Source organism: Acomys minous (genome assembly GCF_964271855.1).
Source record: "Acomys minous genome assembly, chromosome: 11".
Classification (NCBI taxonomy): Eukaryota; Metazoa; Chordata; class Mammalia; order Rodentia; family Muridae; genus Acomys; species Acomys minous.
Genome location: NC_140492.1, coordinates 108,566,884 through 108,638,692, shown reverse-complemented (window position 1 = coordinate 108,638,692; position 71,809 = coordinate 108,566,884). Strand labels below are relative to the sequence as shown.

Below are 71,809 nucleotides of genomic sequence, written 5' to 3'. Positions count from 1 at the left end.
CTACAATACGTCTCCCAAACATGACTGTAGCATAAAGAATTTCACAGAAAACCCAAACAAGGAGTGCACAGAAACCACTAAGAGATTAGGAAAGTTGGGAGCCCTAGGATAGATGTGGAGATATCTGGGCTAAATCATAGAAGGCTGGGACTGAGAGCCAGCGTGGGCTACCGTTCCCTGAAGAAGGGCAGCCTAAGGCTCAAGGAGTAAAGACTTCTTTTCCTCCTCAACTTCTAATCCTTGCATTGCGCCTGGCAAAGAAAACTAGGGAAGAGGGATCTGAGGGCCTTAGGGGGGGAGGTATGGTTCCTGAATGACAGAGAGAGGCAGGGAAGAGGAGTGGAGAGCAGCCTGGCTGTGAATGTGTGAGCCTCTGACTCATGGTGAGTTAGTTCATTCTTAGACTGCACCGGGTCACTTCACATGAACTCCTAACCTACTAGGTTCTCTATGTGCGTCCCAATGCAGTTTCATTTCATTTGACTTTCTAGGTGTTATAAAACATTCTCATCGTGCCTTTAACTGTGTAACCAAGAAAATGCTACATTTCTTTTACATCCATATTCCATGAAATGTTTTGAATGGGGCACAGCTTAATGTCAGTTACTGTAAGAGTAGTCAGGGTCAGGCAAGTGAAACACTCAATAGTTGGGGGGAAAAAAGCAGTAGAATCTGACATATGTATTTCAAGAGATATGCTATTTCAGTCAATATATTATTAAAGAAAAGTCAGTGTGGGATTCCAAGATGGCAGCGAGTGATGTGGACCTTGTTTAGAAGCTAGAGTAATCAAGTCAGGGAAATGGGCTGATTTCTCAACCAGGAACACCAAGCTCCCCACCCCACTACAGCGGGAGAACTCCACAGTTCGAAAGGAACACACTACAGAAAACCTGCGCTCCCCTGAAAACAGGAAGAGCACGGACGCCTGGGAGACGAGACCAGTGAGGCAGCTGAAGCAGCAGCAGCGGTGGCTGCTGAGGTAGGAAGCCAGGAACAGCCAGCAGGGAACCAGTGGCGGAGGTGATTGGCATGGTGTCCGCAAGGAGAAACAGAAGGATAAACTGCTTGCTCAGAGCAGCAAAGCAGTGCCCTCCAACGCACATCCGCAAGCACTGCTTCGTAGCTGAGGAGCGGAGGAAAGATGGAGAGAAAGCCAAGAGGAGTCCGGGGCTCACCAGCGAGAAGCTCCACAGAGCACAGCTCACCTCATGTACCACTGAGCAGCCGAGCAGGGCCTGTCACCCACCTGCGCCCCGTTTCCAGCATCGCTGTTCCAGAGCCCCACAGAGACTCGGACACAGAGACTCACCCCTCTGACAAGGACTGGGGATTCCAAGATGGTGGCAACGAGCATGCGCAGTGTCTGATCTGCTGGGAAGAGACCACGGAAACTCCCAGGAGCCACGGACCACCCACCACGGGAGCTGGAGGTCACTGGGCAAGAGAGATCTGCACAGTGCGGACCATGGGCCCATGGCTCCCAGAGGCACACAGAGTAGGGCAGAACAGTCCCCATGGCCTGGACCGGAGCCTGCCTGAGAGCTGGGAGCTCTGGCCCTGCCCAGCAGCGCGAATTCAGTAAATGGGACTGAAATCATTCTGGAAGTGAAGCTTTAGAGCTCCCGGCCTAGGGAAATCTCAGGAAATGGGTGGATCTCTCCTCAGACCCCCTCCACCTGCCCCACGCCAGTTCATAGAAAGTCCAGGGGGGGCGCAGAAGGCTGTGATCACTATGAGCAGACTCAGAGCGCCTTCTGAGACGAGACACTACCAGGAGCCACAGACCAGGGGAATGGGGAATCACTGTCTGAGAGAGGACCCCACAGGCAGGTCTGACCTCCTGAGAGTCAGAGGCAAACAGAGGAAGGCAGACCAGTCCCCAGAGCCTGGTCCGGAGCCTGCCTGCGAGCTGGGAGCTGTGGCATTGCTCGGCCGCGTGAACTCGGTTAATGGGTCTAAAATCATCCCAGCAGTGAAGCATCAGAACACCTGGGCTAGCGAAATCTTGTGGAAACGGGTGGATCTGCCCTCAGTCTCCCTCCACCTGACACCAGAAGCTACCTCCCAACATCAGAGATGGCAAAATGACTGAAGGCCAGCATAAAAACATAAACAACAAAAACCAAAACAATATGGTGTCTCCAGATCCCAGTTATCCCAAAGAAAGCAACCCAGAGAACTCAAACACAATTGAAATACCAGAAAATGACCTCAAATCCTTAGTAATGAAGATGATAATGGAGGAAATGAATAAAATCCTTAATCAAATGCAGGGAGACGCAGCCAAACAGGTGGAAAACATAAAAGAGGCCGGTAGAGAGGCACTGGGGGGAAAATCAGGAAAATACAAACAACCAGATGAAGGAAATCAATAAATCAATTCACAATCTGAAGGCCTATTAATAGGCAATGGAGGAAACGCAGGAATACACAATCAGATGAAAGAAAACAATAAAACAATTTAAGATCTGAAGATGAAAATGGATTCAATGATAAAGACATAGACAAAAGAAAATTGGGAATGAGAGAGCCTAGAGAGGAAAGCAAGCCACATAGAGGCAAGCTTATCTAACAGAATCAAAGAGATGGAGGAACAAATCTTGGAGCTAGAAGATACTATTAGATCTAGAAGCAACCATTAAAGAAAACTCTAAATCTGGAAAATTCCTGACACAAAGCATCCAAGAAATCAAGTACACCATGAAAAGAAGATTATACCTTCTTCTTAGCACCCCATGAAACCTTCTCCAAAATTGGTCACATAATAGGTCACAAAGCAAGCCTCAACAGATACAAGAGGATTGGAATAATACTTTGTATCCTATCAGATCACCATGGTCTAAGGCTGGATTTCAACAACAACAGAAATAACAAAAAGCCTACACACACATGGAAACTAAACAGCTCTCTACTTAATGACACCTGGGTCAGGGAAGAAATAAAGAAAGAAATTAAGGATTTCCTGGAGTTCAATGAAAATGAAGGAACAACATACCCAAATCTATGGGACACTGAAGCCAGTGCTAAGAGGATAATTTATAACACTAAGTGCCTTTAAAAAGAAAATGGAAACATCCCACATAAGCAACTTAATGACACAGCTGGAAGCCCTTGAAAAAAAAAGAAGCAGAAACACTCAAGAGGAGTAGATGTCTGGAAATAATCAAACTCAGGACTGAAATCAATAAATTAGAAACAAAGAGAACAATTTAGCCAAATTAACTAAAAGGCAGAGAGACACTATCCAAATCAACAAAATCAGAAATGTAAATGGAGACATAACAGCAGACACTGAAGAAATACAAAGAATCATAAGATCCTACTTCAAATGCATATATGCCGCAAAATTTGAAAATCTAAGGGAAATGGACAATTTTCTTGATCAATTCCACTTGCCAAAATTGAGTCAAGAACAGATAAATTAAATAGTCCCATTTTCCCCACAGAAATAGAAGCAATCATTGATAGTCTCCCAACCAAAAAATGCCCATGGCCAGATGGATTCAGGGAAGAATTCTTCCAGACCTTCAAAGAAGGGCTAATATTGATACTCTTCAAGCTACTCCAAAAGATAGAAATGGATGGAACATTACCAAATTCATTCTATGAGGCCGCAGTCATTTTGATACCTAAACCTCACAAAGACCCAGCAAAGAAAAAGAATTTCAGACCAATTTCTCTTATGAACATTGATGCAAAAATACTCAATAAAATACTCACAAAACGAATATAAGAACACATCAAAGATATCATTCACCATGACCAGGTAGGCTTCATTGCAGGCATGCAGGAATGGTTTAATATACAGAAATCCATCAATATAATCCACCATATAAACAAACTGAAAGAAAAAAACACATGATTATCTCCTCAGATACAGAAAAAGCATTTTATAAAATCCAACACCCATTCATGTTTAAAGTCTTGGAGAGATCAGGGATACAAGGCACATATCTCGACACAATAAAGGCTATAAACAGCAAACCAATAGCCAAAATCAAATTAAATGGAGAGATACTCAAGGAAATTCCTCTACAATCGGGGACCAGGCAAGGCTGCCCACTCTCTCCATATGTATTCAATATAGTACTTGATGTTCTAGCCAAAGCAATCAGACAACAAAAGGAGATCAAGGGGATCCAAATGGGAAAGGAGGAATGCAAATTATCCCTATTTGTAGATGATATGGTAGTGTACATGTGTGACCCTCAAAATTCCACCAGAGAACTCCTACACCTGATAAACACCTTGAGCAAAATGTCTGGATACAAAATTAACTCAAAAAAGTCAGTAGCCTGCCTATATACAAAGGACAATCATGCAGAGGAAGAAATTAGGGAAACTACACTCTTCACAATAGCCACAAGCAATATAAAATATCTAGGAGTAACTCTAACCAAGCAAGTAAAGTACTTGTTTGAAAAAAACTTCAAATTTCTAAAGAAAGAGATAGAAGCTGACATCAGAAGATGAATTGTTATTGCAATGAAATCCTCTAGGGTAATTATTATAACACAAGGTTCATTTATTTAATTCAAAGCTTCCACCATCAAGGCATGTATTCAAAATTGAACTTAATGCTTCAAAGTATCTATTTGGAAAGAAGTTAAAATTTAATTTTGTAATTCTTTTTCTAAAATGTAATATATTTGCCCTTGAGAAGGTCAGCAGGTATAATTAAGAAGATTTTTTTAAATGGCTTTTTTTCTTTATGCTAATTAAAATGTCTTGATTCTCTTTCTGACCACATTCACATCTGTTGACATGAAAGGGGTGGCAGGTATTTCAAACCTAAACTGATCATCAGATATCCCCTGTCTCCTATAGAAATCATAATTTATTAGTGATGCATATTTGGAGAGATAATAAAGCCAGGCTCTCAAGGCCAGTGCTGCACTTTCACGCCCACTTCTCCATTGTTTACAGTGCAATCTGCATATCACAACATTTTGATGAGCGTTACTAGTTACATCTCATTATATCTCTTATACTTATGTGATTAATCTTACTTGGTTCATAAAGAAAATCTTGAATAAAAATATTCGGACTGTGCTAAAAAAATTATGCATTGTGGATAATCTGATAATGGGAGGGAAAATAACAGTGAAACTAGGACGTTTGACACTATGCGAACAATTAAAAATTCTGAGAAAATTAAAGGCACAGGTTTGCAGAAATTATCAGGCCGCATTAAATATGGTAAGCTTTTGGATGAGTTTGTTACAACAAAACTTCCAACGCAGCTCCTGCTTAGCTTATGTATTTCCTATGGGTAGAAGCCCCGCCATCACCATCTTGAGCCCGCATCAGAATGCCTGCCTGAAGTCCTCGGAAGACTCCCAGAACAAGGCGGGGTGGGGGGTGGAGGAGAAAGCCACTAGAAGCTGGAGGTTTCGCAATAAGAAGTTGAAAAGCGTGGAAACCATTTCTCTCACTCAGCCTTTTCATCTCTGCCTCCTCCTTGCAGGTCATTGTGGGGCTCGTTGGACGGTGCCTCCAGAGGAACTGGCATGGGACAGAGATGGCGCGTGTTCAAACCTGGAACATCTCAAACTTGAGGTTGAAAATCTCACCTTGAGAACAGAAGGTGTGGGACGAAGCTCTCTCCTTGTTTCTGTGCCTGCCTCAAGGTCACAACCCCAAGATAGCTACAGGTGGTCAGTCACACAAACTGTCACCGGTTATCTTTTCCCATGTAAAGCAGAACACTGATTGCCAGCATCCTAGTCCCAGCCAATGAGATACATTCATCCTCAAAGCCCCTTCCAAGGTCGGTCAGTCCCTATTCCACATGAAGAAAGTTACAAGCATCGTCTCCTTACACTGGCTGTTCATTTTGAGCTGTACTACTAGAGAAAGGATGTTTCCTTTTCTCCGAAGAGCCATAGCAGTCACCGCTAGAGGCCCCACCCCAACCCTGCTGGGCCACCTGGGCTTCTGCTAGTTTCCAGAGTGTCAGCACAGACCCCTGCTGCTGTCCTTCACCCTGCTCCGCCTACTGCAGAGCCCCTCTGCCTGAGTGAGCAGCTCTTCAAGCAGCCGCCTGACTCACCTGCATCATGTCGGGCCTCCGCCACCCAACTGTCGCCTGACTTCATCTCCTCCTAGCCTCTGCCTCTCTCAGTTCCAACCCTCCATTACCAGCTGTTGCCGAAGCAGCCAGTTCTGTCTGCCTGAACCAAACCAGGCTCCTGCGGTGTGGCTGCTGTCTGCCTCGGCTTTGGAACTCCGAGTTTTTGTTGCCGTCTGGTACCAGCAATTGAAAGAGCTAACTGTTAACACAGTGCAACAACTCTTTCCCACATCCCTGATGAGGCTGGAAATCCTGTCGCTTGGACCTCAATCTGTGCGCTCCAGCCATTCCTGAGGGAAACAGAACCCAGGACGCTGCACTTCATCCATTTCTGCCCAGAAGCCGACGATACTCAGACCTTCCTGTGGAAGAAGTGCACTTTCTGTTCGGTGCCTGGAAAGATCAAAACCACAGCATCAGAGCGTCGCAGAGAAGCATGGAGCCACTGGTCATCCCCACCAGGCTACCCCTCTGCCCCTCCACACAGGCTTCCACCTACCCTTACTTTGTCCTTTGCATTAACAGCTCCAACTGTAACCATACCCCCACTTTGGTAAAACAATTTTGCAGTCCCCAAAAACATGGCTGGTATCCCAGATTTCAGGCTGTCAAGAAGGGATGCAGTGAGTTCAAGATCAGCCTGTTGCTATGTAGTTGTCTCTAGGCCATCTCTAGAAACATAGGGAAATCCTGTCCCAGGAAAATAAAAATCAAACCTATTGTCACTTGGGATCCTCATAATAGCCTCATGTAGAGTTATGGCATTTGTCTTCATCTGTAAATGAGGACAAACACAGACTCCGAGGACAGCCTCATCTAAGCCAGACAGCTCATGAGGGACAAAGCCATATTAATATCTCCCCTGCTGTCTGGCCACAGCCTCTTCCTTTATGCTGCTCTAGCTGTGGCCATATTACAAAAACAAACAAACAAACAAACAAAACGGAACAGCTAAGTTGACAGAAGATTCATCCTTAGGTTTCGCTTATCTCAATGAACAGCTTTTTGATGAAATGGACAGAGAAGAATTTATTCTATTTATGCTCATAATCTTCAGGTTAAGCAATCTCTCATCAGTGATGAGCAGTTTGTCCGATGGAGTTGAGGTCATGTGGAGGACAACACCTGCCATCCACCACTAAAATCAAAGCTAACATTTTAAAGGGCTGTGAAAGGGCCGTGCTAAGAAACAAGAGTCATATACTTTAATATATTGTTTCACCGAAATTAAGGTTTCATCAATGATGCTTGCCATGGGGCCCTAACTATAAGAATTATTGCCTTTTTTTTTTTTTAACTCTAAGCACCAAGGCAGCAAGTGGATTTTCACAGCTCTCAGCTCAGGACTTCAGACTCCTTATCTTTTTTTCTCTTTGCTTTAGCCTTTATTTTGCTGGCTTTGGATGCAAGCATGGCTATTTTTCTTCAGATCCTAGCTCATAAAAATAAAAATAAGAAAGCATCAAATGATGAAGCAGGAGTCACTCTGATGCCAACAGCGTGACTGCGCTATATAACACAGCAGTGGCATAGAAGCATTGCTGGGCCTGCTGACTGACAGTCCCAGGGACAATCTTTATTAGTCAGGTTGGCGGGCCTCCCACTCAGGCAAACTCGGGGTATGTCATCTCTCAGAAAGAGCCTAAGGTAGAGCAGCTAGACAGCTGAAGTCTTCCAAATGGATGAGTCTACTTAAACAAGCCAGGTGTTGTGGCGACGGCTCTGACCCGTGAATTTGATATAGTATGCTAATTCTTGAGAGGCTATTTTAAGATAAGAAGTACAAACTTTCATACTGTGTTGAGCCATCACAAACAGCTGAACCAATGAAACATTTCCCATGCAGGTGCCCTTGATGTAGACTTTGAACATTACTCTAAAAGAACCAGCAATTTACAAAGAGCTGTCCGTGTTCATCATTGACTATTTTGTGGAAAGTACATCTTTCTGAAGCTAATTAGGACCATGTGGTTTTTCCTCTCTTCTTCTTTATAGCAAGAGAATGAGTCAATATACCAGTAAAAGTCTTCAAAGAAAGAATTATATTTACCCTTAAAAAAAAACACCTGGCGGTATGTTTCCCCTAATGCCTAACTGCTGGTGTCTCATTAAAAGGGGGGCAGGGGAAAAAGGAAAGGAAAATACACCTTGAAGTATTTTTATTTTGTCAAATATGAAAGCCTAGCTCAAAGGACTAAAAATTGCTAATTTTTCGTCCTGACACCTACCTAATGCTTTGTTTCCTTGGTCACTTGTGTGCCTGTTGTGTTGCTTTTATTTCATAAAATGAGCACCAGGCTTCCGTATAATTGTTAGGAAACTTCCTTTATCCCACCTTATACCTATTTCAAACAATCACATAATGTTTTAAATCAACCATAATGATTTCAACGCAGCCAGTAGACAAAAACCAACCAAACAAAAAAACCCCAGCCATACAATGAGAGCCCCTCCACTCTGTTGTCTCACAGTTGCGTCCTGTGAGAACTAACTTGCATCTGCATACACGTGGTGCGCTTCCACTTCATGTTAGCACTGGGACTACAGAATTCTCAGACCGCCAATGTCCTGCTGAAAATCTTACACCCCTTTACTGAAAATACTTTGAGTCACTGAAATAGTGGTATAGTAAAAAGTAGTGTGTGTGTGTGTGTGTGTGTGTGTGTGTGTGTGTGTGTGTGTGTGTGTGTTTGAGAGAGACAGAGACAGAGACAGAGACAGAGACAGAGACAAAAGGAGAGAGATACTGGGTTTGGGTGCATGTGATTCTGTGTGTGTGTGTGTGTGTGTGTGTGTGTGTGTGTGTGTGTGTGTTTGGATGTATGTATGTGAGAGAGAGAGAGAGAGAGAGAGAGAGTGTGTGTGTGTGTGTGTGTGAGAGAGAGAGAGAGAGAGAGAGAGAGAGAGAGAGAGAGAGAGAGACTGGGCATTTATGACATGTGAGTGTGAGTGTTTGAAGAGGCCAGAAGATGGCTTTGCATTCTTTGGAGCTGGAGTTACATACAGACAATTGTAAGCCACTAGTCTTCGGTGATGGGAATTGAACTCGGGTCCTCCAGAAGAGCACCAAGTGCTTTTAAACTTGAGGCATCTCCTAGAACAAATAGCAATAATTGAAAGAAAGAAAGAAAGAAAGAAAGAAAGAAAGAAAGACAGAAAGAAAGAGAATGTTATTTTAGTCATTTGATGCTGAATTAATTAATACAATGAAAATAGTTCCCTTTCACCCTCTTCAAGGAACTTGGACACTATGATGCAGCCTATAGTATCTCTTAGTTTGTATGTCATAGAATTTTAGGTTTTCAAAGAAAAAGTTTATATAGCCAAAATATTTTGAAAACTGTTCCTTCTGACTTCAAAGGTCATATTTTTCATTGTTGTAACTTGTGATTTTTTTTTTGTTCTCACCAATAAAAATGGGACTGCAAACAACAACAACAACAATCCCACAATATGGTGTTATAGAGCAAGTGCTAAGGAAAGCCACCTTGAATCTGGAAAGCTCTCACGTGACAAATTTGGAAACTTGTTATCTGAGGTACCATGCTTCGTTAGGTATGTCACTCAGGAGTATCTGCTCCTGCAGAATTACGCAAGGCAGTTAATTCCTGTGACTTTTAGCTAACCCCATAAAGTATATCAATGAAATTGCAATTTTGAACGAATCACTAAAGCACTAATAGTGTCCACGGTGAAAGCCTTTTGATGCTTCTTGGAACCCAGACATGTACCACTTTATCACTTCTAGGTAAACAATTGCGACACCATGGGATGTTTAGTTAGCAATGACATTTCAACTAAGGCCAACAGAAGAGAACACCTGTGGCTAAATTTAAATGCTTATCTCCATGTGAGTTTCACCCCCACCCCCACAGCATAGACATCAGCCACACTTAGGTCAATGGGTTCTATTATTCTCAGAGCGTATTTCTGTTTCATCCATTTTCTCTCAAATTTTTTTTCCAGTTATGTCTACCTGCGCAGAGGGGAATCACTTTTCTCTGAAGCAAGCAGCCTATGTTTGTATTTCAGTCTGTTCTCTTTGCAGCTGAGATGAAGTAACGCCACTGTTTAATACGACCTTCTACCTCCAAATCAGAAGGGCAGGTAATTGACTGTGAGTCAGAGTCTTCAAAAGGTTAGGCGTTAGTGAAATCATATCCCTCTAAAATGCATGTCTTTCGTCTTCATTTATCACATTGCCATTGTCTGTCAATCATTTTTCTGCAATAACCGTGATTGTCTTGAGCACACAAAGATATGACACAGTGTACCCTAAGATATGAATAAGTCTGTATACCCTGAATCCACTTTTTTTTGGTTGTTCTGCTTAATGAACTATAAAACAACGTCATAGATACTAGCAATATGAAAAACAATTATTGGACTCCTTTCCCCAAATGTTGAGACTTGAGGTTCAGTAACATGAACAGAGGCTTGTGTGGTACGCATGTTGGCTACGTTATAAATCACATGGCTGACGATGTTTTTAAAGACATGCATAGTTCATCTTCTATGCGTAGACTTATCTGGGACAGCTGTGCTTAAGGTTTTCCAGGTAAACCGGGATGCACAATTCCTCTGTGCACTAACTTTCTGTAGTGCCCTGCTGTTCAATATCGGTGAGTAAGAACTGGACAGTTCCACCAATTACCAGCTTCACATGTCCCAAAGCACACAGTGGACACTGAAGTAAAGGTGTGCCTCACAGTTCTTAGGAAGAACCGTTTTATATGTGCGCACTCCTTCAGGATTCCTGACAGTTTCCCATTTTTCTCTAAACCATCCATTTCTAAATATATATCTCCTCTCTTCTCCATGCCCATAAAACAGTCAACCAAACTTTCAATTTTAAAATTTGAACTCGAGCATCTTGCTCCGGCCACTTCTGGCCCAATTGACTAAGACCAAGAGTGAAAAGGTCACTGAGCTCACAGACGCACTGTGAGTTGCCCATGTGCTGTGCCGCACAGGTTCTTCTCCGGAGGTGGTCATGGAGGAGGCAGCCTTGCAGCCTCACAGCTGGGCTAGTCAGCATGAAGGACTGGTTACGGTCTCCGTTACAACGTTGCTCTTGTTACTAGTGAGTGGGTCTCTGGTTTGTGCGTTGTTTCCCTGTCTGGAAGGGAAGCTTTCTTTGTGAGTGAAATGATGAATAAAGATCTGAAATCTATATAACGGTGCTTTCAGAGATGTTATGCCACTGCCACAAAGACTTCCTCTCTATTATCTGACTTTCATCACCTTTCAAAACTAAATTCGGCTTTATAGAAGACAAGTGATAGGCAAGTGTGGCCGCCCACCCTTACAGTCCTAGGAAGCAGAGGCAAGGGGTTGGCCCGGGGTAATTGGGGAGTTCTAGGTCAGGTTTGACTGCGTAATGAGACCCTGTCTCCAAAAATGAAAACTGGAGCAGGGGCAATGGGAAGGGAAGGGGAGAGGAGAGAGCAGGGGAAGGGAGGGGAGAGAAAGGGAGGGGAGAGATGAGGAGAGAGGAGAGGAAGAGAGAAATGAACACTACATTCATTGATAAAATGCTTCAAGAAACATTTTTCTGCAATCTCAAAAGCTACTTTAAGAAAAGCCATGTTTCAGGGCAAATAAGATTGGAAAGACCCTCATGTACCACTGTCCGCTCTCCTGGAGTCACACACTGTCCCCCTCTCCTGGAGTCACAGTCCTTCCCTCTTCTGAAACTTAACAACACAGATGAAGGCAATTAAGTTCTCAAGAGCTCTTCACTTAAAGAAATGTGTCCTAGCATTTTATTTGTCCTAGCATCCTCCTCAAAAGGTATGCTAATTTGCCATTGTTGTGAGGTTTGGAACACAGCTGGGAATATTTTTTGAAACAAGGTCAAGAGAGGACCATCACCAAGAGTACTCAAAAATGAGGAGATGTTTCTGACACCGAAGTTTGATTCTGTTGCCACAGGGAGTAAATCACTCTCTGAGATGTTCCTTAATGAGAAATAAACTAACCAGATACTTGATCATTTGGGTAACTTAGTAAAAACAAAAACTGCTTCACAGTGTAATTGTACATGTAAGAAATCATCTTTGTGGATTAATAATATCAATAATTGTTGATGTAGATTCAAAACAAGGAGGTACCAAACACTGGAAAATATTTATTGACGTAATATTGAAATGCGAGTGCTGACGCTTTCATGCCTCCTCCTTCTACAACGAAGTTGCTGTTTGTGCCTGAATGTGGCTCTGGTGCCCAAGTCCAAACACGTGTCACCCAAAACAGATACCACTGAGATTTTTCTTTGAGACGCACTTATATATACACAAATATACTTGGTCTTAAAAAACCAAACATTCGTTGCATTTAAAGATCTGTTTCTTCTGTGTATTTTTTTCAGTCAACTTTTAAAATACTCACGTTGTTGTTTGCCAAAGAAGTTAAGAGGATGTTCATATATCGTTGCATTTGTAAACTTAATTAAACTCCCTTAATATTTGATTCTATATTTGTAATATATTAGATGGAGCAAATATTCTAAAATATTTAAACACTTATCTATGAACACATCACACATAAAGACAAGAAAACTCCAAGTTTACACATAATATTAATCATTAGTATCACTAGTTTTCAGCTTAAAATTCTGTGTCTATGTCAGTTTTTCAAATTTCAACTTTTAATTTGAATTTGCTACTATTTTTTATATAAAATACATATATAAAATATATATGCTTTCAAGGCTAGACCTAACGTGTATTAGTTCATTAACAAAAATTAACTCCATTATTTTCATTATCGTCAAAACTTAGAGATTCTTAATGCTGAGCTTTTAGTAATTTTAGTTTATAGTAATTTTATTTTATATATATTTTAAAAAATAATAGCGTAACACTAAATAAGTGATTTCATTATGGCATTTTTCAATCATATGTGCCATTGTACTTGGTTCTCTTGTTTTCTGATTTGGATATACTTGAACTACAGAAGAAACTGAACAGTTTTGTTTGTGACCTAAAGGAGTTTAGCCTTTATATATATTCCAGTAAACCCCTAGCTGGCAACCTAGAATCACACCCTAAATCTCAGTGTAAAACACACACACACACACATGCACACACACACATGCACACACACACACACACACACACACACACACACACACACACACGCGTGTCCTTTTGAGATTGACTTAAGCCCAGGGAGGCCATCTAGTACCGTGGGTTGTGAAACAAAGGTCCAGGACTTTCACATCATGGGCCAAGCTAACGTGATGCAGTGTCTGAGATGTCTCAGGTACACACCAAACTCTACCACTTATTTGCAACATAGGGTGATCACCTGGTTCTCAGAGACCACTATTAAGTTTGAGTTACGACCATATAAGAACTTGTCTACCTGATCAGTAAACTTTTAAGAATTATGCAATCCAATTGCTAAACACAGCCATTATTAAGAATTAAACTATAAAATATGAAATTAAAAGACAATGAATAATGAAAAAACACATTTCCTAGTCATCTTACTGTATTTCACTATTAACACTCTCTCTCTCTCTCTCTCTCTCTCTCTCTCTCTCTCTCTCTCTCTCTCTCTCTCTCTCTCTCTCTCTCTCTGACTTATTTTTGTCTTTTTTATCTCTGCTTAGTATTACAATGGCATGTTGCTGTACATCTCCATGTTCAGTAACATCACTCTGGAGTCCTGATGTCAGAACTAATGAATGCACGCACTCAGGCTCCTCTCTGCCTCACAAAGACTTGGTAGTTACCCACTGACCCGGCAGCAGGAGCTCTGCCAGTACCAAAGACCTGGTGGTACCCACTGACCCGGCAGCAGGAGCTCTGCCAGTACCAAAGACCTGGTGGTACCCACTGACCCGGCAATAGCACCTCTGCCACTACCGAGCAAGCTGGCTGGCTCTCTCCCTGACATCGGCAACACTTGCCTGGACTTTGCATTTTCTTCAGCTCTTGAGATATTTAGACATCGTTCCTGGTCCAAAGTTCTCAAAACTCGCATAATCCTGTCTTTCAGTGTTTCTGTTAGTGAGATCATACACATGATACAAGTTGATATCCCAGCGGCTGTCTCATGGCATGTCAGATGTTATGATCTCAACTCTAAAGGTTGTTTTTGCCGCTACTGGACCCAAGGACATACAAAAGAAAGGCATTGTGTGTTTTGCTTTATTTACGTCCATCTCCTGGTGTTTCTCAAAGCACTAATTTGTTACAGGCCTAGCTGGGGAAACTTGTTCTTACTTGCGTGGTTGGCTTAAAATAGCTAATCATCCACTATTTCATGGCAGAGATAACTCAGTAAGTTTTCCATTTTCTCTTGTACCTCAATGATTCAAATCAATTTTGCTTTATACATAAAGGTGTTATCAGGCTTATTCCAGAGGCAAAATCCATATATCCTATTGAGCTGAATTCTGAACACTGATGAACCATGATATTGTAGCCCAATACTTAGTAGGGAAGTTTTACTTTTTTTAATTTGAGTCCATGAACACAATTAAGTTGTGGCAATTTGAAGAAATGTATTCCATTATAAAAGTTAATAAGGCATAAAAAAAACATTAGAACAAAACATGAGTCTAAGCGTATAAAATTGGCATATCTTCCAAGCAGAGGAAAAATAAATTGGACCCTGAAAATTTCTGTTTATAGAAGAGTTTGTAACAAGCTTTTAAAATATATTCATTCTCCTCTTTATCAGGTTGTCATAGGGCCAATAATTGATTTCTACCTTATAGACATGCATTATTTAGTTTCAGTCACATGTGTTTCACTAGGGTAATAATATCTCTAAAATATAAAAAAAAAGATCTGATATTATAAGACACACAGTCCTAAAGTAAAAATGAATCTAGTCTTAATGTTCCTACCCTATTTTTCTCCCCTCTAAACTTTACACAGCTTGCCATCCTGATGCCTAGTAACAAGCTACTATAGCTCTTTTTTTCTGTCTTTTCTCTTATTGAAAATATTTTATACACTATATTCTGATTATTTTGTATAATACTTCCATGTAAGTACATATTTTATATTTTATGTATAACATTCCCTTCGTCTACTCCTACCAGTCCCCTCCCATCTAAATCCACATCCTTTCTGTCTCTTCATGGAAACCAGACAAGCATCAAAGAAATAACAATAATATAAAAAATATACATTAAAAAAAACCAAATGGGAATATGACAAAACAATCCAAGAAGAGCCAAAGAAAACACACAAGAAACACATTCAGATGCAGAGACATGCACGCTCACACACTCGGAAACCTCATGAAAACCCAAAACTAGAAGGCATAATATGTTTGCAAAGGCCCTCTAAGGTGTGGGGGGAAAACACAGCTTAAGTGATTTGCCTTAACATTATGAAACAATGAACCTACAAAGATACTTGGCTTCTGTTGCCCATCTACTGCTGGGCACGAGGCTTAAGTTTAAGAGTGATTTATTTCCCCAACGAGACTCCCTTGGAGAAAGCTGTTTTTCATTTGCAGGCGGCTACCATGTTAGCTTCTGAGATAAAGATAAAAGAGCTTGTGTCCACTTCTCCTTTCGGCGCTAGGACCCCATCTGATGATGCAAGCTTGTGCAGTCCCTGTACGGGCTGCCTCAGCCCTGGACAACCGTGTCACTTTGGGATTTCTTCAGACAAGGAGAAAATGAAAATGGTACAAAAAGGCGATGAGGAGACGTAAGGAAGGGAGCGAGGCCGTGAACCGCCTGCTGAGCATCGCGTGCACTCCTTGCTCTTCCTTCCTTCATTTTGCAAACCGAGAGTCACCTTTGTAACTGCATTTCTCAGCTTCCTCTTCTTCTGACTTCCTCTCATGTGGTCAATTGGAAACTGGGGAGCAAGAAGGAAGAAACCTCCAGAATGTTGTATTGTCTTTATAGCTCACCAAAACATGTCATGGGTCCCTTCACAGCAATATCTACGTTTATTTGTTCTGTGGCTTTTAAAAACCCTAGTAGGCAAAGGCTTTGTGGTTCTCGAGTGTTCTAGACCACAGTTCCGAGCAATACCACTTTGATCTAGATCTTGCTTCACCACTCATCAGGGTGGTAAGGGCTTCCGGTCGCTGCTGCTCCCTGGGTTGCCTCCCTAACTCCCGGGAGGTGTTGGAGCTGTTCTGGCACACATAGGCAAAGGCTCGTCATTAGACTCTTTCTGTTTGAACATTTTTACAGGTGCCTTTTTGTTGTACTGACTGATCCGGGCCTGAGAACGACAGAAAGACAAGACAGGCAAGAAACAAGAGCGAACAATTCATTTTCCATTCTAGGGAATCGGGGTTCCTGCCAGCATGTGTATGGAAAACATCGGGGGACATAGAACACGGTGAGTGTGAGTGTTTATTGAACACCTCTGGTGTGCAAGTTGTTCTCTCAGCATTGAATATTGACAATTAAGGAGGCCCCGTCCAGGGATAGATTTTTTACTGAAAATCATGCTGTTTTCAAAAGGTCAGAACTGACTTTTAAGCTTTTCTACACCCAGGAATAATTCAGAAGGGGCTGGGGGGCCTAAAATATATCCATCGTGAATGCCAGGTGACCACAAGAGACTGTCGTGGCCATGCCACGCTTAGGTGGACCATCCACAAAGCTAACTAGTTTTGTTTCTTAAGGATTTTTTTTTATCAGTTATGTCCTTCTAGGAGTTACTACAGCTAATGCAGAAGCATGCTTTGGATCAAATGTGCCCACCAAAAGCACTTGTTATATTTTGGTTATTCTGAGGAATTTAGGGTCTCTGATTTGGTGATGCTTATTTAATAACATTTTGTTCTTTTGCCTCCATGGCAATGACTTAGCACAGTTGCATTTAAAGGAGATTCCCTCTGTGTTTTAAAATACAGAAGTTGTTGGGTAGCTGGACAGTAAGAATCAGTCCTCACGTGTTCCCATTCCCCAGGGTGTTGTCCTATGCCTTGTCACTCTCAAGAGAGACACGTTTATCCAACTGCCTTTTGGACCTACATCTGTATCTCTGTGTGAGTCTGATTTACTCTCTTGAACTCGCTGTACATCTCTCAACATCAGGCTGTCCCTCACAGGAGCCTTTCCATTTCTGCCAATGTGCACACAATAAGCTGCCTTTCCCCACTGGACCAGGGGAGACGCTAAGCCCTCACTTGCTTCCTGATGCTAAGTCACCAGTCTATTCTCACCTGGACCACACTAATATCTCTCTCTCTCTCTCTCTCTCTCTCTCTCTCTCTCTCTCTCTCTCTCTCTGTTTTGTTTTTAACCTATTCCATCTACACTACTAGGGTAAATTTTGTAGATTGAGTATACGTTACCTTCTTTCTTAACATGTCAGCAAGCCTGGCCTGGTGACAAATGCTTAATAACTCCAGCATTCATGAGGCTGAGGCAGGGGAATTATCAAGTTTCAGGCCAGGAGAGGTTTCATAAAGAATTCCAAGCCAGCCTTAGCCACCATGTTAAAACAACAACAACAACAACAACAAAAGCAAAAACAAAACAGAAAGCAACCAAGAAAATCTCACATTGGTCTAGACACAGCCTTCTCAGTGAGCCATCTACACTGCTAGGGTAAATTTTGTAGATTGAGTATACGTTACTTTCTTTCTTAACATGTCAGCAAGCCTGGCCTGGTGACAAATGCTTAATAACTCCAGCATTCATGAGGCTGAGGCAGGGGAATTATCAAATTTCAGGCCAGGAGAGGTTTCATAAAGAATTCCAAGCCAGCCTTAGCCACCATGTTAAAACAACAACAACAACAACAAAAGCAAAAACAAAACAGAAAGCAACCAAGAAAATCTCACATTGGTCTAGACACAGCCTTCTCAGTGAGCCAGGATGTTGTGGGCTCCATTAGAGGTCTCTTTTAGCTTCTCAGACAAGTGAATTCTCTCAGTCTTGGGCTTCGTATAGGTTATATTTCACTTTTTAAAAAACTATTTGGCCCCTCAGACTTCCATTTAGTGTTCAAACATTTTATAAACTCTGCATAAAAAGTGCTTCCTCTCTGAAAGAATCTGTTTCTGAGTCTACCCTGTACTCAGGCATCTTTCCTGTGATGCCTGTTCCTAACTGTCACAACACCCAGTGCATACCTTCCTCATAACATCACAGCACTTATCACACGAGGGCAGATGCACTGTCTCTCCCACTCTGAGACTTCCTGCAGGGCAAAAAGAGACCTAGGTTCACTGCACTCAAGGCCAGGCTCTGCACCTTGGCACACAGCAGATGCTCAGTAAACAGAAGAACGGATAAGCCTGTTCTAAAAGCTGAGAGTAGCATGCAGTGTTCCACTGTCAAACTCAAAAGGAAAGAACGTTTTTATTTTACCATTTTAACTCCATTGCTTGTTCTCTGCTCATGAAATTAGATTCAACTTGTACACACCTATTATTTTAGTCTTCCTCGGCCATCATTATGTCATTAACAATTTTGATGTATAGAGAACTCAAAGCAGTAAAAGGTGGTTGACAACGTGATACCCAGAGCAAGTCCCCAAATTTGACTTTTACTGATAGTGTGTGAGGTGCAGAATCTAACCGTTTTACATAACTAGCATATAACTAGCATCTACAGCTACACTCCCCTACACAGAATGACAAGGCGAACATCTCTGAAACAGAATGCTTCCCTATCCCAGGACAGTATTTTCCTTGTGGTATGATTACAGTTGAACAAAAGAAAAATGTATCAGCATCATATGCAGGTCACTGTATGTTGAGGGTGACGGGATAAATAGAGTGATTCTACACCTTTCACCGAAAGAAAAGCCCTGTCAGATTTGCCTCATCAATAATTTAGTAATTTCAAAATGGACCCAAATCATAGTTTGGTTCACATATCTCTACTCACCCTCCGTGCAGCAGAAGGAAAACAGTGAGTTATTGACAAAGCATTTCCTACTGCTGGGTTATAAAGTGGCACTGCCAGAGGCACTGGAAGTGTTTAGGCAGGTTAAAGCTGAGTAATGCATTTAAGTGATGCATGCTTTGTAACACATAGTTTTGCCCATATTAAGGTTAACCTCCTGTACCTACTCACTTAGTAATGACTGGTCTGTTTGCACAGGATCGCTCTGTTTTCTGCTTCTAAGTTAAATGACTTTTGAAGAACTACTCTAGAAACAGAGTGGTTTGGCATTTAGCAGGAGTCCAGGGTTTGGGAGCTGGGGTATAAAAAGTGATAGCCCTCTTATACTCAAGTTAGATCCACTCAGAAAGTCCATGATTACAGCTGTGATATTACAGACTGATTTCTTAAAAAGTGCCCCTAGGAGAAGTAAAGAGCTTTCTAGTTTGCCTGTGCATTTGCTGTCATGCTGGTGTGTCAGGAGCTCGCGCTCAAAGGCTGTGATGCTGTGGTGCTTGTCAGAGCAAAGACGGGAGACCATTGTTTTATTTCATACTCTTTATTGCCAAGAGTTCAAAATGGTCAACATAAAAAAAAAGAACTTCTTGATAATAAATATGCTCTTGGGGCTGTAATAAATAAAAAGTTTATTAACAAGGAATGCACTTTTCCAGCCACAAGTGTATTCAAAAAAAAAAAAAAAAACCAAACAAACAAAACCAAAAATTACATATGGCCATAGTTCACAGTTAAGCAGCCAAAAGCTGCTCTGATTGTAGCCTTTAAACAACAAGGGAGCACCCTCCCTTCTCCGTCCCCTGCAGGACGTATATTCACAGTTCCAAGTCCTCCAGCCGAAAACACTCCCAACAGAGAGAACTGAAGAGTCAATGCATCCTTCTGCAAAACGGTCTGATAAACCCTTACGACAGGCATCTCAAGGAAAACTGCACTCTGCCCTGCACCTGGATTGTCCAAAGTCAACTGTACACCTTGGGCTGGGCTGGTTCCAGCAGTCCAGCAGGCTACAGAGGGACTGTGCTCGTACCACCGCCTGTCCGTCTTCTCCAGCGTGCTCCATCTTCCTCCACCGGCTTCTCTGTTGAGCTCCCGGTGGAAAAGGAGTCCCGTAGGGTCCACTCACGAGGCTTCTCAGTTACACCTCTGTAAGAGCATGTTCAGGGCGTACTCCATTCGGTTCTTTAATTCTAGTGAACAGCCAGACATCAACAGAGTCGTCAGTCTGAACGTGGTAGATATCCTGTCCTCATTGATGTACGTGAGGAGGTATTCTTCGTTTTGGTTGCAGATGATGATTTTTGTATGGTCATGGTAGAAATTCACCTTTGAAAATAAGCACAGATGTTAGAACTCACTGAATACTCAGGAAGTAATAAAGGCTCTGACAAAAATCAAAGCAGCTAGGTAGAAGCGTTTGGGACCTGAACATGTCCTCCCATAAAAGGTTCAGGTACCTGAAATGTGCCGTCGTTGAAGAGCATCATCAAGGCTTTGTCAGATTTCAACCACTGAAGGAGGTAGAGCCGAGGTCTTCGAATATCAGTTACACTAGGGAGGTCGCCACCCTGGAAGAAATCAGGAGAGAGGGTTAGTGCCTAGGAAACTGGACAGTGTGCGCAATCCCCGAAGCCTCTCAGACTCAAGGCTCAGAACAGCCTCGGGGCGCCCGATTCTGCCACACAGGGACTGACTCACTGAGTCTAAGATCGGACCAGGGAAGCTAAACTACACAAACTGCAAAGTGACGCTGAGTCTCCTGGGGCCCAGAGCGCTTCAACTGCCTCTGCTCTGAAGCCGTGGTACTTACATCCATGAGGTTCTCCTCCATGTAATGAGAAAAGTACTTCAGCACAGTCACTTGACTGATAAACTGCTCGGGGGCATCTGTTGCTGAGAAAACGGAGCACTGGCCAAGTTCCGCATAATAGTGAACGGTTCTAAAAATCAGGAAGGAGAGAAGAGAAAGATTAGAAGCAGCTCATCACCGGTTCCGGATTCCGTTGGTGCAACAGCAGAGAAGTGGCAGGCGGCAGCAGCCAGGCACACTTACTTCTTGTCTGGGAGGAGGCTCATGTGAGCGCCATTGTTGAAAAGGACTCCAACAGTGTGGTCTGAGAGCTGGTACCCAAAGCCGTACTTGTTGGAGTAATCGACCCATTTGGTGACCCACTGAAAGGATGTGCTCAGCTGCTCTTTGGGAATACAGTCAGCTTCCGGCATGTTTTCTAGACATCCTCTGAGGACTCTTGCCACTGTGTCTGCAACACTTCCCATGGTACTATCTTCCAGGCCTGCAAAGTCACAGAAATGGAAATGGCAACATTGTTTACAATTAAACCCCAGGATCTGGAAATGTTGTTTCCCTCCGCTAATTTGAAAGACATAGAAATCAAGGTTACTCAATGTCTTTCCCCAGATTCTATAATTTTGTTTCTATGTTAAATTGGATTACAAAATTGACTCAGGTCACTTAGTATACAGCACTAGCCTTGTAGTTTGTCTAAAAGATGGTTTCAAGCACTTACACTCACTGCTACTGCTGCAGCTGCCAAGCGTCCCTCTGACTATCATGCGAATCGCATCCCCAATCTGCTGTTTGTTTTCCACTGCGGAGGTTCCAGATCTGGCGACTGTAGTGGCAGGCGGCTGGAGCTCCTTGAGAGGGCGAGGAGAGCCGTGCAATGAGTCAAGGAGCTAAGTCTATTTATACTTGAAATGTCAGATTAAAATGAGATTATGATAATCACTGAAAAAAAAGCTTATCAAAAAGCCATGGCCATAAGCCAGAGACAGCTACTGCGGCATCTGACTGGAAGCATTGCTTCGGCCCCAATAAGCATCAAGATGCTGATTACTCAAGAATGAGAATAAGCTAAATTATTCCTCCGCAACGCACCTCATCTGTTCTGTGTTTGCTAGGTTGCTGGGTTATCGACGTCTTCTTCAAATCGTGCCTCAGCTTGTAAATGTCTTCATCTTCTTTAGACACTTTGTCTGTAAACGAAGGAAAAGAATTGTGTGTGTTAATCCATCCCAACAAAGGCTGGAAGACAGCTAGTCCCACATCTTCTGGGCACCCAAAGCCAAAGCTTTCCGTCCTTGCCATCAGCTGCAACCTTACAGGCAGGCAGCACGCTTCGGTGTTTAGGAAACAGAAGCTATCCATCAGCTCTAGTTGTGTAGTCTGCTATTAGTGTCAAAGGTCAGTAGTATACAAATATAATGGTGAAATTATGCTAAATGTAGTCTCAGGTCACTCATCACATTTAAGGGGACTCTTGGATACAGAAAGGGGAGTGAGGTCTGAAAACTTACTGTGTGTGTCATTATATCTTGCTTTGTCTTTTTTGCCACCAAAAAGAGCAGCAGCGGCTTTCTTAAAGAAGTTCTTGGCTGGGCTTGATAAGTGGAAGTCTGGAACTGTGTGGCAACAGCTGGAAGAGAGTCGGTCTGGAGTGAAGCCCTGTGAAACCGGAAGAGACCTTCAGAAACCGATCCAGCCATCAGGGCACTGACATACAATTCTAGAGAGAGGTCAAAGGGTGCACTGACCTGCAGAAAGAAGTCGTGCCGAATGATGTCATCCAAACTGGGGCGGTCCTCTGGGTTTTTGGACAGCATGCTAGCTATCAAGTGCTTAGCCGGGGCCAGTAAGGAAGATGGCATCGTATACCTCGCTTCCCTTATGCACCGGTACGTCTCTTTCAGATTTGTAGTTTCGAACGGGGGCCTTCCTAGCAGCATTGTGTACCTGTGCACACAGAAACACGCCTTCAGAAACGGTCAGAAAGGAACGTGCTGAGCATGACAACTGAGTCGCGTTCGCCTTTCAGACATTCCGGTGCATTTACTTACATGACGCAGCCTAAGGCCCAGATGTCCGATTCACAGCCGTGTCCTTGTTTGTTGAGGACTTCAGGGGAGAGATAATTTGGGGTACCACATATTGTTCTAAAGAGACAGAATACAGGAAGATCGCATTAGGAACTATTTATTAATGCATTAACTGAACTTATTTCTCTGGGGAATGACTCAATGGGAAACAAAACCTTGAAATTCTGGGCTGAATTTCTATTTGAACATTTTTCAGTGCTTCTCTTTGACCGTTTTTTGGTAATTTTTTTAACTGTGTGTACAATTTTCTCAGCTCATATGATCAAGTGTTTTTAACCAACTGAGAGCAGATGGGTTTATATATTTCAGGCAGATTTAAATATTTTTTATTCATTGCCTTAATAATCCATTTAGAGGTATAAGTTACCCTATATCATAGTAGACATTGGTTTCCTTTCAGCAACACTGCTGTGGTTTATAGATTTTAGTGCGAAATAACTTACTATGGACTAATATAACAATAAAAGTGTATTTGGTGTCCACACAAGAGGTAGGTAGGACATGACACTCACCTCCTTCTGTGCTCCAACGGTTCCAGCCTGGCTGCCAAACCGAAGTCTCCAACCTTCAGTTCCATGGCTTCATTAATGAAAAAGTTTCCTAGAAGATAAACACGAAATGTAATGTGGACTCCCTTGGAAAGGTGTTCCTCCACTGAAGTCTCCCATTCAAAAGGCTAGATCCCAGTTCAGAACAGTGAGAGGTAGAAAGGGCAAAGAGATGGGAACCTCAACCCCCACCCCCTCTCCCCCTACTCCCCTACCCCCCACCCCTGCCTCCCTCCTGCCCCTCCCCCAGCTCCTGCAGCGGGAGGCTTACCTAGCTTGAGATCTCTGTGCAAGATTTCTTGTTCATGAAGGTACTTGAGTCCCGACACAATCTGCCTGAGGTAGTACCGGACTTCTGGCTCTGTCAACACCTTCCTTGCTTTCAAGATATGAGCCATGGACTGGGAAGGAGGAGGAGGAAAAGGAGAATTTTGTTAAACAAAGTTACCCAAATCAGGCTTCCCTTCGCTGGACTAGTGATGCAGGTTAACAGTTTACTGTCACAGCCAAAACCCCAGGTAAAACGTAAGCCAAACAGCGCAGTAGCTTTCCGTGTGCGTGAGCGCACTGACCCAGGGCCAGCACTTACCCTCCTGCTGCAGTATTCTAGGAGGATGTAAATGTTTTCTTTGTCTTCAAAGTAGTGGTAAAACTGTACCACGTGCTTATGGTGCAGGATTCTGTGCAGTTCTATTTCTTTGTCGATCTACGGGGAGAAGGGCAAGATAAAGGTTTATTAGCCTCTCGCCATCTCTGGAAAGGTAGTGCTTACACACACAGAAGACATTTTTCTAATAGGGTAGGGCCATCCCGGCACACAAAGAAAATACTTTACTCAACAGTCATACACACCTTTTCCCTTTGATGAGGTTTAGCTACTCTGCTGTGAGGAATGATTTTTGCAGCGTAGACTTTGTTGTTTGTGAGATCTGTCATTTCGTAACACTTTGCAAAGCCACCCTGAGAGGAAACAAAGCCGGGATGGGATTGAGCGTGACAAGAAAATGGAGGGCCGATGTTTAAAATACATGAATACATACATGGAAAGAAAAAGCAAAAATCTGGAGAACAGAGAGAGGTGGGCAGAGGGATGCAATTTGCTTTGCAAAATGGTCCTTCAGGAAGGGAGGTAAACGCATTCCTGGAAACCAGTCCAGTTTTCTCATCTCCCTTTTACAAATGAAGAGATGGCAATGGAAGGGGGACACGGTGGGAATTAGCCTCGGAAGAAATTTGACAGGCGAGTTTCCCCGGGGGATCAGGTGGCGAGAGCTGGAACTAAGGCAGAATGCTTTTAGTCCTCCTTTACAGACTCTACAGACTCGGGAGGAGAACCTAGGCTGAGGATACAAAGCCGATCCCCAGTGGCTGTCAGCGCGCAGAAGCCCCGGAGGGCAGACGAGGGACCCACGTCGCGCAGGAGACCAGACAGCTGAAGGAGCCAGAAGTGAGGGCGCTGGGTCCCCAGGTGGCTGGCTTTGCCCGGGCAGCCCGCCCTCCCGCCCCGCAGCCGGACGCCCGCACCGCCGTTCCTCACCTTGCCCAGCACTTTGCCCCGGCAGTAGCGCTTCCCCGTCGTGGGGTCGACGATAATCCGCGAGATCTCGGGTCCCGAGTGAGAGTGGTGGTGATGGTGGTGCGTGGCCGCCGCGGTCACCTGGGCCTGGGGTTGCCCGTCTTCAGAGGGCTGCTGCGGTCGCTTCTTCTTAGAGTCGCCGCCGCAAGCTTTGCCCAGCGCCTGTTCGCACATCTTGCTGCCGGCGGCCGGCTGGTAGGTGATAGTCCGTAGGAGTTCCATCGTGGCCTCGCCACCCAACGACACTGCCTGCTGCCACCTCCGAGGCGCGGACACGCGTCCGGGCTAGCCCTAGCCTTCGAGCCCCAGTCCCCCCCGCTGACCTGCTAGTCCGACGTCCCGCTCTGCCAGTGCGAGCGAGAGCGAGCCACGAAGCTTTAAACACTCTCCCGGTGGGTTGGGCGGAGTCTCGTGACGTCACAGCGAACGCTCCACCCGCCAGCCCTGGAGTGCGCGCGGTGAAAAGGTGTCGGGTGGCCTCGTGGGTTCCGCGGGCTTCGACCTGGCCTGGAGGTGGCGGTGCGCGAAGCGCCCCCCCCGTCCCCCCGAGCCCCCGGTTCTTCTCAAGACCTGACCTTGGACAAGGGAAACAGAAACCCAGCGGCGGACGCCCTGTCGTGTTCCTGGCTCCGGCGGGGATGCGAAAAGGCCACCCGGGGGGGGGGGTGATGGCAGGGTTGGCACCGCCCACCTGACCGCCGCGCGACCGGACTTCGGTGTCATCCAGGGAGCTACGCAGAATGGCACCCGGCGAGCAGGAGCGCTTGAGGGCTACCGCCGCCACCGCGGGGTTCCTTCGCTCCAGTCCATGGCTCGGTGGACCGGGCAGCTGAGTAGCTGGGTCCGCGGACCCGGGCCCAGGGCTGAGTCAGAGCCGCTGCGGAACGAGGCACAATCCCGGCCGTAGACCGGGGAGACCTATGGTAGTGTGGGAGCATCTGAGCTCCCTGCCTCGTCTTGCCACTGCCCAATAAGTGACCCCCTTTGTCAGAGGTCAGACCCTTAACCTTAGAGAGGGGGCTCGATGCCCAGAGAAGGTTTGGTACGCAACAAGTCCAGCCATCGGAAGGCAAGAGCGCCACCCTGTGGAATTGTTCAGGAAAGCGATTAACGGTCTGAGGGGGCCTTGGTTAGCAATAATATTGGGCTTTGACAGTAGCGCTCAAAATGTGTCCCGTTGCTCATTATGATATCTATGACTTCTTGTTCCAAGTGGGTGACTCAAAGTGCGTGGATCAAATGGCTCACTAAGCGATGTCATCACCCTGGTACGCACTGAGTCAATTCAAGGTTCCCCTGTGGGGTGCAGAGCTTAAGTGTGCTTGTCAACAAACTGGCGTTTTACTGTTCAGTTCTAACAACAAAGAAGCTTAACCTTTTTTTTTCTTGTTCCAATGGCAATGGTGCCCGTGCTTATGGAGTACTGTCGACAGTTTGAAGTACTAAATTAAATCTGCTAGCTGTTTGAAAATGCCTATATCTTAAAATACTGCTGTACTGGGGGAAGGAAATAATTTTCCTTCTACCTTTCTAAATTATAGCCGAGGTTCCTCAAGCAGGGCAAATTAACTGCTGAAAGTTTATTCGCTTCCATATCTATGGAAGATACACAGAGAAATGAGCACCCTCCAAGATTTGAGGTTTGAATGCTGCCTTAAGGCAAACAAGAAAAAGACGACCAGAAATGAAGGCGGTCCGAATAAGGGAGTAAATAGGGGTGAGGCTTGTTGATTTTTTTTCACGGAAACGATTATTACTTAGAGTCATTCTTTTTGTCTGGTGCAGGAGATGTTCTTAGGAATTGAGATTTCTTTGTTTGTTTGTTTGTTTTTTCAAGGCAGGGTTTCCTTACAAAAGAGCACTGTGCCGTTTTCAGGGCTTCTTAATTCAGCTCAATATCACCTGACTCCGGGGTACATTTAGGGTGACATATTCCAGTTTCCTGTGGACATATTTTGAAGTAACGTAATATAGCCTACACTTTCCCCATTTTACAGGTGAGGAAACTGGGTCCTAGACAATTTAAGTAGCTATTATGAATATGTTTTTCACAGAACCACCAAATTTTGTTAAGTCAACTACATGCCCAATGCTTTTGACTCAGCTAACACAGTATGTAAGTGGTTTTACTTAGGAGCCACGGACACTTAGAATTCCAGATTAACAAGTGTAAATTGGGCTTTCCTCGAAACCACTCTCCACCTTTGGTAAGTCTAGCAAAAACAGCTGCTAAGGCATTCGCCTCACCCCCTGCACCCCCAACAGTGCACAAAGGAAGCCTCTGTGGCGTTGCACAGCAGGCAAGTCGCTCTGTAGGTCCCCTGTCAGGGCTTTAGCGCACTGCAAGCCCGGGCATGTTTTCCAAAAGGGGCAGTAGACTTTAACCTAAGATTATGCCAGGTTCGAATAAGAGGGGGGTGGGGCTGAAAGTGGAGGTGCAGAATTACACAATTGCCCTGCTTTCTTCATAAACTTAGGTGTGACCTTTGCTCCTGAGCCTGTGCAAAGCGATTGAGTGAGTCTGCTGGTGAGTGAAGACCACCCAACTTTCTCAGAGAGAGATTTGCACTAATTGTGTGTGTGTGTGTGTGTGTGTGTGTGTGTGTGTGTGAGAGAGAGAGAGAGAGAGACTTGTGATTAAAAGACTGAACAGACATTTTAAGACATTTTTTAAAATTTCAGTTTTGTTTCATGCACTACTACATATTTTTCCCTGAGGGCACTTTAGTATTTGGTAGACTGTTGAATATCGCATGTAAAATTCAGTCTCCCCAAAATACACAGGCATTTACTAAGATACCAGTGCTGAGTCCTCGCCAACTGGGAGAGAATGATATTCTGTATACTAGCGCCACCGTGTGGACAGAATCGAAACCATCGTCCATCTAACAACAAAACTACTTTCCACTGCTAATAAATCTCTAATTGCAAAAGATGTCTGCGTAGATCTATGGTTCCGGTGCAAATTGGAATGCCAAAATCCCAGAGAGGCTTTCAGTGAGGAAGGTAAAAACTTAACCTATCAACTTAAAAAAGTTCAAAAGCGGGCCGGGCGTGGTGGCGCACGCCTTTAATCCCAGCACTCGGGAGGCAGAGGCAGGCGGATCGCTGTGAGTTCGAGGCCAGCCTGGTCTACAAAGTGAGTCCAGGACAGTCAAGGCTACACAGAGAAACCTTGTCTCAAAAAAAAAAAAAAAAAAAAGTTCAAAAGCAGCAACGTCACCTGTAAGCAAGAAGAAAGCGAGAACAGCCTTCCTCTTGCAGATGCTGGGCCTTACAATGAGTTTGTAGCAAGAGAGATGCTAAATTAGTTAACTGGACAAATTACCAGGACAAAGCAACAGGAATAGGTGTACCAAAGGAATAATGAGATGAGTGGTGGGTCCCATTTAGAGCTTAGTACATGGAGATTAGAATCATCCACACATGGAGGAGGAGGAAGAAGAGGAGGAGGAGGAGGAAGAGAAGGAGGAAGAAGAGGAGGAGGAGGAAGATGAAGAAGAAGAAGGAGAAAGAAGAAGAAGAACAACAACAACAACACAACAACAACAACAACAACACAACAGTGGTTCATCCTGCCATGAGATTTCTACATGAGGGAACCCCGATTAGAAGTGGTGGGAGAAGGGCCGGGCGTGGTGGCGCACGCCTTTAATCCCAGCACTTGGGAGGCAGAGGCAGGCAGATCGCTGTGAGTTCGAGGCCAGCCTGGTCTACAAAGCGAGTCCAGGACAGCCAAGGCTACACAGAGAGACCCTGTCTCGAAAAACCAAAAAAAAAAAAAAAAAAAAAGAAGTGGTGGGAGAAGGAATCTCAGCAGAACCAGCTATTCCTTATAGAATCCAAACAGAAAATAGTAATAATAATAGTAATAATGAAGCAGGGAAGGAATTTATTGTTTGAGGCCTTCCTGGAGAGGACTAGGGAAGCAAATGTCCTTGGTCCTGTCTTTGAGGCTCTAACAGGAACTTGGAGGGAAACAGGAGCAGGAAGTAGAAGTGGGCATCATAAGACAGTTGTGGTCGGAGAGCTAACCAGCTCAGTAGCTCGGGCTCCGGGGGCCTCCCCGGTGAAAAGAAGATGCGGCCACCTAGGTGGCTTCAGGCTCCCCCCACCCCCCCCCCCCAGAGGATTGCCTGTTGGTATGTTGCTCCTAGAATTCTGAGTGCCTGCAAGAGCAGATGACTCAGAGGAAAGGCCAAGCGCCACAGGGCCGCCTTTAGGTTTAGGAGGACCAATGGCTGGTGACCTCCAAGTGACATTTTGGCTGTCTGGAACAGGACATTGAAGCTGGCAGTTGAAAAATCTAAGTTTTGGATGTTTCTTAAATGAATTAGAGTCAGCATTCGTAGTTGAATAAGAGTGTAACTCAAAGGTTTAAGGCAGCAAAGGAGAAGGCTGAAACATCCCACAGGCTTCTTGTCCTATTCCCAGGACCCTCCCTATCTGAAACCCACCGGAAGTCAGCGTTTCACACCAAACAGAGGTTTTAAGTTCCTAGGAGGACACATCAGAGTACTAGAGCGTCAACATCCCACAGCCTGGCTAGTTTAACTATTTTTGTTCCATTTCTGGGTACTACAAATCCAAGGTCAATGTTGCTGGTGGCCGGTCTCCTCTGACCCCTCTTACTCATTTGCAGATGGCCACTTCTGCCCATGTTCTCATCTGGTGGCTCTCCGATGCACACATGTCCATTATCCTAAATCCGACTTCATTTTACAAGGACAGAGGCTGCATTACGACCAGCTCGCCCACCGTGTCATTCATTTAAACTTAATTATGTCTGAAGTCCCTACCGCCAAACATTGTATTCTGTGGTACTCGGGGTTATCGATCTGACATGAATTGGGGGGAGAGTTGCCTAGGAGACAGCCTTTGGTGGGTACACGTGGGGAAATTTCTGGCTTAGGCTTGTGTCTGGACATACCTCTTGAGGGATTATGGAGAGCAGGGTAAGCGAAGCTGTAAGAGCCATCTTAACTGTGGGCAGCACCATTCTGTGGCCCTGGCTCCTAGGCAGAGTATAAAAGAGAGAGTCCCCTGAGCCCTAATGTTCCTCTCTGCACCTCACACACCAGTGTGACCAGCTGTGTCAGTCACCTACTGCTAAACCTTCCCTGCCAGGAGAGACTGTACCCTTGAACCCTGAGCCAAAATGGGCCCCCTCTTTCCTTAATTAGCTTTGGTTAGATATTTTGTCCAAACAACTAACAGAAACCATGCTTTTTAAAAACAGCAATAGTGGAGGCTCTGGGCAAGAGCTTTTTGAGCACAAGGTACAGGAAGGTTTAAATGGCATGCAAAGAGCAGGGGAAATAATGTCAAATACACAGAGTTAACTTCAATTTGTCCAAAGAAAGCTTAACATGGCGAAAAGATAAACTGTATAATGATAGGGGGGAAAAAGTTGACATGTTAAAAACTGAAACATGTATTTGAGCACTCAAAACTCAGCAGCCAGACTCAAGGGAACTGTTCCTGCCTCTGGCCTGGGCAAAGCTGAAGAACTGGCCTGAGGGCTGCAGGCAGGATGAGGGGAGCTGGCGGGCTCACCAACTTAGCAACTACCCAGGCCCAGATCCAGGCCTTTAAGTTGGCCCACCTCAGCATCTGCCCCATCTCTGAGCTGCTGGAACACGAAAAGAGGCTGGTCCTGCAGACCAAGGCTGCAGGGTTCCCATGACACAGGACAACAACAGGACATCTGAGAGGAGTCCCAGTGAGGGTCCAGTATTGATGATGTAGCAGGAGCCAGAGGCCTCAAAATAGACCAATGGCTGGCACAAAAGGGTATACTCTGGCACACTCTGACACACCACAGCTTCCAAAAGAGGTGGGTGTTTTGTTGTTGCTGTTGTCCTTGTCTTTTCTTTTGGGGAAAGGCTGCAAGAGCAGAGGGTAAATATGGATACGGAATAAGAAATCTTTTGCTTGAATTGAAAGTCCTTATTTATTGAAATTTTGGGGTGTGCCTTCATGTTCACCAGATGATGCCAGGGAACCCAGTATTCCCTCCTGGAGTTCTTAGTTTCACTAATTAAAACAATTTAAGAACGGATTCAAACAGAAGTTCAAGGCCTGCCTCTGCCTCCCAAGTGCTGGCATTAAAAGTGTGCACCACTGCCCGGCTTTTCTTTTAAACTCTAATAAAGCTGGCCACTGAATGCAGGTGAGAAAAACACTTCTGATGAGCACATCGTGTGAGGAAAGTGACCCAGTATAAGCATTCTAATGGAGGGTTATGTCTCTAAGATTTAGGGGTCATTGGCCAAGTTGAACGGCTAACCTGCTCTTATAATCTGTTCCTGCTACTATAACAAAACAATTTCACTTGAATAATTTGTAACCAGAAACAGACACGGATAGCCTTTATTCATAGAGGCTAGAAGCAAAGGATCAAGTAGGTTCCATGTCACAGTATTTTTGCTGAGCCTGCCAGGCAGGGTGAGACCCAGAATACTTCCCACAGCCCTTTTTGTAAAGGTTTTAACCCTTTACAAAAAAAAATATATAACCCACAAGACCTCCTGAGTATCACGTCCAACACACACCGGCATTCGTAGGACAACGCTAGGCGCCAGCGACTGCAGTCCTGAAGCTGAAAGGAACACAAGCTGTGAATTAGATTCTTCCTAAAACATCTACTTAGACTTTGAAATTAGATATTCAACATTTTGAAAATTAGCAATTAGTGAGATAAAGGGTTAACTTTTGGATTTAAATATTAAGCATAGTAAATATTTTATCCCCTCTCCCGCCCCCACGGTGTTTATTTTTAACACTAGCTTTTGACAAAAAATAGTGTGGTGAATCTTAGCCGTTATTCGATTTTAAAAAAGCTTTTTCGTAAATATATCAAAACATTTCATCAAAACTCACTTTTTTTCTTATCATTGGTTCACATATCTGTATATGATTTTTAATCATCTATTTTCTGCAGTTTTTTTTTTTTTCAGCAAGCTCCCATGAGTGGACTGTTGAATGAGTCACTGTGAATCTATTGTCTGGACCTAGGTCGCACTCTGCTGGTCAATGTGATAATGCCAATTAGGGCTTCTTTCAAAGATTTGGTGCCCCAGAAGAAAAAAACGACCTCGCTTTCTCAATCTATCATAGAGGGCTCAATTAGTCTACAAGTCCAACTTATTTAAACTTGTAGTTTAGAAGGTTATTTGCCATCAGCTCCTTCTCCAGCGTCTAGCCAGTGGTGCCCACCTCATCCTCCCTCTCCACACTTTACTCAACCAGTACAGCCCCTAACTGCGATCCGAACATCTGTCCTCACGCCCACAGATACGAGCGGTTCTTGTGCCTCATCGAAGAGGATTCTTTTTTGCAGCAGATGGAGACATTATAGAAAACCACGGTCGATTGAGATGCAGAATCGTGGAGCTAGGTCCCATTGGTATATCTACAACTCAACTCCCACTCTAAAAGCTCGGGGATCATTGCAGAAGGAGGAGGGGCAGAGAATGCTGTAAGAGCCAGAGGAACAGGAAGTTGACTGTGAGGTTGTGTCTGTGTAAATGAAACCAGAAAAAGACTCTACTGACAGGCATGCTAGTGTGGGAAGGCTGGCCCGGGGGTGGGGGGCTCAGTCCACCACAGAGCTAACAAACCCTTTCTTCCCTGAGTTGATTTTTTTTTTCAGGATATTTATCACAGAAATGGAAATGAAACTAGAGCAAGCAATAAGAGCCGAATACAAGCATTTAAGGAACATGAAACTCTGACATTAGCAAATGATTCTCAGCAGTTTGTCACCAGGGTACTTAACCATGGATGAGTAGAATTTATACTCAAATGTAAGGAGGCTTCATTGCTAACGACTCAAAATCACTGATCCATAGACCAACTAAATATTAAAGGTTTGATATATAGAGAGAAATAATTGTGTTTACAAATACTAGAGAAGCTTGATAAAATTTAGTATTTATTCCAATATTCATATTGGACATTTATTCATAATATAAATATATTTATTATATTATATAATAGATTATATAATGTAATATGCAAAATATAAATATAATATATATTTATTCATAATATAAATATTTAATAATCAAAATATACTTAATGAAAAGATCAATGCAAAAATCCCTCAGACACATTAAAACAAAGAAACAAACACTAGCCAGTGGTGGTGCAGCTTTCTGTTGATTGTCAGCTCGGTTTCCCCATGTTCTATGCCATAGGCACGTGATGTCTTCAACAGTGGGGTCTTATCACTAAGTATTGGGGGTAACCAAGGCCTGTAGTGTTCAAGCAGGTCTATGGAACTCTTTCGGTCAATGACTAAAAAGAAGTAACCTATTCCTGGTGCTAGGGTGTTATTTGGTACCATAAGATGTGATGTCTACTCAGAGTATGCCTCCTATGTCACACAGTAACGGCATGTAAATGTCTTCTGTTTATGTGCATATTTGGGGAAGCTTCTTCAGCAGTAGTTTTTCATATGGCTTTTCAAAAGGCTTTCAACGTCAGGTATCCTTCCTCATACTCCCTCAGCCCTTTTGATTCTCCTCTTCTGGTTTCCCTTCTATCCCTTTGCCTTCTATTCTCACTTCCTCCTCCTAGGTCTGCCTAACCTCTGTGGGTATTCTAAGTGAAGCTCACGTGTCTAACGTTGTAAAAGCTAAAGTCCACGTATAAGAGAAAACACACATCTGTCTTTCTGAGTCTGGGCTACCTTACACAGGATGATTGCTTCTGGCTCCACCCAGTGACCTGAAATTTTCATTTCTCTTAATAGTTGAATAATGCCCCATTGTGTGAGTGTATCACATTTTCATTGTCCATTGGGCATCTTGGCTGTTTACAACTTCTGGCTCTTATGAATATAGTAGCAATGAGTGCGGGTGAGCAATTGTCCTTGTAGTAAGATGAGAAAGTGAAAAGTGATTATACATTATATATATGTATATATAACACACACACACATATATATATGTATATGTATATACAACCAAAGTATAAAATAATTATTTTTACCCTACTATGACCCTGGAAGCTAAAATAGTGACCTGCTCTCAAGATATGCCCAACGCAATAGAAGCACAGATGTAAAGGAAACAAGCAACCACTTGTTAAAAAATTGGATTTAAAGCCCACTTTATGAGATGGAACCCATACTTGATATTGTTAATAAGGCCAAGAACCTGGGACTGGGACTAGACAGGCCCTGGGCCTATGATAAAAACCTACTGCTATTTTGCCAAATGAACACAGCAATAAAATGACTCCTAATGACAAAGTGCTATACCCATAGATCAGTGCATCAGTCAACCTTCTCCTTTAAGAGAATGTGTTCCTTAAAATAGATGCTAACACAGAGGTTTACAACTGGACACACTCTATAGAGAGGGAGACTTGGGAGGGCCCAGCCCTGAGCATGTCTTTATCACATCCCTTCCCCCAAAGCTCAGGAACTTATACAGGAGAGAAGACAGAAGGATTATAGGATCCAGAAATGGTGGATGACTTTAAAGAAACATCTTCTAGACACGGTAGGGCAGGCACATGATATGAACTCACAGGTGTGTGACAGCTTGTATAAGACCTGTACAAGCTCAGGCCAAACAAAACCTCACACTGATAGCCACTGGTAGAGGGAGAATCAGGTACCTTCTCCAATAGAGATGCAGTGGGTATATCAATCACACTCCAGGGCAGGGTCCATGCTCAGGAGTAACACAGGAGTAACATGCTCAGGTGAACACAAATCAGATTCCATGAGTTTTAGAAAAGACTCGTTATAATATGCTTATAGAGTGTCTTAGTTACCTTTCTACTTGTGTGACAAAACACCATGACCAAGATAACTTATAAGAGAACTCACCCAGCTGGCCTTATTATTTTGAACTATTACAGTCCATGATGATGGAGCTAAGGCTTGGAATAGCTGTGAGCTCACATCCTGATCTGGGAGACAAAGGAAGACAGGCTGGGCATGGTGCACACAGCTTTAATCCCAGCACTCAGAAGGCAGAGGAAGGTAAGTGGATCTCTGTGAGTTCAAGGCCAGCCTGGCCTACAAAGTAAGTCCAGGACAGCCAGGCCTTGTTACACAGAGAAACTCTTTCTCAAAACATGAGAGAGAGAGAGAGAGAGAGAGAGAGAGAGAGAGAGAGAGAGAGAGAGAGAGATTGGGAATGGCCCAAGTCTCCCCCAGTGACACACGTCCAACAACAAGGCCACGCCCTAATCCTTCTGAATCACTTCTACCATCTAGGGACCAGGTACAAAATCTTATGAGCCTATGGGGTCTGTTCTCATTGAAGGCACCACATACAAATGAAAAACAAAAACAAAAACAAAACAAAACAAGAAACATTTCATTGGTGAAAGACACTATAACTAAAAGATGACACATTGAAAGTTTCCTATTCAAATCCCCAAAAATGTACATGTCTTCCTATGATATAAAAAGCTTCTACAAGGAGGGTAAAGGGAAGATGAGCCAATACAAAACAAATGCCTCTCATGTTTGATAAAAATTCATTTAAAGCAGACAAACTATAATTAAAAAGTGTATTAAGATGCCCACCAAACTGGTAAAGGCTGACATTTTGTGGCTGGTTTTGTACCGAGGAAGTGTAGATTCGCAAGCATCCCATACATTGCTGGTGGGATTGAAGCTTAGTTCAATCTTGGAAAAAGAGTAAATTGGTTAAATCTACAAAAAGTAGAGATTTCTGTATTTTCCTCACTTAGAATTGATCTGATGGAAAGATTATAGCTCATGAATATCGTGTGGAAAATGAAGTCCGTCAGGCATTAGCGAATGACTAACCAAACCCAAGGCCAGTTTTGTAAAGTGGGAGTTATCGGAAAGCAAGCCATGCTGGCTTAATTTCATGTCAACAAGCCAGAACCACCTGAGAGGAGGGAGCCTCGGTGGAGAAAATGCCTCTGTAATAGCAGGCTGTAGACAGGCGAGCATGCAGGTCATTTTCTTAATTAGTGCTTTCTGTGGGAGGGCCTAGCCCATTGTGGGTGGGGCCAGCCTGGGTTGGCGATCCTGGATTCTCTTCTCTAAGAAGGCCTAGGGAACAAGCCGTAAGCAGCACCCCTCCATGGATGGCCTCTGCATCAGCCACTGCCTCCACGTCTTGCCCTGTTTGAGTTCGTGGCCTGACTTCTTTCGACGGTGAACTGTGACGCGGAAGTGTAAGCTAAATAAACCCTTTCTTCCTCAAGTTGCTTTTAGTTCCTGACAGCAATGCTAACCCTAACTAGGACACAGCCATGCCCATTTGGTCACACAGACCTGGCTGTGGCTGCCGCCATCCTGCCAGAGCAGTTTGGATGCAACAGAGATAATCTGCTTCCGAAGCACGCAATGTTTACACCCGGGTCTCCACAGAAACAAGCTGCTGCCCCCTGGTGTCCAAGGCTAGTCATTACAGCAGTGTTGAATAAGAACTAACTTCCTACAGAGTATGGATTAAATAAATGATGATAAACTCATACAATGGAATTAAAGGCAGCTGTGGAAACAAGACAGAAACATCTTAAATAATTGATATGGAAACATCTCTAAATTAAACACTGTGAAAATCGAGCAGAAGACACTGTGTTGGTAAAGCGTGACTCCACGGAGTAAGAAAGGAGAGGAGAAGAATATGGTATTTTAAACATTCTTATACATATATAGAACCTTAGAAATTTAAAAATAGATTGTACTTATTCGTTGATATTTTTATGCCTGTATACATGTATTTTTCTCACATCCGCCCTGCTCCCATTAACTCCTTCCGAGCCCCAGAACTTTCTATCTCAATTCCCTTTCAATTTCATGTTGTCTCCATTACCATCATAATTATTACTATTGGCAATCCCTAGTGCCCAGTTAGCGCTATCCATCTGCGCTCAGTGTCGGGCCATCCATTGAGGCAACGGGCAATATATCAGTGGTCACATCCTCAAAGAGAAGACAAATTCTCCCTCCCTTGACAGCCATCAAGTACCAAAAGCTCCTTGCAGGGCAGGTGGGGGAGCCCGAGAGCCCCTCCCTGATTGATACCGGGGCTGCTTTGATCTTGTGCGGGTATCTTGCAGGTACCCTCAGCTGCTATGTGAATAGATGTGTGCAACAGGCATTGCCGTATCCGGAAGTCACCCCTTTCACGTCTTCCCTCTCCATCCTCCAGATCCTATATCCTTTGTTGCTTACATTTTTATTTCTTTTATTTATATGTTGAGAATTGAGACCTGTATTTACACTAGTCTCCCTGTTGTTGTGGTGTGTGTGGGTGTGGGTGCGGGTGGGTGGCCTGCCTTCCAGCACTTGGGTGGAAGGAGGTCCACAACTCCGAAGCTGGCAAAGTGTCCCACCCCTGAGGTGGGACAGTGTCCCAAGGGCATCCTGAGGCACGGGAACCCATGCACCTCACAGCTCTGAGAGGAGGCCCTCTCAACAGACACAGTGCAGCTTCCGAGGGAGGGTTGCCCCTAAACCCTGGGAAACTGAGCTCAGGCCTTGGAGCTGAGCTCCACTCCTCCTTTGTTTCTTTTTCTCTTCTTCCTCTTCTTCTCCTCCTCCTTCTCTTCCTCCTCCTCCTTTTCCTCCTCCTCCTTCTGATGAGAGAGTCACAGCAGGCAGTAAATCTCTTTAAAGAGATTTATTGGAGGGACGAATCCATAAGTGGCTGCCTCTGCTCCCGGGAGGAGACTGCAGAGAACTGGGCAGACTCAGCCTTTATATAGGTTTTCTTAGGGGGCGGGGCTTTCTGAGGCAGAAATTTCCAGAGTGTGGATTGGTGGGATTTCAAGCCATAGCTGGGGGCTTAGGGGGGAGCTCAAGGATTGTGGGGTTTTGTCCAGACCTCTCATCCCAAATTAGCATAATCTGGGATGTGTCCTACTGAGGGGCTGGAGATGGCAGTTATAGAGGTCTTGGTGGGGTGGAGTTGGGGGGAGTGTGGGGGGACACCTGGGCTGGGATGCTGGAGCTATCTCAGGCAGAGGTCGGGGCACTTTTCTGCCTTAAGGGGCAATAAAGCTTACAATGTGTCCAAAATTTACCAAGAGTGCATTGTGAAGGCAGTAGAAGGAACAGGAAAGGCTGTCGTCATCGCGGACAGCTCCCGTGACAGTGACAGTAGGCTTTCTGAGGCAGGAAAGGTGTCCAGTTTTCATAGGACAGTCAGCTGAAGTAGGGATGGTCACCATGGACAGCTCCCACCGAGCGGGCAGGAAAGATGTAACAGTCAGCTGAGGCAGGAATATTCATGAAGGACCTTTGTCCCATCTCCGCAACCCCAGGGCAGGAAGGATAGCCTGACTGCAGTGAAGTGGGAAGGAGCGCTGGCAGCGAGCCACTTTAAATTTTAGTGACCCACTGCACATAGCTGTTGGGGGTGGTGACACAGTGGACCTGATAAAGGACTGAAGGGAAGCCATGGGGCACCCGGCAGCTTGGGGAAGGTACCCTGCCACTGGGTTGTGGGGGTAGTGGATAACAGCCACCACAGCTTGATGGTGGGCTCCTGAGGCTTTGGGATGAACTGCCACGGCTTTGGGGCAGATTACTACTGTTGATCCAGGCAGAGGCTTGTAGCAAGGCACCATGGCTTTCGCCCAGAAGGAGAAAGGTGATGGTGTTAGACCCAGCTCTCTCTGCTGCGACACTGGCGGCTTTGATCCAGCCATGGCAACGTGTGTGTGTGTGTGTGTGTGTGTGTGTGTGTGTGTGTGTGTGTGAGAGAGAGAGAGAGAGAGAGAGAGAGAGAGAGAGAGAGAGAGAGAGAGAGCATCTATCATCCAGCTGTTCAATCAAGCTAGGCTACCTCCGCGGTGGTAGCTTTAATCTGGCTGTGGCCACAGTGGCCTCAATCTGGCCACTACCACAGCAGCCACGTGACCACAGTGCAGCAACTGCTTGCATTTGGCTGCTGCCTCCACTGCAGTGACAGAATCCCTACATTCCCTCTCCCTCTCCTTCTTCCATTTCCTTCCATGTTCCTCCTACTCTTCAAATTCATAGCCTCTTATTAACTATAATTATCACAAGAACACTCCTATATGCTTATAAATACACCCTGCTGAGATCATTCAATGTTGCTCATGTGTGTTTAGGGAAGACCTCTTGGGTTTGGTTAATCTGTCAGGGAGTATGCCCCCGGAGAAGACAAATTCTCATTCTTTGTCTCTGTTGACTCTCTCTCTCTCTCTCTCTCTCTCTCTCTCTCTCTCTCTCTCTCTCTCTCTCTCCCGTCCCTCCCTCCCTCCTTCCCTCCTTCCTTCCTTCCCCTCTCCCAGCCATTAGTGGCCTGTAGCTCTTCTTCTAGGAGGAAGGCCTTGTGAGGGTTCCTCCACCTCCACAGGTGTGGATTGGTGCTGTCTTTGTTTAGGTCTTGTTTAGGCAACCACACCGTTGATGTGTCCTGAATGCAAAGTCCCTCTTATATACAGAGGACACTGTACTACAGCAGACGTCCTGCCCTGGTCCTCTGGCTCCTGCAGTCACCTCATCCTTTCTTTGTGATATTCTTTGAGCCTTAAGTGTACCAATTGGGGCTTGGCATCCCATAGTCAATTCTCTGCATTTTGATTAGTTGTAGTTTTCTATAATGATCTCCAGCTACTGAAGAAAAAAAAGGCTTCTTTGGTGAGAGGTGATGGGTAAGATTAGGATGCAGTTAGAGATTATACTAATTTAGTGAAGGGCAGCAGTAACTTCTCTTCGAGGGTCCATGGCTTCACCAGCCATAGGCAGTGGGTATCTTTGGGATGCTTGCCAGGAGTAAGACAAAATAGCACAGAAGGTTAAGAACAGACTTAAACTGCTCAGATTGTGTTCTGAAGCCTTGTATTATAAAAGAGTCTCAATTATGTATTTGATAGTCAGGTTAAGAAATAAGCTAAGAGAAACAAGTACTGTTTTTATATTTAAAAAAAAATAAGCACAACATGCCAGCATGTGCTGTCACTTGAGTTTTTGGTCTTAAGCATTCTGATGTGTATAAGGTGGAATCTCAGAGCAACCAGTGCCTGGCCCAACCCAAGACCCACCCCATGGGAGAGAAACAACCCCTGACTTTATAAACAATACTCTGCTATGCTTGTAGACATAAGGCAAGCAGAGTTGTTCTCTGAGACGCTCCACCAATCAGTGCCTTAAAAATGATGCTGACAATCACAGCCAAACTTTGGGCAATGCGTAGGAAGCCTTGTGGAAAAGTGGGGGGAAGGATAAAAGGGCCTGGAGGTGACAGGAGCTTCCCAAGAAGACCAACAGAGCCAGCTGACCTGGGCTCAGAGAGACCTGCAGAGACTGAAGCACCAACCAAGGACCACGCATGGACTGGACCTAGGCCCCCTGCACAGATGTAGCTGACAGCCAGCTCAGGGTTCACGTGGGTCTCCTAGTAATGGGAGTGGGGGATTTCTCTGACGTGGATTCTCTTGCCAGATTTTCAACTACTTCCCCCTAGCAAGACTGCCTTGCCAGGCCACAGGGGAAGAGGGCACAGTCAGTCTTGATGCAACTTGATGAGGGGCGGGGGGATAGGATGGGAAAGGGGACTCTCTTCTTCTAAGGAATAGGGGTGATGCGGGAAAGTGACAGTGTGTGGAGCTGGGAGGTGAGGAGGGATGGGGCTACAACCAGGATGTAAAGTGAATAAATATATACATTTTTAAAAAGAAGGAGAAGGAGGAGGAGGAGGAGGAGGAGGAGGAGGAGGAGGAGGAGGAGGAGGAGGAGGAGGAGGAGTAGAACAGCACAAGCTAAAGCACCTGTGGCCAAGCCACAGTTCACGGTTTTCGGCCAGCAGGGGGCAGCATTCTCTAGCTGTGTGCGGTTAGGTCCTTTCCTTTAGTGAGGCGGAGCCCTCTGATAAAGCCACTTCCAGTTTTGCCTCTGTTGAAAAGGAGGTTAAATGGAGTTTATGTATATCCTAAGACAGCCTATGGGCACAGGGTGAGACAACAGAAGTAAAACTAAGCGAGTAAAAGTACAGAGCATCAGCCACAGTGTGGCTGAAAACAACAGACCACATTCAAGCTGGTTTTGCATACTAAGTGAAGACTGTCCCCATGAGTTGCTTGCACTTGTCCTGTCTTCAGGTTGCACTGTCTCGGTCAGCTGAAGGCCCCTCTACCCTGAAGACAGGTTCTCTGTTGAGTTACTCCTAAGAGTCATTCATAGATGCTGAGGATACAAAGTGAACAGGGACCATATTGGTGGTCAGACAACTACATGTGGTTCTGGAAGGTCCCAGAAGCACTGGCACCTCCTAGAGAGCGCTGTGAGCTCTCCACCAGCCACTCCAGCCTGTGCCCCCTGCCTCAGTGCAGCTTGTTGTCTCCTTGTTTGCTGGCTTTGCTTTGCTAAAAGCTGCACCCAGGGATGCATACAAGCAAAGCCTGCACTTGCTCTCAGCTTTTCCAGGATTATTTATAGATGTATACTTAATTACAAATTTAGATTTTATAGGACAAAAAAAAAAGATAAAGACTCCAGATGCTGCTTATTCTAGATAAAGGAATGGTAAATGTCCTGATGTAGAATGAAGTCAGGGCTTCTGGTGTAATGGTGACTGCCTCAGTTAGGGTTTATATGGCTGTGGAGAGACACTATGGCCACACAACTCCTATAAAAGAAAGCATTTCATTGGGGCTGGCTTACAGTTCAGGCATTTAGTCCACTATTATGGCAGGAAGCATGGCAGTGAGCCACTGGGACTGGTGTGAGCTTCTGAAACCTCAAAGCCCACCCTCTGTAACTCACTTCCTCCAACAAGGCCACACCTACTCCAACAAGGCCACACCTACTTCAATAAGGCCACACCTACTCTAATAAGGCCACACTCCAATAATGTCACTTTCTATGGGTCTATGGGGGCCATAATTTTTTTTTTACATTTTAGATACTTTTTCTTTTCTTAAATTTTAATTTATTATAATTTATTCAGGTTACATCCCAATTGTTGTTCCCTCACTTTTATCTTCCCATTCCCACCCTCCCTCCCTCTTCCACCCTATTCCCTTCCCCCAGACCTCTGACAGAAGGGGACCTCCTCCCCCACCATGATCACAGCCTATCAGGTCTCATCCAGATAGCCTGCTTCCCCTTCCTCTGTGTCCCTGCTGGGCCTCTCTACCATGGGGAAGTGATCAAATTGGGGGGTGGCACCAGGGTTCATATCAGAGGCAGTCCCTGCTCCCCTGTCATCATAGAAAATGAGCTGTTCATTGTCTAGATCTGAACGGGGTCCAGGTTACCGCATGCATTGTCCTTGGTTGGTGCAACAGTGTGTGCAGGCCCCCTACTTCCAGGTTGACCAGCCTTGATGGTCTCCTTGTGGGGCTCCTGAACCCTCTGGGTTTTTCCAGCCCCCCATTCTTCCATACTACTCTCAGCACTCTACCCAGAGTCCAGCAGCAAGACCCAGCTTCTGCCCTGATCCCCCACTTGGCGGAGACTCTCAGAGGACATCCAAGTTGGGCTAATATCAACTCATAAGTGAGTGTATACCATGCATGTCTTTCAGGGTCTGGGTTACCTCACTCTGGATGATCTTTTCTAGTTCTATCCACTTGCCTGCAAATCTCAAGATTTCCTTGTTTTTAATAGCTGAGTGATATTCCATTATGTAAATGTACCACAGTTTCTTTATCCATTCTTCAGTTGAGGGACATCTAGGTTGTTTCCAGATTCTGGCTATTAAGAATAAAGCTGCTATGAACACAGTTGATCAAATGTCCTTGTGTGGCGGAGCATCTTTCAGGTATATTTGTGGGGGCCATTTTTAATCAAAGCACCGGAGAGATCATTGGTTTCTTTATCTGAGGGACTGATACATATATATATATACTTTCTCTTTATATATGTGCTTATAAATATATGTATTTATGCAAATATGTCATATACCATTTTATATGTTTGTCTAGTACCCCAAAAGGTCATTTCTTTTAGCTCAAGGTTTACTCTCAGAATAATCTTTACTTTTTTCATTGCTTTAGAACGCCCTTCTTGAATGTCTTCCATGTAAAGGAACGGGGACTCTGTAAAGGGAGGCCAGTGGACAGCAATAAAGACAGTTTCTGTTCTCATGGCATTAGCACAAAGTTCACAGGGGGCCTAAAAGTGTAAACACAAAATGCCAAAGTACCAGGAAGTGCACCACGCTGCTAGGTGATCAAAACAGGCTGGCAGGAAAGCGGCGGCATGTGAAGGGGAGACAGGCGCTTATAACATGTGTGTGAGGGCAGGAACAAGTGTGTCAGTGTGTTCAGGACCAGTGACAGAGCTAGGAGAAGTTATTTGGTGGCTTGACATATAGCATACAGACAGACAGACAGACAGACAGAGTTGGGGAGGAGGCTTCATACTAATCGGCTAAGTAAATCCTCCTGGGGAGGGGTACAAAAGAGAAAGGCAATATGGCAGGAAAGAATGCAGAAAAGAGGACGTGGGAAAACATGATGCTGAGCCTTTGAGAGGAAGGAAGTGGAGATGTTAGAGGAGCCGAGAGCAGCAGGTAGGGGTGAAAGGTGGCGGGAACACAGTGACAGAAGACAGAGGCTGACCATGGAGGTCCTTCTAATCCATAACAGGGTGGTGGAGGGGGGGGAGGGATGTTCATTCTTTTTATTTGTTTGTTTTGTTTTGTTTTTTCGAGGCAGGGTTTCTCTGTGTAGCCTTGGCTGTCCTGGACTTGCATTGTAGACCAGGCTGGCCTCGAACTCACAGCGATCCACTTGCTTCCACCTCCGGAGTGCTGGGATTAAAGGCGTGCGCCACCACCCCAGGCGGGATGTTTGTTCTAAAACTACCAAGAGCTGATTCATCGGGGGCCCGCTGTGGTCTAACTAATCCTTGAGAGATGCTATTCGTTTCGTTTTTAGGATGAAGGATTGTGGCATAAGAAGGTAAGAGGAAGGGCTAAAAGAGGCTGCTGTGGTTGCTCAGACAAAAGATGGGGTAGTGAGGAAAGGCAGTGTTGATTACCTTAGTGGGCCACCTCTAATAAAACCGCCAGCTGTGTCCACCTAGAACCAAACATAAAATCATTTCCACAGTTCTCCACAGTAGCAAAGAGGATCACAAAGGGCCTATTTTGAGCCCACTGTACCCTAGTGTGAACTGGACAGAAGATTTATTATTATTATTATTATTATTATTATTATTATTATTATTATTATTATTATTATTATTATTATTATTTCTGGCTTTTGTGGTCTTGCCACTCAGCTTTTCAGTTGTATTATCCCCTGAATTGTTTCCTACACCTTCTCCGACTCCATACAAACCCAGGCGGGAGCTCTCCTTTGGTTGATCCAATCTTCCAGGGCCCCACAGTCAGGTCTACTGTCTTTACCTTCACTCAAATATCCTTAATCAGATAGAGATCCAACGGCGTGGGGGAAAGAATCTTGCCCGGCGAGAGTCCTTTAATTGACTCTTCAATATCAAATGGTCAGCGCTGAAGACATTGTATACATGCAAGTTACATTAGATGGACTGAGTTCGAGAGGGCAGGGTGGGGCGGGGTGGGGTACGCGGGAGGAGGAGGAGGGAGGAAAGAGAAGAGGGGAATGAGGTAATCATACTTGAACTTCAAAAAATGTTAAGGAAAAAAGTTAAAATAGAGAGGGGCAGGGGAGAGAGAGAGAACTCAACTGTACATCTTTAGAATGAAACCGGTTTAATATGGGGCATCATTAGAGGAATTTAGACACAGGCAACTGGACATCATCCTCAAAGGCCAGGCTCTGTATTCAAATAACATAGTCCAAGCTATCTTTGGTAGACCATTTCTCCTGACTGTGACTCATTATATCATCTGCAGCCCAGTAAACGGCACCCCACTTCATGCTTGCTGTAAGCTTTAACATGTCACGTACATGGCTTATAGATGTGTCCAGGAACTGTTCAAGTGCTCAAAATATGAGCAAATACTGTCTTGGCTTACCCAGTCTACACATTCTAGAGCTTTCTCCGATGAACTCTGACCACTGAAGATTGTTTTCCTTTGCGACACTTTCAAGTTCCTTTTTCACGGTGAAGAAAAGGTGAAGTAAAGAGTTAAGTGGTTTGCTCAAGATGAACCTCTGGGGCAGGATCTGTTCAAAGAAAGCCCAAGAGTGACTCAGACCACTGGGGACTTTGAAGGACCTGAGGGAAAGGACCTGAGTTGCTAAGGTCCTGAGAGTAACCCCCCAAGGACTTTGGTTAGTAGTCATGGTGAGAAGCTAGGCATTCACAGTGCTAATGTGGCCTTGGAAGATTCTAGCAAAGGCCTGGAGTTACTTACCTACCGCTGTAATTCAGAACTGTGGGTTCAGTTTTTTTGGTGGTGGTGGTGATGTGTTTTGTTTTGTTTCACCTAAAATGCCAGTCAAGTCACATGGAAACAGAGGCACCTGTCATCGGATGGCTGTTGCAAGGTGGCCAGCGTAAACTGAAGAGTAGAGAGCCTCAGGACAGTCAACAGAGGAATTTAAAATTTGTCTAAGAATTTTAAGTAGTAGGTATCATGGTCAGAGAAGTGTCTATCAAGAAGAAACCCTCAGACCTCAGCCTGAGCTCTTGCTGACAGAGCTGGAGAGAGCTGCTGGCCTACGTGGAAGAAAAGCAGGTTTAGTGAGAGTCCCTCTAGCTTACCTCAGACCGTGAGCCTTAGCCTGGCCTTCACGTCCATAGGCACTGGCTCACTGACATTCATCTGAGGGAGAACTCGCTTCCAAAGCATGTTTCCCATAGAGAAACCAAGCATGTTCTGATTACCAGCTTTATTAGATAGGTCCTCTGCCCCACACGAAGTCTGGTTTATTTACTTTTTTTTTTTTTTTTAATTCAGATCTGCCTCCCTAGATTTCTCTCTCAGAATCAGGGTACAGGATAATGGAACTCAAAGCACAGACTGGCAGTCCTGTTCTCTTTGGAGAATCTAGGAAGCCACCCCCACCCCTACCAAGTTTGAAGTGGCAGGCGTGATTGACAACCTTTATGCAAGCCAGCTCTCTGTGAATGCAGATGCTGCCCAGGTGCTCGCCTGACTGGGACACAATCTCAAAATCTGACCAGTTACTTTACACATTAGGATGACATTATCCTTAACACTCCCCCAAAGAAGCTGGCAGGCTCCAACAGTGACCAGTTTGGAGTTCTTTATTAATGCTAGCTTATAGTAATATCATCAGAGAAACCCAAGAACCTGACGAAATTGTGTATAATTGTATGACCTAGAAAAATTACCCACAGTCCGAAGTGAGGAAATATCTGCTTTAGCAATGCTGGACTTTGAAGCACACACACTGTTTCACTCATGGAGGAGTGGAATGGTTCAGTTGCTGTTCCTGTGCAATGGGTACCAAATTCTCCAATGTTCATTTATTTTCATAATTAAGAGTAAAGTGGGGGGAAGAGTGACGAAAGAAGAGGGAGGGTTGCTGGCTGGAGCGGAAGCAAGCCTCGAGGCTTACCATCTGATCTAATCTAATAGCGGTTAGGAAAGACCTACGTGAGGAAAGGGAGGTGATCTGGAAGGAAGTATGTTTTCGACGGCAAACCCAGTTTCAAGCATCTTCTCACCGTGATAGTGGTCTCATTGATACAGTTTGTTTGAACTCAGTGGAATGTTAAGGAGACCCAAGGACCGTGGTACCCTTTGTTTTCTTATGGTTGAACAGAGCAAGATTCAGACTAGCCCTCCCTAGCTATGGTGCTAATTTTTTTTTTTTTAGGTTAAATTACCACATGCCTTTTTGGTTTCAGGTTATACATGAATTTTGGGGGAATAGAACGCTTGAGGAAATCTCCCTGTATCAATGAGAGCACATACCTATAATCCCAGGATGCAGAAGCCTTGCTTTGAGCTGAGGTTCAAATCATCAATGACTCCCATCTTCCTCACTCACACAGCCCCACAAACCCTAGACTCAGTAAGATCCAGAAAACTTCAAATCCATCTAGTTCAAAGTCTACTGAAAACTTTTCAAAGTCTTCCTCCTCTCAGTCTTCTACAGCAGTTAAAAAAAAAATACAATAACCAAATTAAATAAAATATATCTAAATTGTCCTAAATTTTGCACCTATTAAATTTTCTTTGCTATTTATTTCTGACATATAATATATCTTATAATATATAATTTATTATATATCACAATATATTATATATATAAATACATAATATCTGTTATATATTATATATATGATATAAGTATATGAAATTTATATATTAAATGTATTTAAAGAAACAATTATGTAGGTTTCACAATCTTCAGTGCTCAATTAACCACCATGAAGAGGACAGCACAAGGCATCTCTGGCGAAGCTCTTTCATGTACTTGCAAGTCTGTAGAGTGTAGGATGGCTTTTAAGAAACCTCTCACCTCACAGTCTATAAAATATCATTCCTCCAGCTCCCTTTCCCCATGAAGGCATTGTGGTATTGCTCTTTTTTAATTTTTATTCTTGGTGGTATTCTTATCTTGAGATAAAAATACATACCTAGTGAAACAGAATTGCCACAGCCCTAGGAATTCCCACTGGAAGACTTCCTCAGGGGCTCTGATGGACGTTCAGGTTTGGAGGCATAGTCCCACACTAAAAATGATCTGAGGTCGTGTCCAGTGAAATCTATTCTGTACGTGCTACGAAGCATTTAGTTTGATTTTGCTGCTACCGGGATGGGTCCTTAGCGTAACAACGGTTTTGCTTTGACCTGTTCACCTCTGCCTTCGCCCCTCACCTTCACTCACCACGTCGCCTCATTTCAAACTTTTCATGACTTTTTCACGTGCCCAGTAAAATTTTACTGATTAGAAGACTCATTCCATTAACAATGTGCTTACTCTGTGGATTAATCCTATAAGTCTCACAGCTTCACTGCCCCGTGCAGGCTATTGGCTAGATCACTCTCGCCTTTGTGAACTCTTTCCTGGTTCATGAACCCTGTTTCTGGCCTCCATTTCCTGGCCATCGTGAACTGTGCGCCTGTTTTTCTTCTCCCTGCTATTGCCCAGAAGTGTGTATTTCTTAGCCTTACTGGCCAGGTCTGAAATGATCCGTGGCCCCAGTGGCTTCTTCTTTTGGTCTCCGGGTGCTACAGGGAGTGTATTCACTGTTGCGTCTCTGCAGCTTAGAGCAAAGAGTGCTCAGCACACACGGATGATAGCGCTACTCTTCCCACATCAGAAGACTAGCGCTTCAAGAATGGAGTCCAGTAGGGGTTGCTGGTTTGTTTATTTTGTTCTGTGTTTACCAGTGCTGGCAATTGAACTTAGAACCTTGCACACACCAGGCAAGTGCTCTAACTCCAATCTACATGCAAGGCCCCCTCTTCTTTTTAAACCAACTTACACAAGGTTAATCCACTTGCTTGAAGGAATTTTGATCCAATTGAAAAGGCAATGTTTCTGTGACAATTTCTAGATTATCTATTTAACTCACTGATTATTTGTTTGATTCAGCAGCTCTCTCTCTCTCTCTCTCTCTCTCTCTCTCTCTCTCTCTCTCTCTTTCTCTCTCTCTTTTTTTTTTTTAATTTCATGGAGGCTGGCTCTTAGAGATGGTATCATAGAAAGATTCTATGTGTAGATGTGGAATTCACTGTTGGTGGCAAGGATGGTGCCAGCTCACAGCCACAGAGGCAATGGCACTGGGGGAGTGGACAGTTCACCTGCTGTTTTTCTGTTTGCCTGTAAACTAGGATTAATTGTGATTAATTAATCACAATCCTCTAAGGATTCCTGGGCAGTACATTAAAGGTTTATGATACCTAGTGCTGGGAATGGGCTCATTACTGTTACCAAGCAAAGTAAAGCATTTTTTCTTTCTTGCTGGATTTAGTTTCTTTGCTTCCTATTAGGCTGCTGCCAGTCTGTGATGTCCTGATGTGCCTGGCAGTCTCCTCAGAGAAGATGCGTCATAAATTTACCTGATGGAAGTTCTACTAGCACATCGTATCCCAGAGCAATGTGCCTCTTTTGGAAACTTCTATTTAATGAGTGGTTGCGATGATGATGGTGACAACAATGACAATGACGATGATGATGACGACGATGATGATGATAGCATTCTGAAACAAAATCAAGGCACTAGTTGAACAGGTATGGATGCAACTTGGGAATATCCACTGCAGCTTCATATTCAAATGAGAATGCTTCTACATTTGCACATCACAAAGCAAACAAACAAAAATACCCAAGGCCTATGTTAGTTTCAGTTCTAAAACCTCTTTAAAGAAAACAAAGCACGCGATTGATTCTAAACTGAGCATCATAAATATTGTTTGAGAAAGAAAAAAAAATCACTCAGGCTTAGTATTGATATACAGTTCCAAAAGTTCTGCCTACGAAGAGGGAGGGCTGATGATAATTCTGCAGTGTCTGATAACAACTTCCTCACGAACCAGGAAACTTTGCAAGTGTTAAATACCCTGAGAGGAGGAGATGAAGAAGGAAGTAACTGACCAGAATGAAAAGAGGAAGAGCTCACAGCTGAAGCCAGTCCTGGCGAAGAGTGACAGACAGAGCACTCCCCAGCTCCAAGTGAGTCAGAACCGGACTGAAAGTGGCCGGGTAATGAAAAGAGGTGAGAAATGAATCCATATTTAATCAAGTGGTGAAGTTCTGTTACATCAAAAACAGGCGTTTTTATTTATGGATAATTTTCCCTTAGTCATGGTAGGGAAAGCAATTTGCAGGTTGAGGGTGAGGTTGGTGCATCTAGGACCCTGCTGTATGAGCCAGCGCTTTCCTGTGCCCTCTCTGCTACCTGCAGGACATACACTGTCTGCCTTGCAGGGTCTATAAAGAATCTGTGATTTGGAGGCAAGTGAATAATTATTAGTAAGTTTTTTGGGTGTTTTGTTTTGTTTTGTTTTGTTTTTAGAAACTGCTGCTTTCCAAAGTGAAAAGGGCTTCCAGGTTAGACAAAGTGAACTTCATTTAGATGTCATGCTAGGACAGTTTATTATTTGAAATATGTCTCTTATCTGTCTTTTTTTTTTATCTCATAGATTTTTCTCCTATAAAGTTAGCTTTAAGATAGGAAAAGGATGTGTTTCTTCGGCTGATTTTTTTCTCTCTCAGTGTATATCCTTTATATGATTTTTGTGATAAGGATGTCTGCTCTGGATAGAACTAAAATAAATTCTTTCAGAAACTCATAGCGAGGCTCTTGCCTCTCCTCAGCTGCCTCGCAGAGAGCAGCTAGTCAGGCAGAAAACCCACCTCAGTCCTCTTGCAGGCCTAGGGCCATCCTAAGCAACCGATGCATGCCATTCAACACTGGAATTTTACTTTGGAAGGGCATCTCAAATGTTCTGGTGAGTATGAATGCAATTATCTGCGATGCAAGATATTAAGAGCCATTCTCATCTGCGCAGAAAGGAAATGAGGCTCTATTTGTAGAAGTCATTAGCCAAATGTCATCTGTGCGTAGCCTTTCTATCACGTCTGCCCTTGTAAGAGCGGGAAGACTCCTTAGACTGTAGCTTTATCTTCTATTAATGTTTAAGTTAGTATACACAACAGTGAGTTTTATTATGACATTTTCATATTCATACCCGTGTGATATCTTTCTCATATCTGCCCACTCCTATTTGACTACCACTATTCTGCGTGCTACCTTTCACACTCTAGGTATAGACAATGAAATTTGCCAGGTTTGTTTTTGCTCTGGCACGGGGTCTCATTCTGCGTCCCAGGCTATGCCAGATTCCCTGTGCCAGGATCACACAGGCATGCGCCATCATGAACGTCTCAGGCTTGTAAATATTACATGGTGACTAGACAATGCTATCTCGGCCCCCAGTGTATACCCCTAGATACCCCAAGGAAAGTAAATGATATCAGATTGGGGAGTGTTTGCCCGGAAATCTATATATTAAGCAGAGTTTATTATAAACAGATTGCATGCCATACTCCTTTTGTTTGTGCAAAGTTGAAAATGTGAGTACTGTTGCAATCTGACCAGTGAGAAAGATTTATAAAAAGTGGTCATTAGAAAGGAGCACTCGCTGAGGGCGGGGCACTACTCAATGGGTTTTCATGTCCCTGCTCTCTGCTGGTCTTGCGGCTATGAACAGATTGGTCCATCCAGTAGTGGCTATTTAGTATATTAGCTAGCGCTCCCATGCTTAATACTAGTACTGGTGACTAGGTGATAGATAAAACTTACTAGTTCTTAGGGAGTTACCATCTAGAACCCTCCATTTTATCATCTCTAAGATGAAGATAACAATAATGCCCACACACGAGAGCCCATAGGGTTAAAGTGAGCTAATCCACATGAAAGTCTTTGGAAGCTGATTTAAAATGTGCTCCCAATTAAATATGATTGAAGACGATGGCATTCAATAGATGATGGTAGAAGTACTACAACCACTACTGAAAATATTGGTTGTAACTATTCCTATGTCTAGCCTGAAATGTATAGTAAGAATGTTTTGTTGATAAAAATCAGAGTAGAAAAATTCTCCCTGGTAGAATACTTTGTGTTTCTCTCCTTGCTACTTTAAAAGTTTCAACAGAGCACTTCAAACATCACCTTAATTAAAGGAAAATCATTTGTTACATTTGTGATTAAAAAATTTTACAAAGATACTTTGCTTCACTTAAAAGATCTCTTAAAACTTAAGAATAATCTGTACATGCTTTAAAAATCTTGTGCCTTAAAGTGTCAGTTAAGCAGTTAGTTGCAGAATTTTGGGGTCATTTAAAAATGCCCTTGTTTATTCAAACAAATGCTGACTGAGTTCATTTTCTGTGCTGGGTGTTCTGATTCTCTCTAGGAATCTGAAGAAAAGAGGAGCTGCCCCCTGTTCACCTTGAGACCAGGTAGGAAGACACAGTTCCCTTGCGTTTAGGGTATCACATTCTGCAAGAAAATGGGCTGACGACTATGGGACTCTGAGGGGACAGGGCAGGGAGTTGGCACAGCCTCTGTCCACTCTAAAGAAGGGTAACAGCTCATGTCATACTCAATGTTAAAAGCAAGAACTGATAATTCAGTCATGTTTGATATATTTGGTGGATGTGGTAAATTTATAGCCTCACCAGGAACTAAATGTACAGTAAATATATTTTAATTTATAGCAGGTTTCTGCACGGCAGATTCCCCCAACCTCCCTTTTCCTGAGGTTTCCACCTTACTATTGTTCTCTGCTCATCTGTGCTCCGTTTTGTGATCTGCTGAGAAAAAAAGGAAGTGGAGAGGAATATACGGCTCCGGTGTACAGGAATGTGGTAAAGTAAGTAGCCATCTTCAGAGACTAAGTTCGTGCAGTCTCCCGTCCAGTTGCATCAGGACTTTGCCACGAAATGACATTTCAGATCTAGAAAAGAAATGCCTAAAGGAGTATTCAAACTCGGCTCTGAACCACAACAGGCTACCGGAAACTGCATCTGCTTGCGCCCGTAAATCTATTAACCACGCCGAGCTGCCGAACAACACCTTGCTGAAATGCTGAAAAGCTTTGCAAGCTCTTCAGTGGGCATAGCTGTCGCCGTGTCCCTCCTTGTACTCTTGCTGGTCTGTGGACTGGGCTGTGTTTGGCATTGGAAGCGCCGGGAAACCACATCATTTCCTGTGCCCAAGTTTATGCAAAGGAGAAGCAGCAGACAGAAAGACTGCACAAAAACCCTCAGCTTGAGTGCCTACGTGATCAGCTCAAAGCCTAAAACCTCCGTGGAAAGCAAAGCCCACAGATCTTCTGCCAAGGGAAGCAAGCTGCATGGCCACTATGAAAACGTGTCGTGTCCTCCCGACACCAAAGAGGCAAGCGAGAAAGCGCTGTATGAAAACACCCAGCCTTCTACCCCCGAGGAACACGTCTACGGGAATCAAACAGATGCCCTCTATTGTAATTTCCAGAAGCCTACTCCTCCCCCTCCTCCTCAAGAGGACGACATATACATCCTCCCAGATTCCTACTAACATTTCAACACACCAAGGCTCATTGCTGGAGGCCTCTGCGTGGACTGATGTCACTGTGATCAAGTAATTCTAATGAAATCAGTGGTCTCTTTTCCACTGCAACCCTTATAACCCTCCACTAAGGGAACTATTGTAGATAGATTCTAAAACTCGCTCTGCCTTGGCTTAAACTTGAACTATATTAATTTTTCTTTGTAAATATTTCCTGTTGCAACTTTCCTTCACTCCTTCCCCTGTCGTCTTTCAAAGGTTGGCATTATTGGCAGATCTCCCAGCAGGCCACCCTTCCTCTTGTCTTGTTTTGCTGTGCTGAGGGGCTAACCCAAGGCCTTTCAGATGTCAGGTAGGTGCTCAACTGCTGAGCCGCATCTCTAGCCTGGTCTTCTGAATTACACCCAGTCAATAGCCTATGACACAGCAGGTTGATCTTCAGGAAATAGTCTAAAGTGTCATATCCATCCTTTGCCAAAATTATTTTGTATGTCCCGTTTGCATGAGACATAAAGCTCAAAACCCCAAACTCCAGGGGTTTGTAACGTTTTCAGTTAAAGCTTTCTTTGTTGCTCCCATCAGGAGCATCTTAAAGCTGCCACGCCCGACTCTCTACTCCATGGTGTTCCTTGTCTGCCCTCTCAAGCCTCCCTCAGATCATAATGTCTCCCAGGTCACTCAGAAGCATTTTAAACCTGCATTCCCCCCCACCTTCAGTTTTCAATATCCTGCAGCTCTTGCTGCCTGTTTAATCATTTGAGCATTTAAAGATATGAATGTTTGCTATGTGTTTCATTTCTAATGCAGTATAAGGATGTCTTCAACTGCAGCTAAGAAGAAGAGAACTGGCTCACAGTCATACTTTTAGCCCAAAAGACATCATTTGAGGAATTAAAAATTTGGTTAATTGACAAAAAAAAAAAAAAAATGAATCCTGCATTTTGTTAAGTAGTTTTGAGAAAAAATAATAAATTTACTAATTCCAGACCTATCTAGTGAATATTCACTGAATGCTTTCCAATTACTTATTATAATATATATACACTTGCTGTTGTGCTGGGCAGTTGGAGGATGAGGTGAGAAATTGTATAGGCAAAGAAAGAAAGGGGAGGGAGGGAGGAAGAAGAAGGGAGAGAAATAAAAGAAGGGAGAAAGACAAACCCTGATCATGTACTTCCTACAAGGAACAAAAAGACAACAGACAAATACAATATTCATTATGAACTATGGACATCTCATGGCTAAACAGTCTTTTATACGATCCTATGAATTACGTGACTGGGTACCCAGCATAGACTGCTCCTATTGCCGGGCAAACCTTTACAGAGATTTGCTAACCAGAAGTTTTCAGAGGAATAGAATAATAAATTTGTTCCTTCTCATCCTCTCTGAGGCACAAAATGCAAGCATGAGATTAACACCGGCATCGCCAACTATTTACAATGTTTAGCTTCTCCTTGCCTTATCCCTCTCTGCTGTAGACGCCCACACCAGCTAGGCAGCACCCTTCCTTAGAACCAGAGGGCCAGCTTTCAGATCCCCCAAGGGTGTCATCAGGAGACAAGAGCCATTCTGAGCTCTAGGTACCAAATTTGCTGGCCTCTGAAACTCAGATCCTAGCTCCAAGGTTATATATATCTGCAGTTATTATCTCTATGGTACCTCAGGGTCCCATCCAATTATCCACTCTGTGTGTGTGTGTGTGTGTGTGTGTGTGTTAGGGTGTCCATGTGCCTATGTGTGTGTTCCACCAGTACTTGTTCAATTATGTTTATTACATTCTCTTTTAAACTGAAAAACTTTCTTTCCCCAATTAGGCCTCAAATTGTACAGAAGTAAGGATGACAGAAAGTGCTTTGAAGAAAGAATAAAAGAAAGAAAGGGAGAAATAAAGAAAATTCTACTCTTTAGGGAAGTGAGGTTAAATAAAAAAATGTGTTAAAGTTAATAAACTGGTCAATGGAGGTCTCTTAGGACACGCTTAAGCTGAGAACTAAGGGTGAAAGGAAGACTGTCCATGTGAATAAGAGGTACAGAGAGGTAAGGGTGGACCAAAATGTCAGAGATTCATGAAGGAATTTACAGTGCTCTCAGAAAGTAAAGGAAAGCACATGGCTGGAGCTTCATCGGGGAAAGAGTGTTGAAGAACCACCTGAGGGAGCAGTGAAGACATCGCACACCGTGAGAGTCATCGGCATGTAGCCTTGACCCTGTTATAGATGTAGCTTTGGTCTGTTCTAGGTACAGCTGGAACAATAGAAGGTTTTTAAAAAGGAGATGTGGTACAACAGCATGTGTGTTCTCAGAAAAGCTTCTGAGCTGGGGAAGGGCTGGAAAAAGGCAAACGAAGTTAGACAGAATAGTTTTAAAGAGTTTAAAGCTAATGTAGACAGAGAAAGATGTTAATAATGCTGTCCTGTTCTTGAAGAAATGGCCCAGGATCTTTGGATGAATGCAGTCATGTGTGTGTGTGTGCATGTGTGTGTGTGTGTGTGTGTGTGTGTGTGTGTGTGTGTGTTTGCTATGAGAGAGGTAAGATTGTAATAAAAAGAAGAATCCAGAAGAACCACCTTATTTCTGACTAGAGGCAACGGTGCTTTACTGAGATGAGCAGACTACAAAGGAAAGCAGGCTAGTAGGCTTAGCAACCAAGAATAAGGCATTTTGCTTATTATTATAACAACAGCAAGGAAGACTACATTGGCTTAGACACCTAACAGTTTCACTTATTTCCTGTATTTGAGAAACAACAGTTAAAGAGTCAGTAGTTAGCATGTCAGCACAATGAAACCTTCAGCTCAATGGTACTGAGCAGAAACAGGCATGCCCTTTTGGTAACCTGTCTTCTCTCTAGCCTCTCCGGTGCGGCTCTGTCAGTCAGCTCCTGCCAGGAGGAAGGATAAAAGGAAGAGGAGTGTGTGGGGGGATGCTGGTTTACAGTTTGCCATCCAGACTGTGTGACACAGAAGGCCTTGAGACATTTGGCTGTCATCTCCCGATTTCTCCGGTCACCAGATAAATACTTCGGTTTCAGTTCAGTGGCATGGACCTTCAGCTGAAGTGGTCCTGGTTGGTTTGGTCTGCTGCTGCTTCCTGCAGGAGTCTGGTCCCCATCTATTGTCTGGAGGGGATCTTACTATCAAGTGATAGAATGGTTTGTATATGCTACTCTCTTTCTCTCTCTCTCTCTCTCTCTCAAGAATAGATGGTGATGTAGTTTGGCTCCAAGAGGTCCCTTGTTGGTGATGCTGTTAGAGGAGGGCGCTGAGGCTGAAAGATGGAGGTGGGTCCCTATGGGTGGAACTTTGAGGGTGTAGCTCGCCTGTGCTTCCAGTCCCCTTCTCCTACTCTCTGGCCACCCACCAAAATGTGGCCAACTGGCTGCCTTCTGCTTCAGCAGACAAACAACAAGCTGGACTGCAGCCCTCTAAAACATGACTCAAAAGATAAAAACTCCTCCTTACATTACTTGTCAGAAATCTTTGAAACAAATGTGTTTCAGAAATGGACCTTTATCTATTTTATCTTTAACTTCCTTTAAAAAATTAATTGGATGAAGAAAGGGAACAGGGTAGGAGAGGGAGTGGGGAAGGAAATGAGGGTGGGGATCAGATGTGGGGAGAGGGGGGAGGGGAAGGAGGACAAAGGGCTTGGAGAGAAAAGAGAAACAGAGGGCAGGGGCATCTGTAAGACAACCTGGAGACTTACAGCAAGGTAGGCCCCTCGGAAGATACGGGGATGAATCTAACAAAGACTCCTAGTAGAGTGGATCATGGAGACCAAAGAAGCCGTCTTCTAGCCAGGCAGGAGTTCTAGTGGAGTAGTGGAGTGAGGGGAATACTAACCCACCCACAAAAACTTTGACCCAAAACTTGTCCTGCTTACAAGATGTGCAGGGATAAAGATAGAGCAGAGATTGAGGGAATGTCCAATCAATGCCTGGCCCAACATGAGACCCACTGCATGGGAGAGAGCCAACCTCTAACACTCTTAATGATACTCTGCTGTGCTTGCAGATGGGAGCCTAGCATAGATGTCCTCTAAGAGGCTCCACCCAGCCATGTATCATAATCGATGCTGAGGTTCATAGCCAAACATTGGGTAAAGAGCAGGGAGACTTGTGGAAGAGGGAGGGGGAAGGATGGAAGGTCCCAGACAGGACAAGAATTCCACAAGAAGACCAACAAAATCAACTAACCTAGGCCCATGGGGCCTTAAGGAGACTGAAGCGCAAACTAAGGACCATGCATAGACTGAACTAGGCTCCCTACACATAGGTAGCTCATGGCAACTTAGTCTTCACAGGGGTCGCCTAGTAAGGGAAGCAGAGGCTGTCTCAGACATGGACTCTGCAGAGTCTCTGTGTCTTCAACAGCAATGCCTGACTCGAAAAACAACAACACAAAAACAAACAAACAAACAAACAAATCCAAGCCCGTTGGCTTAGTAACTCCCAGTCAAATTAATCAAAACACTTTACAGTGTGCCTCTCATGTTTTGTATTGCCTCTGAGTGAAGGGCTCTGAAATACATGGCAGTGGGCAGAGCAGAGAGGTGCAATCAGAGCACATTAGGACTCTGGCTACAGGACTTGTTTGAAAACAGAGTGACTGGCCTTGTACTGTGGTTCCTTTTATTTAATTCAACATTTTAATTTACAACATATTCATCCCGTCCACCCCCTTAGAGTAGCTGCACTGAGATGGACTTAAAAAAGAACCAATGTTGTACAAAATAAATGTTAAAAAAAAAAAAAAACGGTAACAAGAATGTAGTTGTTTTTATATTTTTTTTCCCTGAAAGACAGGATGATGTTTGAGTAGGTTATATCTTGGTTGTAATTACACGTTGAATGAAAAGCCCTTTGTATGCCTCTCCTGGATGGACATGAAGTTATTGGACATCAAAATCATAAATACTCTAAGTGATTTTAATGACCAAATAGAATGAAGGAATTTTAGGCATACAGTCAATATCAGTCAGGTGTCTAAGCCCTGAGAGGGTCTGGGGCATCAATAGTGAAGAAGGGTGTGGAAACAAATAATGTCCCAGCAGTCACGTAGCTCACACATGATGTCCCCTCAATCACATAGCTCATACATGGCAAAGGCATTCCCATACTGAAGCTGTGAAAAGAGCTCATAATATTGGTCTAATAGAAAAGCACGTGGTGTAATGGGAGACAGAAGCCAGGCTTGAGCTAGGAAAGCTGTCTTGCAGACAGGACAACTAAGAGATAACAGAGGCTGAGGAAGTGGTAGCTTCCTCCCTCAGCCAGTTCTCAAAGTGTCAGAAGGTGACTATAAACATGAGGAGGCAACATATCACCAATGGTGCAATAGTGGCCCTTGTATCTTTGAGGCAAACAACAGCTGTCTAATCAGATACAAGGCCCACTGAATTAGAGGGAATCCATGCTTGGTAGTAAAATCCTAGCCAAGTACCTGTGGTTGGAGAAGTCATAGACCCTAGAAAATGATGTACTACCATCACATATCTACCGCAATATAGTTTCCAACTGTCTTCTAAATATTTATCTTTGTACCCACAGATAAACAGATAAAAATGGCTCATCAAAGGTGCTTCCTTCTGTAGCGGGAAGAGACTATTAAATCACAACTTACCAAACTGCAGGAAGCAAGTGACCATGTAGTACTCAAGACCAAATAGAACAAATATAGCATTATTCTTACATTTAGAGCTCAGGGAAGGGGTTGGGGCTGTGCATCACAGTTTCTTTCAGACAGGACAGAGATGTGGTTCCCATGAACTCCCAACATTATGATTACCCACAAAAGACCCAGAAAGACAACAGTAGACACACTAGCATGGATGATGGAAAATTCCACAAGACTCCACACCTAGATGAAGCACCACAGGCAGTTAGTTGGTGGCTGCTCAGGTAGGAAAAGTGTGGGGTTGGTTTTTTCCAAAGGATAAGACCTCAATCCTAAGGAGTCAACCCTAAAAGCATGCAAATAAGAGCAACACTAACTGTACTCAGTAAGATAGACAGACATGTAGTTAGAAGGATGGATGGATGAATGGGAAGACAGACATACAGATAAAGAATAAATAGATGATATATGGATGGACAGCTGATAGATAGGTTGATGGATAATAGACGGGTTATCCCAAGAACAAATAAAAAAGAAGAAGTCATACATTCAAAGGGGGACTGTATGGGCCATGTGGAAGGAATTGGAGGGAGAGAGCATGTAAATACCCATGTATGAAGTTCTCAAATTAAAAAGAGTAAGAGAGGCCAGCATATGCAGGCCCTGAACAGTGAGCAGAAGGATCCAAAAGAAGAGCAGGATTATGGATGGTGCTATGAACGGGAGGGACAAGAGGAGAGGAAGCGAAGGCCACACACTAGCCGTTGGATGGCAATTCAGAATTTAATTCTAATCTAACACGCTTTTTTCCCTTGTTCTTAAAAATGCAGTGTTGGAGGCAGAAATGACACTGACTTAAAGCTGTTTTTAAAACAATAAATAAATAAAAATAAATAAATAGCATAGGATATCGCAAACAAAGATTTCTAAGCCTTAGTACAGTATGAAATATCAGCGCTGACTTAATTTCTCAAAGCACACGCCTAAGAGTTACAAGATAAACAGTGTTCCCAACATTTTAATACAGCCTGCAGTTTTTAATCAAAATTCAGCTCCTGTGGTTTTCCATTCGAGGATTCCTAGAGATAGGAATTAAGCAAACGAGAGGTGCCCAAACAAAAGGAAGCACAGAGGATGGTAAATTGCCAATGCAATCAAGCCTGATGAAGGTATGTCGGCAGCTATTGACCTCCACTGTTGCCATGGAAACCACAGCTCTGTAGTGTTTGGTATAGTTTCCCTTTGAAAGGCCAGATTGGTTTTAGTCAATACTTGAGGCTGAAAAATGAAGGAAGGCTGGATCATCATTTTTGACATATGTGCTCTAAATCCTTGTTAGCCACAGAGACTATCTATTTAGGTCTGAAGTTCCTAGAATCCCAGCATCTGTCAAAAGCCATGTTCAGCCATGGCCTCAGCCCCGCCTCCCAGGCTTCCTTCTATATTGGGCTTATATTTTTAACTGTAACCAACCGCTAGAACCCGAGAGGAAAAAATAATCCTCATACACTAACATATGATCTTTTGAAGTATATCAGGATATCTGAAACTCATTAAATAAATACAAATATCCTTGGTTTGTTGGGCTTTTCTCCCTAGGCATGCTAATCATTTGTGTGGCTTCTCTACACTCACGCCATAGTGAACTCCTCTCCTTCACTTTCCAACAACCCTGACTCAGGAACGCTGTTATGATTCCCATTTTAAAGATGAGATGATTGACAACTAGGAAAAATAAAATGTGACCACGGGTCTCAGAATGAAAGAAATAGTAGAGGCAGTATTCGAACCGAGGTGTGCCAGTGAGCGTGCCTTCACTCAGGATACTCTGTTAAAAATGGTCTTGACAGACAATAATACCATGTGTTGTGACATCATAGAACCTCAGAGTGAAAAAAAAAAAACCCTGCTTTGAGCTGCCTAAATGCAACTTGCCCATTTAAAAAACAAGAACAAGCTTAGAGAATTTATTTACCTTCCCTGAGGTTTCATAGAGAATTAGCAAATAATCAGGACCAGAATCCAGGGTTACGACCTTTCTTATGACTTTCAACATACCTTGCTCAGTTCCTATTGGCTATAAAACTACATTATACTTTTATATTTTAATGGGTATAGGTGCTTTGCCTGCAATGTGTGCCTGGGAGCCACCTGCATCCCTGCTATCTACAAGAAGCCAGAAAAGAGCCTTGGAATCTCCAGGAACTGGAGTTAGAGATGGCTGAGTTTCCATGTGGGCGCTAGGAATAAAATGCTGGTCCTCTATAAAAACAGTAGATGCTCAGTGAGTGCCAAGCCATCTCTCCAGCCCCTTGATATGATTCATTAATTCAAGTGTCCCTCACAGCACCCACTTATGTAACTATGGAACTAATAAACGCTTCTGTGAACCAGTATGGTTTTCCTGTGGTTATTAAGAAGAGCGTGGAGGAGCAGTGACTTACAAGAAACAGGGGTACTTCAAAACCTGCTTCATCACCGGAATACCCACCCCAACATGGACCACAGCTTCCCCAAAACTGGGGCCTCTCCACAAGGTTTGAAGGCAACTGCACAGTCTGTGCATCTGTCTTTCTGCAGTTTGGTTGCTCGGTCGCCACCTGCAACAACTGTTTCCTCCTTTTATTCTTTTGTAAGGAACGCTCAAGATTCTTCTAAGCATCTGGTACCCCAGACATGTGACCTTCTGTTTCCCTCTTGTTTACAACCTGAGGCTGCTGGGCTTCCTGAAGCTGCCTTTTCCTTGGTGCAAATGTTTCAGCTGGGAGAGAATGTTACAGGACAATGAAGTACAGGATAGGCCAAGATACATTTAAGAGAAGCTTATGCAAATTCCACGCCCCCTCTCTGGTCCCTTTCTTGCTCCAAACCTTTCCAGACATAACCTCCCTGTTCTCCTTCACATTCTTAATTGTAAACACGTCTGTGCCTAGAAATCAGTCACGAGGTCTGTCATAGTGGAGTGGTATACACCATGCCTTCTGCTGGCCGTTATTCCTCAAAGCACAGTCTTCCGTCATTCTTGTCTCATCTTTCAGGATTTGTCTAGACCACTCAATTATCTGATAAGAACGGTACCCAAGAGCAGTGTTCTTAATGATAGAAGAGGGCTCGGGAGGGAGAGCTGTGTTTGGGATAACCGTGTTCCAGTGAGAACACTGGGAGCATATCTGAATGAGGAACAGCTAGTAACAAGCCTCTCAAGGTCGGCACAGGAAGCAAAAGCCTAGAAACTATTTTGAGTCTTTTTGGTTCTAGAAAATCTGGGCCAAAAAAACGTGAAGTATCTATCCATGACAGAAAAGGCTGGCGCAACACTTAGAATCAGAGGATAAAAAATCGAAAGCCAAACCAAAAAAAATTAAAGTATTAGTTTGTTAGCAGATCTAGCTACAGCTTAGACTAAAGGCTTAAGAGAGTTCTGGAAAAGTGCACCAGGAAGAGAAATTTTTAGCAAAGATGAAAAATGAAGAGCTATGCAAACAAAAACCACTTAAAAGGATCCATATGACCTCCTCAGTGTACCCAAATGTGAACATTTTGTACACGATAGGAACGTGGTACTGACAAGATGGAGCTCGCAGTCCTGAAATAGGCATGGGGAGAGCCAGAGGAGTCAGACAATGGGTCCTCACACGGAGCAGGCCACACAGCTGTTCTGTTGTGTTTTCTTTTCAGATATGAGAACGAAACAAGCCTGCCCCTTGGCTCGGCGGCAAGGCGCTACTGCTCATCTTCTTTATGTTTAATCCCTTACGCAGATAAGTTGAGTGCAAATGTAGCTTTACTTTTATCCTCGACAAAAAGCTGTTTCTCGTGGAAGAATTATAGATGCAAGGATTCATCCAATTACACTCAAAGAAACCAAGGGGAGAGTGGAGTGTGGCTCATTTAAGAGGTATTTTTATTTCTTCCTCTAATTAGCTTCGCTGCTTAATAGACCATCTTCTCCCACCTGTGTTAAAATGAAAGCTGGGGAGCCTAATTTAGGATGTTATCTTCTTGGCTGCATTTAGTGTGTGGGGGGGTGTAATCAGCTTGTATGTTTTCAGCATGTGAATTGAGATATTACCTTTTCCTGCTATCCCAACTCTGGATTAAGTCCTAGCTCATTTGTAAAGCCCTCTTCAATATGAGCAATATAAAATGGCTCATCCATTTATGGATCTTCCCCCCCCATCTCTCTGTTCATCTCTCTGCTGAGCCAGCTACCCAACCCACAAGTGTTGAGGTTATATTAGCTGCAGGACACCATAATAAGGCCTGAGGTTTCAATGACAAATGAGAACATCAAAAATAGGAGTAGAGTCCAGATGAAATACTGAATGGGAAACCACATTAATTTAATTTATAATTTGGAGGAAAAAAAAGATAAGTACTATGAAGAAACAAAATGGCGGGTGGTATGAAAGCTTATAATGAATGAACTTGAACTTGGCTCGTTCAAACAGCCGGGGCAGGCTATTTAAACTAGATTACTAATGTGCTAATTATATAACAGAATTTACCTAGGAAGAAAACAAGAATTAGTGACTGCTTTGGTTCAAAAGAGACCCATCATTAGAGAACATTACCATGCGTGTCAGTTTGCACGTTTAAAAAAGAGGGGGTGACGCGGAGGAATCTCAAACTGCTCTGAAGGGTTTAGAGACTGCGCCTGAAATCATTAGAAAGGAACAGGAGTGTGCTATTTGACGTATTCTCCTAGAGGCCAATTTCTCTACCCAGGTCTGGCGTAAGCATGACTATGTCTAGCAGGTGTCACGCAGAGGGAAAGGAAACACTGTATCACTTAGCAGGCCAAAATGTGACCCACAGCTCTGATGCATACTGGGCTCTGAGGCTTCAGAACCTTAGCTACGCCTTTTGAACTAGAAAATTCAAAACCGAGAAGCAGCCGTAACAAGAATCGTGCAAGGCTTCTCAGCAACTTGAACGAGAAAACACTTGAAAGCATTTCAAACGCAGGCGCCATGCAGTACGTTGGCTGAGGTTTGGGGCCGTCTCCTCTGTGACTTGCCTCGGTTGTCTTCTCCGCCTCTTTTCATCGCTGCATCCTCTCTCATGATCGTACTCCTCAAGGATTTCAAATACTTTGGTCAATCCAATAATCTTCGTGTATCATGCAGTAGCAATTCTTGATTTTTTTTTTTTAACAAGCACGCTTACCACTGACATTCAGAACCTTGATGAGTGTGGTGACACTGGCCTTTTAAACAACAACAACAACAAAAAAACAACAAAGGAGAACTATCTACAACATCTTTGTGTTTGTGAAATTCAAAATAGCTAGCCCTCACGTTAAAAGTCCCCAGATAGTAGGTCTTGCCCAAATGTGTTTCTAGAAAGTTAGAAACAAGGATGTTGCATCAAGATCAGGGTGGTTGGTTTGGAGATAGGTGAGGTTGCACCCAGCAGCAGCTCCGAGAGTCTCAAATGGAGTCCGCTATACAAAAATACCCAGCTAAATGTTAGATTCCCATGTGTGTTGTGTTAGTTAGCGTTGGTTGCCAACGTGAAAGCATTTAGGATCAGTTGAGTGACAAACTTCTGAGTGTGTCTACGACATTTAACATTAAATGTCTCAGACATTTAACTGGGGGGAGATAGCAATGCAGAACGGGCTGGGACATCAAGTTGAGTCAAAAGGAGAAAAACGTAAAGAGCGTCGCATAGAGTCTCTCTGCAGTTTCTGACTGTGGACTCGGTGTGTATGCATCACATTTTTACAGGCATTTGTGATGGTCAGTACACTCTGCAGTCTACAGGACCTATAAGAAGTGCTACTTAGATTCACAGCTAAGTAAGCAAAGAAGAGGAAGTCCAATTCTACCTGAGGGAGTACAGTAGATGTCTTCAGAAAGGAATATGGGATGTTACATTAGACTTTATTACTCTGGAATGCGCTGGGAGCACATACAAATTCCGAACTGGACCAACTGGCTTTACAGTGAGAGCATGTGTGAGCATAGCTGAGAGGATTTTGTAGGAAACCCATGCGCGAGTGTAGATAAGCATTTTGAGGAATGGAATGTGAATAAAAGAACTTGTTACAAAGACATTGGAGGACTCTGGCCCCAAGGAAGGTATCTATACTCAAAAGATCAGTAGGCCTAGCAACGCCTTGTCATCTGATCAGATTAGTTCACGTTCGCTGTCTAGAGTAATAGGTTTCACTGTGGCAGCCACACACATGGATAACCTACTCTGGTCATATTCATTCTCTCTGTTACCTAGACTTTTTATTTTTTTAAATTTGTGTTTATTTACTTGGTGTGTGTGTGTGAGTGCATGCGTGTGTGTGTGTGTGTGTGTGTGTGTGTGTGTGTGTGTGTGTGTGTGTGTATGTTACTGGATGTGAATGCATGCACCTGGAGGCCAGAGGTAAAAGTTGATGTCTTCTTCAATCATTCTCTGCATTAATATTTTTATTTATTTTATTTAAAAATATTTCCCAAACATTACTTCCCCCTCCCCCAACTCCTTCTAGGTCCTCCTCACCTCACTATGCACTCAACTCTCTCTCTCTCCCCCCACCCCATGTACATACATACATACATATATATATATTCCCCTCTCAAAGAAAAACAAAATATATGTGAGATTTTCCTAAGTTTAAACCAGACAAAATCTCAGCTCTGAGAAGGAGAAATGGACACAAAGCCCCACTCCTAACCAAGAAGGTATTTGCAATTGACATCAGCTGAGCAAGAAAAAAAACCATCAGTTTTCTCCAATGGAGCATCACTGGATATACGAACTACAGCCTGAGGCAGATGCCATGTCCAGGAGTAATCAGCCTGCGTGCTCTTTTCTAACAGGTTCTTTTGGTGAACCTGGAACTCACTAGTAGAGCTCCTGGCTGGCCAGCAAACTTTGGGAACCCTCTGTCTCCCAGGCCCTGGGATTGCAGGCACTCACAACCATGCCTGGCTTCTCGCGTGGACACTGGAAATGTGAACTCAGGTCCTTAGGTTTGAGCAGTGACCAGTTTGGCGACTAGACCATCTCCCCAAGCTTTCCCCTTGGCCTTTGCACACCCCTACTGTCTTCTTTGGTGTCCTGCCGTCCTCCTCCCTAAATTCCACTTCCTTCTGTGCAGCGGGGGCCGCAGCAAAGGAAGCAGAACTGCCAAGAACTCACAACTGCCACCAGCTAGCTGGTGAAGCCACAGCAGTAGCCACCGCTGTGAAGCCATCGCCACAGGAGGTACGACAGAAAGCAGAACTAAAATCTCTGGTTTCAACCCACTTTTTAATCAAACCAGAGAGCAACTGGCAAGGACGTTTGAGAAACATAGGTTGAAGGTTTCCATCCCTAGCAGTAGAGTGGAGAACAGAGAACACTGATGATGGGACTGAAAGAGCCTCACAGGTGTCTTGTGAGCACATGGACTTCTCCCCCGACCCCTGTCTCTGCCTCTCTCTGTCACTGTCTCTGTCTCTCTCTCTCCACCTCTCCCTTTGTAAAGTTTACTTGACCATGTTTCTTTTTTAAAGATTTATTTATTATTTATACAGTATTCTGCTCCCATGTGTGCCTGTAGGCCAGAAGAGGGCACCAGATGTTATTGTAGATGGTTGTGAGCCACCATGCAGTTGCTGGGAATTGAACTCAGGACCTCAGGAAGAGCAGACAGTACTCTTAACCACTGAGCCATTTCTCCAGCCCCAATCATGTTTTTTTTTAAACTATTTTATTGATTCTTTGTGAATTTTACATCATTCACCCCAATCCTACTCATCTCCCTGTCCCTTTATACCTGCCTTCCATCCTTGCAACTTCCCCTCAAAAAGAAAAATAATAATAATCTAATAGTGGAAGCTGTAGTGTATCACAACGTGTCCCACAACACAGCCTTTTGTTCACACTTCTTTGCTGGCAAACGTTCATCGCAACGAGTCACTGGTCTGGTTCGAGACCTCTGGCTTCTACTACGCCATCAATGCTGGATCCCCCTCAGACAAGGGGGACTTGTCTGAGATAGCTGTGGTGGCCCTGTGTCATGGAGATCCTGCAACTTTGAATCCGAAGGACCAGCTGTTCTGGGTGCTCCAGCAATTCATAGATGAGGCAGATGTTGGGGTGGCCCGACTCAAATCCCTGGATCTGAGCCTGGGTGGCAGCTGAGTTGGTCAGCCCACAAGTTCCCCTGCATCCACTCCACCAGGGCGCGCTCTCCAGCACCGTCCCGCCAGCTCATCCAATGCCGCTCTTTTAGGAGGCTCGTACCCCCTCTTCCCTTCCACCTTCCTTTCCATTACCATCAGCAAAACACAGCAGGTTTTCCTCCATGCTTTCCATCACTGTTATCATAGCCTACTGAAATAGTCATACCCATTCAAGGGAAGAGAAAATTGTTTTGAGAATGTATTGGTTTAAATGAGAAACATTTTAAATACATAGGAGAAATACAGATTAAGGAACAGATCTTTTTAAAGATAAAAGCTAATCATAATATATTTCAGAAAAATAATATTCTCTTTTTTAATTTTTTTATTATAATTCATTCACATTATCTCCTGATTGCTATCCCCTTGCTCTTAACCCACAGTTCCCCCTTCCCCCTTCTTCCACCCTATTCTCCCCACCCCAGAGACACCCAATGGGGGGGGGGAACTCCTCCACCACCTGTTGGTCACAATCTATCAGATCTCATCAGGGTAGCCTGCATCCCCTCCCAAGGCCACCCCAGCAAGGAGCAGCAATCAAATCGCTGGCACCAGAGTTCTTGTCAGAGGCAGTGCCCTCTCTCCTGCCTCCCCACATACATGGACCATGAGCTGTCCATCAGTACATCTGAACAAGGAGGGGGTCCAGGTACCCTGCATGTCAGTTTGTGCAGGCCCCCTGGGTCCAGATCCGCTGGCACTGGTGGTCTTCCTGTGGAGCTCCTCACCCCTCTGGGTCCTTTCATCCCCTGCCCTCGAACACCACATTTCCATACACCTCTCAGCTTCCCTCCCAAGGTCTGGCTACAAGTACCAGTATCTGTCCTGAACTCCCACTCGGAGGAGTTTCTAAGAGGACTTCTATGTTGAGCTAATATCCATTTATCAGTGAACGTATACCATGTGCATGCACCCTATCTTATAAATTTATGTTGTTAAATGTTTTTTTTTTTTGGTCATGATATGCTTTTTAACATTTTTAGGTTTTCTTATTTACTTAGCTCTCTCCATTGAGATTTTGAGAAGAAATAGCATACATTTTCTCAAACCAATTGTCGTTTCTAATGTTGTATGACAAGCTAAATCTAAACCACGGCTATTCAGCCTGGCCAAATGTGCTCTCTTGTACACATTTAGGAAATAAAAATGCACTTTTTTCGAAGGAAGATTGAATTGCTAAAGACAAGAGTACAATGAGATATAGAATACAAAAATAAAATAGAAGAAAGGAGGGCTTAAGGTTTTTATGTATATGACTTACAAAAGAATTCTAACTTAAAACTCATTAATTGGGAGTTGAAGGGATGGCTCAGTGGTTAAGAGCATTGGCTGCTCTTCTAGAGGACTCAGACTCAATTCCCAGCACCCACATGGCAGCTCACAACTGTCTGTAACTCCACTTCTAGGGGACCTAACGTCCTCACACAGACACACATGCAGACAAACACCAATGCACATAAAGATAATAAAAATAAAACCATTTTTTTAAAAAAGAATAAACAATTGTACATTTTTTGCTTCTTAACGGATTAAATTAAGAAACCATAAAAGAAGCTAAACCAGGTAAAAAGTTATGGATGATTTGGCTTTTTGTATAAATCTTTATTTATTGTAACCTTTTTTTTTTTTTTTTTTTTTTTTTGGAGATAAAGTCTTAAGACAGACTCTCAAGAGCAGAGATTGCAGGCATGAGCCACCAGGTAACTGAAACACTGATTTTTAAAATTCATACACACATGCAATACATGACTATGCAGTACTCTTTAGTGTGTGCTTCTTTTACTTATTTCTTTTTGCTTTCTCATTGTATATCCGTGTATGGTTTTGAATTGACAATTATTTTTTTTCATGTGTGAGAGGAAACCTTCAAAGAGAGAAACCCCCCCCCACGACTGTGCATAAATATTTGACTGTCATATTAAAGACTTACACAGTTATATTTTGAGATGAAGCTGTAGAATGGGAAGTAAAAATGACAAATTAATTATGTAAATTATGAAACTGTCAAACAATTTTAAAATATCTGAGGAAAATAAATAAAGCTTTGAAATATCTAGTTTAAAAAGAGTATGTGGGTGCATATGTGTGTGTGCGCGCGTGCGTGCGTGTGTGCATGTGTGTGTGAGTGTGTGTGTGTGTGTGTGTGTGTGTGTAGCCATATCAATAGTAGTGTTATTTAAGCCATGAACAATCACCAGGATGTTGATGGATACTCTGTCATTGTGCAAAAAACAAACAGACAGACAGACAAACAAAAAAGTGTCTGGCTGGGGACATAGCTCAGTGGGAAAGCATTTACCTTGCAAGCTTGATGGCCTGAGATTAGGTTCTCAAAACCTACAAACCTGTAAAGCCAGCTGCTGTGCCTCATGCATCTGTGATTTCTGCATGTCTGTGGATAAATGGGAGGAGGAGACAGAAACATGCCCAGGAGCTCCTGGGCAATCTAGCATGGACTATGCAGCCGTGGCCAAGAGCCACCTTGGCTCAGGGTGGAACCTGAAGACTGACACCCACAGCTGGCCTCTGATCCCCCCTCCCAACTCCTGCATCATGACACACACACACACATACACACACACTCACATGCACTAATACAGACACATAAAAAGAGTTTTAAAAGTGCAAGCTACCTAAATATTCAAGTGTAAACAATATATAGATGATTAAAATTTTTAAATTTTAAACTGAAAATACCCACTTCTGTGACTAGTTTCTTTGACTACATCAAAAACCCTAAAGTGAGAACACACACACACACACACACACACACACACACACACACACACACACACACACACGTTAACCTGCTAGCTCTCAATAAAATCCTACAAGCTTTCAATACTGTGGGCTTAAATTACTTCACTGTTTCATACTCTCTGTTAATATCTTTTATGGATATTTCTATATTATTTTTGGCATATAAAAAGAGCTATAGTAATAATATTTTTTGATTACTTTTAGCAATGAAGTAGTAATTACCAGATTCAAAAGAAAACTGTACCTTTCTCAGATTAACCACGGGATATATTACTATCATTACTGTTTTTATTATTATCATCCTTATCATTACTAGTAGATTGGACAAACAAGTTGGCTACTTTTCCCAGTGAGGTTTCTATTTGAACAGCCCATTTTATTTGCTATTTTGCCAACTCACTTCCTGTCCCTGTTTCTTGTGTAGATATTATTATTGCTATTATCAACGGTATTGCTAGTATTGTCATTTTTGTCTCCTGGGGTCTTACTCCAGACATATTGCACTTTTTAACACTCACACTATTGTCATTACCCAACCTCCAGTCTTGCCGTGATACGTTGACCTAGTGTGCCAGCATTATTAAAAACTGATGTATTGCTTGTTTGGACTTTGTTATCATTATAGCAGTGGTGCCAAACAGGGACATTGTGTTCTAGGATACACAGTTAGCTCTTGGTCGCCAGCACTGCTCATTAAGAAAACCAGCTCATTAATTTTGCTGGGACGATGATGGTCGCCCTCTGTGGCCGCTTGTTTGTGGACATTGACTGTCACTGTTTAACTCCCTTGCCACTCAATTTTTTATTTTGATTCACAGGCACCACTTTCCCCTCCTTACACTCCTGTTATAAGTTCCATTTGTCTTATTTTGTTGTCCCCCCTAAGGTGCCCGTGTGTGTGCATGTGTATGTGTGAGTGCATGTGTGTTTGTGCATGTGTGTGTGTGATCACTCATGTGCGTGCATTAATATGTGTGTGTGTGTTTCCCCAGGAGTTCTTGGTTTTCCTCAGGCTTTTATTTTACCCTTTCTGTCATTCAGAGATGAAAGCAAAATAAATTTCGCGGTGTGTAAGCAGATATATAGCAGACAAATATATAAGAAACAAAGCACCTTTATATGTGCTATTTTTTACACCTTTGCAAAATAAGCATTAAACTTAAGACATTCTTATCAATCAGTGTTCATCTATACTCTTTACAGGGCTTATACAAACCATTTTCTTTGGAGTGGCACTAAATGTTCATTATCTTTCACAGAGAACCATATTCAAATTAACAGTGCACTGTCAATAATTACTTGAAGTTCAAATCATCACCATTAGCCTGATGAGACCTCTTCCTGAAGGCTTTTCTATTTTTTCCACATAGCATAGCTCTAGGGTAATAATTAGATAAATTCAAATATTTCTCTTCCGACAGACATAGAATTGATCTTCTTCTAATAATAGTCTTGTCTTCCTGGCTGGTAATAGCATTAGAATAAAAAAAATGAATTCTGTGCTTGGATCTCACAAAAGTGTTGACAGGGCAATATGTTTCTTTCTGCATTTGTTTACTTTAGCCTGAGTAAATCCTGCTTGCACATGGATGTGTGTGCACCTGAATATATATGTATATTTCTTTTCTTTTTATAGTTGCTAATGCACACACAAACACCACATACACACACACATACACACACCACACACACACATATACACACATACACACATACACATACACCACACACACCACACACACCACACACATATACAGACATACACACACACATACACACAACACACACATCATGTACCTGATGACCCAACTTTGAGCCTCAAAACTCAAAACCCACTGAAGAAGAGAAGTGCCCCCCAAATTTTCTTCTGGTCGTTACATTTGTCCTGTGGCACACTCACTCACACACACATCGTATATATTTCTTTTCCTAAGGCATGAGTTCACAGTGATTTTTCTAAACAACATGGGGTCTGAGTACTGATTTTTTTTTCTGTAAGCATGTAAGAAGGACATATCTGGTGCTCAAACCCTGGGAATATAGTATAATTCACAGATATTTACTAGAGAAAGGCTTAGAGCTAATGATGTTCAGTGTTTTGTATTGTCTTAGTTAAACAGCTGATTAATCCTGCAATCAATGTAATGAAGGAAATATGGTGCAAAAAATATTTTAATGTATGTTAGGCTTTTGACTATAACAAACTCATTTACTTAATACATACCCAAGGGCACGTAATTCAGCTGATTCCATGCCTGTTTTCCTAAAATAGGTACTATAAATTATTAATAGTGTTTTTTCACGTTATATTAACTTTTGTCTTTCTGGGTCTTGGTTACTGCACTCAGGATAATTATTTCCAGCACCATCCACTCAACTGCAAATTTCATATGTTCTTACCAGTTGAACAATATTCCTTTA

The 71,809-nt window shown here is 43.6% G+C and overlaps 2 protein-coding genes across 7 annotated transcripts; one reads left to right on the top strand and one right to left on the bottom strand.

Annotated features, from left to right (window-relative positions):
- Window positions 1-19,538: 19,538 nt before the first annotated feature.
- Window positions 19,539-25,313, bottom strand: PLK2 (polo like kinase 2). Its single transcript, XM_084802497.1, has 14 exons — window positions 24,909-25,313; window positions 24,224-24,331; window positions 23,961-24,077; window positions 23,643-23,772; window positions 23,336-23,423; window positions 22,785-22,880; window positions 22,482-22,680; window positions 22,245-22,392; window positions 21,826-21,923; window positions 21,455-21,584; window positions 20,980-21,220; window positions 20,737-20,866; window positions 20,384-20,494; window positions 19,539-20,252 (listed from the first exon to the last, which is right to left on the bottom strand). The coding sequence occupies exons 1-14, from the start codon at window positions 25,167-25,169 to the stop codon at window positions 20,061-20,063; spliced, it is 2,049 nt and encodes a 682-aa protein (XP_084658623.1). The 5' UTR covers window positions 25,170-25,313; the 3' UTR covers window positions 19,539-20,060.
- A 10,666-nt stretch (window positions 25,314-35,979) lies between these two features.
- Window positions 35,980-53,830, top strand: GAPT (GRB2 binding adaptor protein, transmembrane). Of its 6 annotated transcripts, none has more exons than XM_084802056.1 (7): window positions 35,980-36,122; window positions 36,392-36,580; window positions 48,776-49,016; window positions 49,322-49,500; window positions 50,158-50,236; window positions 51,704-51,749; window positions 52,008-53,830. In XM_084802056.1, the coding sequence occupies exon 7, from the start codon at window positions 52,375-52,377 to the stop codon at window positions 52,846-52,848; it is 474 nt and encodes a 157-aa protein (XP_084658182.1). In that variant the 5' UTR covers window positions 35,980-36,122; window positions 36,392-36,580; window positions 48,776-49,016; window positions 49,322-49,500; window positions 50,158-50,236; window positions 51,704-51,749; window positions 52,008-52,374; the 3' UTR covers window positions 52,849-53,830. The 6 variants fall into 6 exon arrangements, with proteins under 6 accessions (XP_084658182.1, XP_084658181.1, XP_084658183.1 ...); XM_084802055.1 differs by having other exon boundaries at window positions 49,928-50,236; XM_084802057.1 differs by lacking the exon at window positions 50,158-50,236 and having other exon boundaries at window positions 49,322-49,457.
- Window positions 53,831-71,809: the final 17,979 nt, after the last annotated feature.

Excerpts from the sequence above, each read along its gene's own strand:
- PLK2 (XM_084802497.1), bottom strand. The coding sequence starts at position 25,169 with ATGGAACTCCTACGGACTATCACCTACCAGCCGGCCGCCGGCAGCAAG. Across the intron at positions 23,424-23,642 it reads GCACAGAGATCTCAAGCTAG|GAAACTTTTTCATTAATGAA; the intron begins GTAAGCCTCCCG and ends TTTATCTTCTAG. Across the intron at positions 21,924-22,244 it reads AAGATATAATGACACACACA|ACAAAGTGTCTAAAGAAGAT; the intron begins GTAAGTTTTCAG and ends CTTCGTTTACAG.
- GAPT (XM_084802057.1), top strand. The coding sequence starts at position 52,375 with ATGCTGAAAAGCTTTGCAAGCTCTTCAGTGGGCATAGCTGTCGCCGTG.